This window comes from Mercenaria mercenaria, unplaced genomic scaffold (assembly GCF_021730395.1).
Source record: "Mercenaria mercenaria strain notata unplaced genomic scaffold, MADL_Memer_1 contig_3809, whole genome shotgun sequence".
Taxonomy (NCBI): Eukaryota; Metazoa; Mollusca; class Bivalvia; order Venerida; family Veneridae; genus Mercenaria; species Mercenaria mercenaria.
Genome location: NW_026461985.1, coordinates 1 through 59831, shown reverse-complemented (window position 1 = coordinate 59831; position 59831 = coordinate 1). Strand labels below are relative to the sequence as shown.

General features: G+C 36.8%; 1 protein-coding gene across 1 annotated transcript; it reads left to right on the top strand.

The window, feature by feature from the left end:
* The first annotated feature begins 2274 nt into the window (after positions 1-2274).
* LOC128553423 (E3 ubiquitin-protein ligase SHPRH-like) lies at positions 2275-51847 on the top strand. Its single transcript, XM_053534567.1, has 29 exons — positions 2275-3019; positions 5004-5079; positions 10579-10733; positions 11517-12055; positions 14694-14801; positions 15157-15283; positions 15604-15683; positions 18552-18596; positions 19153-19231; positions 20283-20446; positions 24045-24152; positions 26450-26515; positions 26997-27079; positions 27587-27713; positions 28264-28440; positions 29357-29464; positions 30303-30439; positions 30942-31115; positions 32467-32535; positions 34549-34673; positions 35430-35500; positions 36398-36541; positions 36820-36921; positions 37881-37952; positions 39967-40152; positions 41570-41662; positions 42782-42868; positions 45140-45318; positions 49837-51847. Exons 1-29 carry the CDS (start codon positions 2884-2886, stop codon positions 51140-51142), a joined length of 4923 nt encoding a protein of 1640 aa, XP_053390542.1. The 5' UTR covers positions 2275-2883; the 3' UTR covers positions 51143-51847.
* Positions 51848-59831: the final 7984 nt, after the last annotated feature.

Below are 59831 nucleotides of genomic sequence, written 5' to 3'. Positions count from 1 at the left end.
CCATTTAAATTTTTGTATGTCATATGATCAGTTGATACGAACGACCAATGAAAGTAAAGGCTACTTTGCAAACAAGTCAAAAGAATATTGACTATTGCAGTGATTATACCTATTTTTGAATGTAAATAGTTCTCACACAGCTACTTACATGTACATGTAGTTTGTTTTGGTTTTCAGGGCTTCTTTTTCTTCTGTAATTTAGGGTTTGTTCTGTTTTAACATACAGGCATCCCCTCAGAAGATTTCATTTGAAACATGTAGTTTTCTCCTGAAACTGATTTAGCATCAGATTCAGCATTTTTATTTGCCTATATATGGAAAAAACATCAAGGGCATGCCTTCCTCTCTTCATTGAAAAAGCTTGTTTTAAAAGTCAAACAGACACAGAACTTTCAGGTCCTAATTCATACGGCAGCTTTCAAGTGTTAATGGTGGAGGAAAACCCAAGTACCCCTTGGAGAATTATTTCAGGCACAAGTGGACACCTGAGTAGAACCATGACTTTCTCGCATGACATGTGCAGGGCTTGAACCCACAGTGACCTCGAAGTCAAAAACCTTAACCATTCAGCCACAAAGGCTATGAATATTTATAGAGATATTGAAACACTGCTAGCTTGAGCATCAATTGGCTCCTCACTTTTTTGTACCCCCCGACAACAAAGTTGCAATCTTGTGCGCACCATCTCTCCTTATCCCCTTGACAGAATTTAATGAAACTTCACACAAGTGATCAGTACCAACAGTAGTTGTGCATGGGGCATGTTAGGTTCTTTAAGAAAAAAAATTGCAGAGTTATGGGACTTTGTTTTTTTGTTACTATACTATATACATAGACACAATCTTGTGCGCACCATCTCTCCTCATCCCCTTGACACAATTTAATGAAACTTCACACAAGTGATCAGTACCAACAGTAGTTGTGCATGGGGCATGTTAGGTTCTTTCAGAAAAAAAATTTGCAGACTTATGGGACTTTGTTTTTTTGTTACTATACTATATACATAGACACAATCTTGTGCGCACCATCTCTCCTCATCCCCTTGACACAATTTAATGAAACTTCACACAACTGATCAGTAACAACAGTAGTTGTGCATGGGGCATGTTAGGTTCTTTCAGAAAAAAAATTTGCAGAGTTATGGGACTTTGTTTTTTTGTTACTATACTATATACATAGACACAATCTTGTGCGCACCATCTCTCCTCATCCCCTTGACACAATTTAATGAAACTTCACACAAGTGATCAGTAACAACAGTAGTTGTGCATGGGGCATGTTAGGTTCTTTCAGCGACAAAAATTGCAGAGTTATGGGACTTTGTTTCTTGTTAACATACTAAGTACATACAGCCTGCATATGCAATCTTGTGCATGCCTAATCTACCAAACCCTTGCACACAATTCAATGAAACTTCACACAAGTGATCAGTACCAACCCTAGTTGTGCATGGCGCATGTTACATTCTTTTAGATAAATATTCTACATAGTTATGGGACTTTGTTATCCCCCGCCGATGAAATCGGGAGGGGGGTATTGAAATGGCGTTGTCCGTCCGTCCGTCAGTCCGTCCGTCCGCAGCCATTTCTCAGTAACTACATGGTAGAATTTCATGAAACGTGAAATAAACATGAACCAACATACTGCGATGATGCCCGTCAAGTTTTTTTTTTTAATTGGTCAATTTCCCTCAGAGTTATTGCCCTTGATTTAATAAAAAATGTCTGTCTGCAGCCATTTCTCAGTAACTAACAGGTAGAAATTCATCAAATTTGAAATAGACATGAACCAAGATACTGCGCTGATGCCTGACAAGTTTTTTTTTTGATAGGTCAATTTCCCTCAGAGTTATTGCCCTTGATTTAATGAAAAATGTCCGTCTGCAGCAATTTCTCGGTAACTAGCAGGTAGAATTTCAACAAACTTGAAACAGACATGAACCAAGATACTGCGACGATGCCCTTCAAATTTTTTTTCGATTGGTCAATTTTCCATTTAGTTATTGCCCTTTAATTGTTTAAAAATCCACAGATCTGTACATAACAAACCAACCAATTGGAAGAATTTCATTAAACTTCTTCCATTCTTTTCCATGCACATTTATTATAAACATGTGATGTTGTGTACCTACACCTGGTCACCACCTTACATTGGTCACCCCCCCCCCCCCCACCAATTTTTTTTTTTTTTTTCATTTTTCGTTTTCTACCAATATTTATAACCAACATGTAAACTGTTGTATCCTCACCCCACCCCCCCCCCACCCAAACAAACCATTCATTTTCTTTTAATTTGATTTGACTTATGAAATTATTTGCTTCTTGGTAACATTCTTAACTTTTTGCAGGATATATTTTTTTGCTGTTCCTCAACTCTGACCCTTTCTGCGGGGGATTCCAATTCATCGAATTTGCTTGTTTTTTGTTACTATACTGTATACATACAGTCCACATAATTATGCAGTCTTGTGTGTGTCAAATTCAATGTACTGTGTCAGTGCATGCGGGGGGTACATTCATCACCTTTAGTGATAGCTCTCGTTAACTTTGGATCCTCGAAACCATCAGTAATGTTGCTCATTCCCTTAAAGCCTGTAGCAATCATAGTCATTGCATTCATCTAGTTTCATAACAGTGATACAGACACAGACCTCAAGGCATTATTATTGTTTTAAATATACATTTCAATTTTTTTCTCTTTTTTTTTCTCTTCAATATTGAAGCTTTCCAAGACATTGTAAGGATGTCCATTTTGATAAATGCTACATGCATGATCTAAATTTTTTAGAATTTTATTGTATGTTTATATCTAGATTATGATGATCTGCCGTATACCAAGAAGCATGACATAGATGAGCTATACAGGGTGATTAAAGAATGGCACATGGCAGGATTCGGTCAGGTTCTCCCAGGTATACAGCATCCAGACCTGTTACCTAGGTTACGACCATATCAGCAGCAAGCTATCACATGGATGTTGGAAAAAGAAAGACATGTACAAGTTAAGGATAGTTCTGAAGGTAAATAGTTGTTTATGTTTTAAATAGGGATGGGAACGAATACTGAAATCAATATTCGAATATTCGGTTTGCCATATTCGAATATATTCGAATATTCGGTTTGTTTTAATGGAAGCTTTAAATTCTTATTAAGTGATTGGCATATACACAACGTATTCATTTGTTTAAAGCGTGGATCATCGTACGTAATAAGGCCAAAAAATGTTTGTTTCGGGTAACCCGTTCCTACCTAGCAAAACCTGCCGATCCTAGCGTTTTATTTCACGATTATGTCAGAATAATCATGAACAGATTTAACTAATTCAGTGTTTTAGCTTCAAAATGATACAAAAAATCAAAACGATTATAATTTAGACCGTCGCAATTTTATCTAAAAATAGCAGGTCGTCCCATTTAAACACGTGACGCGCTGTTGTATTACCGCCGCCATTTTGAAAATTTTCAATCGGCGTGTAAAAATCGTCGTGTTAAAGCAAGTAAGGCAGACTTAAACCTCCTTCAACATGAACTTATGCATCAATCATATGTTATTTCTTGATTTTATTATAAAGTACTTCAAAATTTAATTCGAATACGGCCGATGGCGGATGAAAACCGATCCTGCGGATGGTCTGAAACGTCATACAAAATATTGTGAAAAGATCGACAATATCTACAAGTTTGGTGTTGTTTTCGAAAAAAAAATAATTCTACAACTTGTTACATAAAACAGGTGCCAATAAAAATGAACAAAAGATAAAAAGATATCACATTTACGCCTAATACAAACTGTTAATCCGTAGCGATGACCCCAGGTAATTATGCATTGCAAGTTTCTTGTTAATTGGACATCTTTTGACATGCATCTGACACATTGACGCCTGGGGTCTGTTGCAAACTGTTAATCCGTAACGATGGCCCCTGCCAATTATGCATTGCTATTTTCTTGTTAATTGGACATCTTTTGATACGCGATAAACAAACATGACATGGTTTTATTCTGTAGAATTAGCATGCTCATGTTACCCAAAATCAATGATACTTATTTTGAAAAAAAAATATACAATAATTTACGAATATTCGAATTTGATTTTCATATTCGAATATTCGACCGATTTTCGAATATTCGAATATTCGGATATTCGTTCCCATCCCTAGTTTTAAAAGTGAGATATTTTAAAGTCACTGACATTTGTGCAAGTTAGAGGCTGTAATTTATGAAAGTAATGCTTCATTTAATGGGCTCTTTGGCAGCTCTGGAGTATTTAATGTACTCCATGGCAATTCAGCAGGAACTTTTAATGTACTCCATGGCAATTCAGCAGTAACATGTAATGTACTATATGGCAACTACACAGGAGTATTTATTGTACTCCATGGTAACTCAACAGGAGTATTTAATGTATTATATGGCAACCCAACTGGATCATTTAATGTACTCCATGGCAACTCAACATGAGTGTTTAATTAAGAAATAATTTATAGCAAAAGAGTGCTTTAACACTATTTATGCACATGGGCGGTTAGACGTTGGGCATAATAATTGCACGAGGGCGCAGCCCGAGTGAAATTATTTGTACGACGTATCACGCCTAAGTATATAAATAGTGTTAAAAGACTCTTTTGCTATAAACTATTTTGATTCTAATATGCTCTTGATCTGAAACAGTAGATAAAATATAGAAGCGCTCTTTCTTGGTCGCAACAAAAACTTTGACGTCACCGCATGTTAACGTGATGTCATTCTAACGTAAGAGTGTTTTAACAGAGACAAGCATTTTAGAATGTACTCTATGGCAGCTCAACAGAAGTATTTATTGTATTCCATGACAACTCAGCTTAAGCATTTAATGTATTCCACAGCAACTCAACTTGAGCATTTAATGTAAATATGTAACATGAGCATTTAACATATTATATGGCAACTCAAGAGGAGCATTTAGTGTACTCCATAGCAGTTAATGTCATTTCTGTCTCTGTTCTACACAAGCAATTCATATTTCAGATGATCTGCATATACTATACAAGAAGATTGTAACGATGGATGGTCAGACGCTGCATTTTCACAAATATGCTGGGGTGTGAGTAGTAATTTTTCACATGTATCTTAATTTTTAATACGCTTTTTTTGACACAAAAATTGCTTAATCATTTTTTCATTTCTCAATGTCATTGCAGTTAAGATCTTTTTGCACTGAGGTTACAGGTCTTTGTATCCTGTTACAAGTAGAATGTGATACGAACTGTATATTTGAATTTGTTAATTTAATTATCTTGATTTTTAGCTCACCTGTCACAAAGTGACAAGGTGAGCTTTTGTGATCGCGCGGCGTCCGTCGTCCGTGCGTGCGTGCGTGCGTCCGTAAACTTTTGCTTGTGACCACTCTAGAGGTCACATTTTTCATGGGATCTTTATGAAAGTTGGTCAGAATGTTCACCTTGATGATATCTAGGTCAAGTTCGAAACTGGGTCACATGCCTTCAAAAACTAGGTCAGTAGGTCTAAAAATAGAAAAACCTTGTGACCTCTCTACAGGCCATATATTTCACAAGATCTTCATGAAAATTGGTCAGAATGTTCACCTTGATGATATCTAGGTCAAGTTCGAAACTGGGTCACGTGGGGGTAAAAACTAGGTCAGTAGATCTAAAAATAGAAAAACCTTGTGACCTCTCTAGAGGCCATATTTTTCATGAGATCTTCATGAATATTGCTCAGAATGTTCACCTTGATGATATCTAGGTCAAGTTCGATACTGGGTTATGTTGGATCAAAAACTAGGTCAGTAGGTCTAAAAATAGAAAAACCTTGTGACCTCTCTAGAGGCCATATTTCTCAATGGATCTTCATGAAAATTGGTCAGAATGTTCACCTTGATGATATCTAGGTCAAGTTCGAAACTGGGTCACGTGCGGTCAAAAACTAGGTCAGTAGGTCTAAAAATAGAAAAACCTTGTGACCTCTCTAGAGGCCATATTTTTCAATGGATCTTCAGGAAAATTGGTCAGAATGTTTACCTTGATGATATCTAGGTCAAGTTCGAAACTGGGTCACGTGGGGTTAAAAACTAGGTCAGTAGATCTAAAAATAGAAAAACCTTGTGACCTCTCTAGAGGCCATATTTTTCATGAGATCTTCATGAATATTGGTCAGAATGTTCACCTTGATGATATCTAGGTCAGGTTCGAAGCTGGGTCACGTGGGGTCAAAAACTAGGTCAGTAGGTCTAAAAATAGAACAAGAGGACCATGATGGTCCTGAATCGCTCACCTCTTCCCACATGACCCAGTTTTGAGTATGAAGTCGTTTTTTCTATTATTTGACATAGTGACCTAGTTTTTGAGCTCATGTGACCCAGTTTTGAACTTGATCTAGATATTATCAAGATAAAAATTCTGACCAATTTTCATGAAGATCCATTGAAAAATATGGTCTCTAGGGAGGTCACAAGGTTTTTCTATTATTTGACCTATTGACATAGTTTTCGAAGGTACGTGACCCTGTTTTGAACTTTACCTAGATATCATCAAGGTGAACATTCTCACTAATTTTAATGAAGATCTCATGAAAAATATGGCCTCTAGAGAGGTCACAAGGTTTTCTATTTTTATATCTACTGGCCTAGTTTTTGACCACACATGACCCAGTTTCGAAACTGACCTAGATATCATCAAGGTGAACATGCAGATCAATTTTCATGAAGATCCATTGAAAAATATGGCCTCTAGAGAGGTCAAAAGATTTTAATAATTTTAGACCTACTGACCTAGTTTTTGACAGCAGTTGACCGAGTTTCAAACTTGACCTATATATTATCAAGATGAACATTCAGACCAACTTTCATACAGATCCCATGAAAAGTGTGGTCTCTAGAGAGGTCACAAGTTTTTTTTATTATTTGACCTACTGACCTAGTTTTTTATGGCACATGACCCAGTTTCAAATTTTATCTAGATATCAAGGTGAACATTCTGACCCATTTTTATGGAGATCCATTCACAAGTATGGCCTCTAGAAAGGTCACAAGGTTTTTCTATTTTTAGACCTACTGACCTAGTTTTTGACCGCACATGACACTGTTTCGAACTTGAACTAGATATCATCAAGATGAACATTCAGACCAATTTTCATACAGATCCCATAAAAAATATGGCCTTTAGAGAGGTCACAAGGTTTTTCTATTATTTGACCTACTGACCTAGTTTTTGATGGCACGTGACCCACTTTCAAACTTGACCTAGATATCATCAAGATGAACATTCAGACCAACTTTCATACATATCCCATGAAAAATATGTCCTCTAGAGAGGTCACAAGGTTTTTCTATTATTTGACCTACTGACCTAGTTTTTGATAGTATGTGACCCACTTTCGAACTTGACCTAGATATCATCAAGATGAACATTCTGACCAATTTTCATGAAGATCTCATGAAATATATGGCCTCTAGAGAGGTCATAAGGTTTTTCTATTTTTAGACCTACTGACCTAGTTTTTGACCACATGCGACCCAGTTTCGAACTTGACCTAGATATCATCAAGATGAACATTCAGACCAACTTTCATACAGATCCCATGAATAATATGGCCTTTAGAGAGGTCACAAAGTTTTTTTATTATTTGACCTACTGACCTAGTTTTTGAAGGCACGTGACCCAATTTCGAACTTGACCTAGATATCATCAAGGTGAATGTTCTGACCAATTTTATTGAAGATCTTTTGAAATATATGGCCTCTAGAGAGGTCACAAGGTTTTTCTATTTTTAGACCTACTGACCTAGTTTTTGATGGCATGTGACCCAGTTTCGAACTTGACCTAGATATCATCAAGGTGAACATTCTGACCAATTTTCATGAAGATCTTGTGATATGAATAATATGGCCTCTAGAGAGGTCACAAGGTTTTTCTATTTTTAGACCTACTGACCTAGTTTTTGACGGCACGTGACCCAGTTTCGAACTTGACCTAGATATCATCAAAATGAACATTCAGACCAACTTTCATACATATCCCATGAAAAATATGTCCTCTAGAGAGGTCACAAGGTTTTTCTATTATTTGACCTACTGACCAAATTTCATAAAGATCCCATGAAAAATGTGACCTCTAGAGTGGTCACAAGCAAAAGTTTACGGACGCACGCACGGACGGACGGACAACGGACGACGGACTCCGCCCGATCACAAAAGCTCACCTTGTCACTTTGTGACAGGTGAGCTAAAAATTCTTACAAGGTACAGATATGTCAAAATACACCTAAAAATTGGAGGTGCCATCCATGTTGTACCACATGAAAGTGGTCTCAGTTTTTCCCTACGGCCAATAATAAACAATAGGACCATGATGGTCCTGAATCGCTCACCTATCCCCACATGACCCAGTGTTGGACTGAGTATGACGTCGTTATTTCTATTATTTGACACAGTGACCTAGTTTTTGAGCACATGTGACCTAGATATCATCAAGATAAAAAATTCTGACCAATTGTCATGAAGATCCATTGAAAAATATGGCCTCTAGAGAGGTCACAAGCTTTTTCTATTATTTGACCTAATGACATAGTTTTTGAAGGCACGTGACCCACTTTTAAACTTGACCTAGATATCATCAAGGTGAACATTCTCACCAATTTTCATGAAGATCTCGTGAAAAATATGGCCTCTAGAGAGGTCACAAGGTTTTTCTATTTTTCGACCTACTGACCTAGTTATTGACCGCACATGACCCAGTTACGAACTTGACCTAGATATCATCAAGCTGAACATTCTCACCAGTTTTCATGAAGATCCATTGAGAAATATGGCCTCTAGAGAGGTCACAAGGTTTTTCTATTTTTAGACCTACTGACCTAGTTTTTGACCCCACGTGACCCAGTTTCGAACCTGACCTAGATATCATCAAGGTGAACATTCTGACCAATATTCATGAAGATCTCATGAAAAATATGGCCTCTAGAGAGGTCACAAGGTTTTTCTATTTTTAGATCTACTGACCTAGTTTTTAACCCCACGTGACCCAGTTTCGAACTTGATCTAGATATCATCAAGGTAAACATTCCGACCAATTTTCCTGAAGATCCATTAAAAAATATGGCCTCTAGAGAGGTCAAAAGGTTTTTCTATTTTTAGACCTATTGACCTAGTTTTTGACTGCACGTGACCCAGTTTCGAACTTGACCTAGATATCATCAAGGTGAACATTCTGACCAATTTTCATGAAGATCCATTGAGAAATATGGCCTCTAGAGAGGTCACAAGGTTTTTCTATTTTTAGACCTACTGACCTAGTTTTTGATCCAACATGACCCAGTATCGAACCTGACCTAGATATCATCAAGGTGAACATTCTGCCCAATATTCATGAAGATCTCATGAAAAATATGGCCTCTAGAGAGGTCACAAGGTTTTTCTATTTTTAGATCTACTGACCTAGTTTTTACCCCCACATGACCCAGTTTCGAACTTGACCTAGATATCATCAAGCTGAACATTCTGACCAATTTTCATGTAGATCCATTGAGAAATATGGCCTCTAGAGAGGTCAAAAGGTTTTTCTATTACTAGACCTAATGACCTAGTTTTTGACCCCACGTGACCCAGTTTCGAACTTGACCTAGATATCATCAAGGTGAACATTCTGACCAATATTCATGAAGATCTCATGAAAAATATGGCCTCTAGAGAGGTCACAATGTTTTTCTATTTTTAGACCTACTGACCTAGTTTTTGACCCCACGTGACCCAGTTTCGAACTTGACCTAGATATCATCAAGGTGAACATTCTGACCAATTTTCATGAAGATCTTGTGAAATATATGGCCTCTAGAGAGGTCACAAGGTTTTTCTATTTTTAGACCTACTGACCTAGTTTTTGACGGAACGTGACCCAGTTTCGAACTTGACCTAGATATTATCAAGGTGAACATTCTGACCAACTTTCATAAAGATCCCATGAAAAATGTGACCTCTAGAGTGGTCACAAGCAAAAGTTTACGGACGGACGGACGGACGCACGGACGACGGAAGCCGCGCGATCACAAAAGCTCACCTTGTCACTTTGTGACAGGTGAGCTAAAAACCTTGTGACCTCTCTAGAGGCCATATTTCTCAATGGATCTTCATGAAAACTGGTGAGAATGTTCAGCTTGATGATATCTAGGTCAGGTTCGTAACTGGGTCATGTGCGGTCAAAAACTAGGTCAGTAGGTCGAAAAATAGAAAAACCTTGTGACCTCTCTAGAGGCCACATTTTCACGAGATCTTCATGAAAATTGGTGAGAATGTTCACCTTGATGATATCTAGGTCAAGTTTAAAAGTGGGTCACGTGCCTTCAAAAACTAGGTCATTTGGTCAAATAATAGAAAAAGCTTGTGACCTCTCTAGAGGCCATATTTTTCAATGGATCTTCATGAAAATTGGTCAGAATTTTTTATCTTGATGATATCTAGGTCACATGTGCTCAAAAACTAGGTCACTATGTCAAATAATAGAAATAACGACGTCATACTCAGTTCAACACTGGGTCATGTGGGGATAGGTGAGCGATTCAGGACCATCATGGTCCTCTTGTTTTCTAGATGTTTGCTGGAGCGTCCCTGTTGTGTCCCTGCCCCTCCTGGTGGTATATTAGGGGAGGAGATGGGTCTGGGGAAAACCGTAGAGGTCCTGGCATGTATGCTTCATAATCCACGGGAAACTGTTCCACTACCAGATCCACTACCAGTTGTTGAAGGTAACATATTATTTCCCTCGGAACATAGCATATATCCAAAGTAAATTGGCTTTTAGTTTATCTGAATAAACAGGTACATATTTCAGTTTTATTGAAGATGATATTGTGGTCAAACAGTGATGTGCTACATCCTGTTTTGCAGAATGAAATTCTTACCAATATTTTCCGACCAAAAAAGAGGTCGTGATTGCATGCTGAGAAATTGTTAATATTTGTGGGTTACTGGTTTTCATGGATTTCATGGTTTAGTGAATCCACAAGTTTAATTCTCAGTGAACAGGTAATATTTCCATTCATTTTATATTCAAAGTTTGAAATACACAAATTAATACCTCAGTGAAATAGCTCTTTTTGCCCAAACCATGAAATTTAATGAGCCGTGCCATGGGAAAACCAACATAGTGGGTTTGCGACCAGCATGGATCCAGACCAGCCTGCTCATCCGCGCAGTCTGGTCAGGATCCATGCTGTTCGCTAACAGTTTTTCTAATTCCAATAGGCTTTGAAAGCGAACAGCATGGATCCTGACCAGACTGCGCGGATGCGCAGGCTGGTCTGGATCCATGCTGGTCGCAAACCCACTATGTTGGTTTTTCCATGGCACGGTTCAAATGATTTTGCAGTATTAAAGTATGAAAACTCTTCTTTTGAATATGATGAGAGTAAATACAAGAGCAATAGTTTAAAGTATTAAAATACAAGTTCAGGATGGCCATGTCGTAGACTTTGATTTTGTGATGTATCGTTCAATTTACTGTTAGTTTTTGTAATTTTTCATTTCAGACCTGGTTGAGGTAGAAACAGGTAACAAAAAGAAGAAGAGAAAAAGAAAGAGGAAAAGGATCAGTTCTTTCTCATCAGATTCAGATGATGATACACTTATTTATTCTGATTTGAATAATGAAAAAGTGTCACCTGATCTAAATTCAGAAACAAGTAACCAATCAGATTGCAGAGACTTGAAAAGAATGGACCAATCAAATCACAATGATTTAAAAACTGCAGAGAATGTTAGTGATAAAAAAACTGACTGTGATATAGATACAGAGGGTCAAAGTGGTTCTAGAATCAGAAATGAAACAGTCTCTGGTCATACAAAAGAATTTAAGAATATTTTCACAGAAAGGCCAGAGGTTCATAAGGCAGAATTTGAATGTTTATGTGGTGCTACAGGCTTAGAGGCACACAGAGGTAGAAGGAAGAGGAAGCATGCAGTCCAGTGTACAAAATGCCATCTGTGGCAGCATGCTGAATGTGTCAACTATGATGTAAAGGATCCATACAGGGGGGAGTTCAAATGTCCACACTGTCATGTTGCTTCGGTAGGTACTGTTTACCTTTACCCTGCTATATTTCTAAAATGGACTGGTCCATCATTCAATTTGGGCAGTACCACTTATTATTGAAAGGGGTGTTCACTGAAAATTTACTGACTGAATAGTGAACAGTAGAAACCATGATAAGCCTGTATGGACGTAAAGGCAAAATCTCTTGCCGCCAGTGGGACAAAGGTTAAAGAATAGTGAGAGCTGTTCTATTCACTCGGGTGTCGGCATCATTGTTGGTGTCACACCTCGGTTAAAGTTTCGGTTGCAAGTTCATATCTTATGAACAATTGCATATGTTAGATTGAAACAAGGCTTCCAACTCACTAAACCTACTGAAATAACAAAGTTAGATAACTCTTGGTTGAGTTTAATTATGCCCCCCTTTGAAAAAGGAGGGGTATATTGTTTTGCAGATGTCGGTCGGTCGGTCGGTCGGAATGTAGACCTATCCGTTTCCGGATGATAACTCAAGAACGCTTAGGCCTAGGATCATGAAAGTTGATAGGGAGGTTGGTCATCACCAGCAGATGACCCCTATAGATTTTGAGGTCTGTATGTCAAAGGTCAAGGTCACAGTGACCCTGAATAGTAAAACGGTTTCCGGATGATAACTCAAGAACATTTGGGCCTAGGATCATGAAAGTTGATAGGGAGGTTGGTAATGACCATCAGATGACCCCTATTGATTTTGAGGTCAGTATGTTAAAGGTCAAGGTCACAATGACCCTGAACAGTAAAACGGTTTCCGGAAGATAACTCAAGAACGCTTAGGCCTAGGGTCACGAAAGTTGATAGGGAGGTTGGTCATCACCAGCAGATGACCCCTATTGATTTTGAGGTCTGTATGTCAAAGGTCAAGGTCACAGTGACCCTGAATAGTAAAACGGTTTCCAGATGATAACTCAAGAACACTTGGGCCTAGGATCATGAAAGTTGATAGGGAGGTTGGTAATGACCATCGGATGACCCCTATTGATTTTGAGGTCAGTATGTTAAAGGTCAAGGTCACAGTGACCCTGAACAGTAAAACGGTTTCCGGATGATAACTCAAGAACGCTTAGGCCTAGGGTCACAAAAGTTGATAGGGAGGTTGATCATGACCAGCAGGTGACCCCTATTGATTTTGAGGTCAGTATGTCAAAGGTCAAGGTCACAGTGACCAGGAACAGTAAAATGGTTTCCAGGCAATAACTCAAGAACGCTTGGGCCTAGTGTCAAGAAAATTGATTGTTAGGTTGGCCATGACCAGCAGATCACCCCTATTGATTTTGAGGTCATTAGGTCAGAGGTCAAGGTCACATTGGCTAGGAACAGTTAATTGGTTTCTGATCTTCTTGTCCAAAACCATAGGGCCTAGGGCTTTGATATTAGGTATGTAGCAAAATCTAGTGGTCCTCTACCAAGATTGTTCAGATTATTTCCCTGGGGTCAAATATGGCCCCACCCCTAGGGTCACATGGTTTATATAGACTTATATAGGAAAAAAATTTGAAAATCTTCTTGTCCAAACCATAAAGTCTGTGGCGTTGGTATTTTGTAATGTAGCATCATTTATTGGTTCTCTACCAAGTTTGTTCAAGTTATCCCTCTTGGGTCAAATATGGCTCTGCCTCAGAGGTCAAATGGTTCATATAGACTTATATAGGGAAAAACTTAGAATCTTCATGTCCATAACTTACATCATTCAAATTTGGACCACATGTATAGTTTTGAGTGGCAAGATGAACCTTGACATGAGTTGACCTTGATCTTGACCTAGTGACCTACTTTCACATTTCTGTACCTACAGCCTTCAAATTTGGACCACAAGCATAGTTTTGTGTACTGAAATGAACTTTGATCTTGAGATTGACCTAGTGACCTACTTTCACATTTCTGAAGGTACAGGCTTCAAATTTGGACTGCATGCATATTTTTGTGTTCTGAATTGAAATTTTACATTGATTTTTATCTATTACCTACTTTCACATTTCTCAAGCTACAGCCTCCAAATTTATGGCACAAGCATAGTTCTGTCTACCGAAATGAACTTTACCTTGAAATTGATCTAGTGACCTGCTTTCACATTTCTCAAGCCACCGCTTTCAAATTTGGACCACATACACATTGTTTTGTACCTAAATGAAATTTGACCTTGATTTTGACCTTGAGCTAGTCTTGAAATTTGGAACTCAAAAATGGCTCAGTGGATGGCGCCAAGATCAATCTGTAATCTCTTGTTAGGTTAATAGGTTAAAGGTCAAGGTCAGATTAAACCAGAATGGTAGCATTTTTGTTTACAGTGAGCATATAATTTCTGTTCCTTGTGCAATTACTGAATGCATCAAGGGGGGCATTTCATGTTCGACGAGCTCTTGTTCAAATAATGGCACTTTATTTACTTAGAAAATTCTGTTAATGTTTTGTGTACAACTACCAATCAAGCAGTATCTCAGTAACAGCTGTATGTAGTGGATTAAAACTTCATACAGTAATTTGTATGCATGTTGGATATCAATTTCCCAATGGTATACTTATATCAAACCAGTCATGTTAGTGCAGAGTTGTCTTATTCTGTTTAATTCTTCAGAAAAAAATGTATTTTAAAAATATGCCAGAAAGAATTAGTTTTGAACTCAGATGTATGTTTCAGGACCCCATTTCTTCAGGAGCAACCCTGATTATCTCACCTTTCTCTATAGCTCACCAGTGGGTGGAGGAAATATTGAAACATGTCAAAAAGGAGGCCATCAACGTGTTTGTAAGTGACTGTTTTACACTGAAATTTTATATTAAACTCTGTTTAGACAGTTACATGTAATAGTACTGCAGAAGCAAGGGACAGCAAAACATAGCCAGTCTCTACTGAACAAGTGCCTGTAATTATGTGTGCAGTTTTGGCACATACAAAGCTTAATTATATACATGTTAAAGTGTCTATAAATTGACATGAAGTCATGAATTAGAATAGAGGATGAGTTAAATGGCAATTTGCATTCTTTTTTCAAAACGAATTTATAAAAAATCTTTAGTAAGTTTTGTGCATTAGTATGAAATTTTGTCCATCACAGTGTGTCCCTGGAAAAAAATGAGCTTCTCATCTTTATTATTTCTAGATGTATAATGGTGTACATAAACAAGGATTTATTCAGCCTCGTACCTTGGCCAAGCAGGATATTGTAATAACAACATATGAAACACTTCGGAAAGAGATAGACTATGTAGATCTTCCACATTGTAACAGTAAGTGTGAACTTTCTTCAAGTTACAGGTGTGTTTTAGTCTGGGAGTGATTTCAAACAGATATTTTATTCTGAGAAGTAATGATAAGCATTTTTACTCCAAGTTCGTGAGGCCATACCATCCTCTTCCCAAAACACACAGGTATACCTCTGTTCCATATACTAGTAAATAATTGTTGTTATGGCTGAATTGGTCTTAACTTTACTCTTGCCCCTGCTCTTTTCTTAGCCCATGACCTTTCAGCTGTGTGACTGACACAGACCAAATATTTACCACTTATGGTTTCTGTTGAGCCTAACAACTGCCCATTTCCATTTTAGGTTCTGAGGGTAGGAAGTTGAGATATGCAAAGAGGTTCATGGCTATACCAAGCCCTATGACTGCTGTAGAATGGTGGAGGGTATGTATAAATATTTCTTCCCTTTCAAATAAATCACTTTATATTGTCTTATATAAAGGAATCTGTTTATGTGCAGTAGATCAGTCTTATAATTATGTCTCCCCCAGGAGACATATTGTTTTTGCCCTGTCCGTCCGTCCGTCCTCCGTCCCTCCGTACGTCACACTTCATTTCCGAGCAATAACTGGAGAACCATTTGACCTAGAACCTTCAAACTTCATAGGGTTGTAGGGCTGCTGGAGTAGACGACCCCTATTGTTTTTGGGGTCACTCCATCAAAGGTCAAGGTCACAGGGGCCCGAACATTGAAAACCATTTCCGATCAATAACTAGAGAACCACTTGACCCAGAATGTTGAAACTTCATAGGATGATTGGTCATGAAGAGTAGATGACCCCTATTGATTTTGGGGTCACTCTGTCAAAGGTCAAGGTCAAAGGGGCCTGAACATGGAAAACCATTTCCGATCAATAACTAGAGAACCACTTGACCCAGAATGTTGAAACTTCATAGGATGATTGTACATGCAAAGTAGATGACCCCTATCGATTTTGGGGTCACTCCATTAAAGGTCAAGATTACAGGGGGCCCGAACATTGAAAACCATTTCCGGTTAGTAACTTGAGAACCACTTGACCCAGAATGTTGAAACTTCATAGGATGATTGGTCATGAAGAGTAGATGACCCCTATTGATTTTGGGGTCACTCTGTCAAAGGTCAAGGTCACAGGGGCCTCAACATGGAAAACCATTTCTGATCAATAACTAGAGAACCACTTGACCCAGAATGTTGAAACTTCATAGGATGATTGTACATGCAGAGTAGATGACCCCATCGATTTTGGGGTCACTCCATTAAAGGTCAAGGTCACAGGGGCCCGAACATTGAAAACCATTTCCAGTCAGTAACTTGAGAACCACTTGACCCAGAATGTTGAAACTTCATAGGATGATTGGTCATGAAGAGTAGATGATCCCTATTGATTTTGGGGTCACTCTGTCAAAGGTCAAGGACACAGGGGCCTCAACATGGAAAACCATTTCCGATCAATAACTAGAGAACCACTTGACCCAGAATGTTGAAACTTCATAGGATGATTGTACATGCAGAGTAGATGACCCCTATCGATTTTGGGGTCACTCCATTAAAGGTCAAGGTCACAGGGGCCCGAACATTGAAAACCATTTCCGGTTAGTAACTTGAGAACCACTTGACCCAGAATGTTGAAACTTCATAGGATGATTGGTCATGAAGAGTAGATGACCCCTATTGATTTTGGGGTCACTCTGTCAAAGGTCAAGGTCACAGGGGCCTGAACATGGAAAACCATTTCCGATCAATAACTAGAGAACCACTTGACCCAGAATGTTGAAACTTCATAGGATGATTGTACATGCAAATTAGATGACCCCTATCGATTTTGGGGTCTCTCCATTAAAGGTCAAGGTCACAGGGGCCTGAACATTGAAAACCATTTCCAGTCAGTAACTTGAGAACCACTTGACCCAGAATGTTGAAACTTAATAGGATGATTGGTCATGCAGAGTAGATGACCCCTTACGATTTTGGGGTCACTCTGTGAAAGGTCAAGGTCACAGGGGCCTGAACATTGAAAACCATTTCCGGTCAGTAACTAGAGAACCATTTGACCCAGAATGATGAAATTTCATAGGATGATTGGTCATACAGAGTAGATGACCCCTAATGATTTTAGGGTCACTCTGTTAAAGGTCAAGGCCACAGGGGCCTGAACATGGAAAACCATTTCTAATCAATAACTTGAGAACCTCTCGACCCAGAATGTTGAAACTTCATATGATGATTGTTCATGCAGAGTAAATGACCCCTATTGTTTTTGGGATCACCCCGTTAAAGGTCAAGGTCACAGGGGCCTGAACATTGATAACCAGTTCCGATCAATAACTTGAGAACCACTCAACCCAGAATGTTGAAACTTCATAGGATGATTGAACATGCAGAGTAGATGACCCCTATTGATTTTGGGGTCAGTCTATTAAAGGTCAAGGCCACAGTGGCCTGTTCATGTAAAATCATTTTTTGGAAATAACTTGAGAACCACTTGACCTACAATGTTGAAACTTAATAGGATGATTGGACTTGCAGAGTAGATGACCCCTATTTATTTTGAGATCACTTGATCAAAGGTCAAGGTCACAGAAGCCTGAACAGTGACTTGAGAACCACTAGGCCAAGAGTGTTGAAATTTAGGGGGATGATTGGACATGCCAAGTAGATGATCCCTATTGCAACCAACCATCAGTGTCTCTTTGACTTTTGCTCCTGACCCCTATTGACTTCTTGCCTATAGGACTTTGCATTGGGGGAGACATGCGCTTTTTTACAAAAGCATTTTCTAGTTATCGGCTGCTGGGCAGTTTGTGTTTTATGTAGACTTTATAGAATAAAGAAAACAAATTATAAAAATATCTTCTACAATAATAATATTATTGAAATTTTGTAAAAAACTTTACCATACCATGCTTTTTTTTATTATTAAACCTTCCAAAGTACCTAAATTAATGATGACAAATCATAGACTTGTTAAATTTTGAAACTGGCTTTGCTACTGTGAAATTATTTCATTTTGTTGGAAGGAAATTTGGCGTGTTTGACCAAAATGGGTTTGATATGAATTTGTAGATTTAAAGTTTTGAGCATATGTGTTGGAATTTTACTTTTTTGTGGACCTACTCAACCACATAATAACTGCAAATTAGTCTCCCCAAAAACTAATGATTTTACAGTATTTCACTTTGTCTTTTCAAGAGGGAGAATTTATCCTCATAAATATTTTGTAATTTTTGAACTGATTGCTTTTGGAATGCTTCTATTTTCTTATTTTAAAGATCTGTCTTGATGAAGCACAGATGGTGGAATGCACCACAACAAAGGTGAGAAAATAGAAACAGGTAACTGAATGCAGTTAAGTACTACGGTACTTTGAAGTATTGTGGCATTGTCTGATTTCAGATGATTTAACAAAAACAATGTGTCTTTTACTTTTTCTCAGGTGATATTCACCATTATTTTACAATAAACATATCTATTGCCATATTATTATGTTTACAATTGATACTTTTGATAATATTTATGTTTTTATATAAATGTTTTTAAAGATGTTTTCAATTTATGTTTTCAGTATAACTTCTGCTCGGCGATATTTGACCTTTTTTTGTGTCGATTTGCTGTAAAATCCAACATCTCTCACTCACTTTACAAAAAAATATTAAATCTTTCAGTTTTAGAGGGGTGGCGAATTTGGTCATTTATCAGCCATGTCTTTAATATTTCAAGGTTTGGTGAAGCCTTCAAGATAAATCTTTGTTTTCATTTCTTCAAAAATATTTTTCTTTTGTGCTTACTACATCATACTTTCACTTGAGTGTATTCAAGAACCATTTCAACAGTCTCGTTCCAATAGTAATTTTTCATGCTGTTTGTTTTCAGACAGCAGAAATGGCATTACGCCTGAGTGCAATAAACAGATGGTGTGTCACAGGTACTCCTATACAGAAAAGTATAGATGGTGAGTAATGTTTAGCATTTCACAGCAACTATGATAAATTTTGTTGAAAATGTAAATGTTTCTAAGAGAAAAATTTAACATTCTTGTCAGATGACATCAGATTATTGCTAATGTTGTAGTGAGATCATGTTCAGGAACAATGTACCTGAATTGTTTCTCACCATTTATTCAGATCATTCACTTCAACTGTTTATGTGCTAAATGGCAGTCATATCACATACTGTAAAATCATTTAATTTCGTGGGCACGAAATTCCATGGTTTTGAGCACAACGGCAATTTCGTGGGGATATAATTTGTGGATTTCAACTTTTGAACATAAAATGAATGGGAATTTTATTTGTTTGTTGGGATTAAATTTTGTGGATTGACTCAACCATGAAATCCACGAGAACAATGAAACACAGCTCACTTCAGCTTCAGTTGTTTGAGAACAGTGAAACACTGCTCACTTTAGCTTCAGTTGTTCGAGAACAGTGAAACACAGCTCACTCTAGCTTCAGTTGTTCGAGAACAGTGAAACACAGCTCACTTTAGCTTCAGTTGTTTGAGAACAGTGAAACACTGCTCACTTTAGCTTCAGTTGTTTGAGAACAGTGAAACACAGCTCACTCACTTTAGCTTCAGTTGTTTGAGAACAATGAAACATTGCTCACTTTAGCTTCAGTTGTTTGAGAACAGTGAAACACAGCTCACTTTAGCTTCAGTTGTTTGAGAACAGTGAAACACTGCTCACTTTAGCTTCAGTTGTTTGTGAACAGTGAAACACTGCTCACTTTAGCTTCAGTTGTTTGAGAACAATGAAGCACTGCTCACATTAGCTTCAGTTGTTTGAGAACAATGAAACACTGCTCACTTTAGCTACAGTCATTTGAGAACAGTGAAACACTTGAGTGGTCCATGGTCATTTTCCTGAAATTTGCTATGTTTTTATTGCTCAAAATCCAGGATAACTTCAGCAATTTGTTCATCCAAGCAACCAGTGTTTTACTGTTATATGTCAAGACATTAATTTATGCAAATTCAAGTTTAATTTGGCATATCTGTTACAGATCTGTACGGACTTTTACTGTTTCTTGGTGTGGATCCATACTGGGTACATATGTGGTGGAATAAACTCGTCTTCACACCATTTTGTCATGGTTTTCCGAATGCAATGCATGACCTGCTCACTTCTGTTCTATGGAGAACTGTGAAAAATGATGTCCTGGATCAGGTTGGTGAATCAGGGCTTGAGCTAGGGAGCAACTTGAGCGAAATAGTCGCTTTGTAGCTCCCCACTTCGCTCTAATCTAACATCAAAGCGGAATTCAAGTCGCCCGATTTTTTTATCCACACTCCAGTTATCCGCTATCGGCCTGTTGACACTTGACTGGAATACACGATGGCATAATTTTAGCTTAAGATCTTCAGCGCTCTCGGTTTATATACTGGATTTTGATGGGAGCCGCAACTATGAAAAAACAAAATACAAAAAGCGGCATTTAGAGTTTTGGAAGCCAGGACTAGCATAATTTAAGCTCCGCCTACTTCAGATTAGGGAGAAGTGCGAAGGTGACACTTGTTTTGTAAACTGACTGTTGATAAACAAAGCAGTAGGGATTTATATTACATAAGCTTACACATTCTTTTTTGACCATTAGAAAGTATCTTACCATGTTTGGCTCCAGTAATTTCCTTAAATCCACTTAATTTTACTCGTATTTTTCAAAACCCAAACTTTAGAAACACAATAATATCACTGACACTATCTGTGACTAAAATAACGTAACTGAAATTTACGCAAATTTTTGACACCTGCCATCAAAAACTGGGTTAAATCTGTTTGACAACTGTTTCTTTTAATGTGTGCCGACACCAGCGTATCAAAGAGACACCAGCAGATCAAAGAAGATGTGTATTCCGTATGATGTCATAGTGATGTCACTGCTATTGACATGTATTTAATTCACATACTTGTTATTTAAAGTGACTGACTTTGAGCTTTGAGCGCATTAGCACTGGGAGCTTGATTTATTTTTTTTTCTGCTGATATGGAATTAACTTTTTTTAATTGTATTCATATTTAAAGGGTTTTCTTGGTTTGGACAATCATTGCAAGAGTGAAAAAAAACTTGAATTTGCAGTTTAATCACATTAGATTCACAAGGTTAAAAATGATAAGAAAACAGAATCACTGACATTTTCAGTGAATTTGTTATTTACTTTAAATTAATAGATTTTGTAATCAAAGACAGGGAATAATGAAAATAGTAACGTTATATTAAGCATATTTAGTTCCTTTTTCAGCTTGCATGTCATGGTGCTAAAATCTTTCCACGTTTTCCCTAAAATCTCGCCACTTCTCCCTAAAATCTCTCCACTTCTCCCTAATCTTACCTGAGGGAGAAGTGACTTCACCCTAAAATCTTAGCCTAGCTTAAGCCCTGGTGAATATATACAAATACAGAATATAAAGTTCATGAAGGTTAGCCTCATTACTGTAACATATGACTTCATTAGACATTGTTCAGAATAATTTATGTCAAGGAATGGGAGAACTGCCAGCCTTCCAGGGAAAGTGTTTGCAACAGGCCTTTATAAATTTGGATTTCCTTAACCCTTACCCTGCTAAGTTTCTATAATGAACTTGTCCATCTTTCAATTTGGGGGGGCCTCGGTGGCCGAGTGGTTAAGGTCTCTGACTTCAAATCACTTGCCCCTCACCGATGTGGTTTCGAGCCTCACTTGAGGCATTGAATTCTTCGTGTGGGGAAGCCATCCAGCTGGCTTACAGAAGGTCGGTGGTTCTATGAAATAATGCACGGAGGGGCACCTGGGGTCTTCCTCTACCATTGAAGCTAGAATGTCGCCATATGACCTGAACTGTGTTGGTGCGACGTTAAACCCAACCAAAAAAAAAAAATTCAATTTGTACAGAACAATTAACTTTTGAAAGGGGTGTTCACTGAAAATTTACTGACTGAATAGCAAACAGTGCAGACCATGGTCATACTGCATGGATGTGCAGGCTGATCTTGGTCTGCACTGTTTGCAAAGGCAAAATCACTTGCCACTAGCAGACTAAAGGTTAGATAGAATCCATATGACACTAATGTTCTAAAAGCTTTAACTGTACCAGAGTTCATTAATGAAGTAGGTAAGGGTTTCGGAAATTATTTGCTCAATTTGGATTGACTTTAACAGTTACAAGTTATTTGTAACAAGCATACTTGTGATAAGTTCAGAATCCCAAAACTGGAGGTTTGCCATTTTTCAGCTGGAGTTGGGGTCTCAAAACTGGAGGTTTTTCATCGACATAAATTAAGCGCGCGGACACATAACTTAGAGGCAAAATCCAACATTTTTGGCCACAAAATAATGTATATAAGTCTACACCAGAAGAAACAATCCTCATAACTCTTGATTTGAATTTTGACAGAGTTATGCCACTTTTTAACTTCTTTTTTTTTGTTAAAGTTTTATATAATGTCTAATATCTCTGTTACATTCAAAGCTATTGACTATTATTCCCCTTTTACTGGCAAAGCTTTAATTGCCCCTTTTACTGGCAAAGCTTTAATTCAGAGTCAATCACTGAGAAAAGTCGAGCATGCTATCTTACAGAAGCTCCTTCTTGTTCTAACTTTAAACTTTCTTAACAGATTAAATTTGTAGAAACAAAGTCTCAATTTAGGTCTGAAATGAAGGTGAACATGCATTAACATTATTCTACTCGAGGACTTTAAAAAAATGAAGCTCTAAATTGGTCTGAACACAACTCATAAATTATGTAAATTCCTTACCCCACCCACTTTTGTATAAAAATACTGATGATTTTGACATGAAAAAATAGAAAACAGAAATGCATCAACATGTATTTACCCTTACCAAAATAATGTAGATTGATGTTATCAAATAAATGAGTGTGTGTTTATATCCAATTTTCAATGAAATATGTCCAATTTAGTAGCAAATTAATTTGGTAAAACATTGGAAGAAAATGGCGTAACTCCATAAGGGGAGATAACACTCCTGTTCTAAAAATAGTAATGGGATGGTTTTTCCAACAATTATTTAATATGTGATTTTATTACCGGGCAAAATTTTTCTTTGAATAATCAAAATTCATTTCAGTTGGGAATTATTTCTTATGACTGGGAACTGGTGAAAAATGGAGCTTAATTGGCATTGAGAATGGGCAGATATTCGGCCCCGTGAGACAGGTGGAAAATGCTCTGCTTGTCTAATCCCTTATCAAAACAAACAATTAATAAGTCACCTGTGAAAAACAACTCTTTCCTCCAGCTACATGTGTGTCAAACATGTATAATACACAGCAGTCAGTGACACTTTGATTTACTGTGCAAACATGTTCACTCCTCGGTAATTATCAACCCAGTCATAATACTGATATATATATATTTTTTTTGAAAAGCGGGAGAAATATGGTTTTGGTCGGGAGACGGGAGGCAAGGTGAAAAAATCGGGATTTTGACCCTCCCGCGCGGGAGATCACATGTATGAACAAGTAAATGCCGTTAGAAATAAAATTAGACCGTTCCTCTGTGAACAATTTTTAATTTTAGGACAGGGAACCAGATTAGAAATGAAACTTGCTTGAGGCTTGGGTATAAATGTTGTGAATGAAGTTACATGGCCTCCTTACCATTGATTTAAACTTGAGATGTTTTATACAAATTTATGTGTACAGTTAAACTTTCTTCTTCCTGAATTTAATATTTTAATTTTCCTGATTGTTTTCATCAAAAATTATTTAAGAAATTTCACAGCGTTGAAAAAGGTACTGACAAGGTTTGAAAACTTATTTTTAGATTAACATACCAAAGCAGACTGATGAAATTCATTGGTTGACATTTTCACCAGTAGAGGAACATTTCTACAGGAGGCAGTACAGAGATTGTGTGAGGCTCTCCATGGAGGTAATTTGTTTACAGTATTTAATAAGATTGTTAATTTGTTGCTTTGCTCTGTCTTATAAACCTGTTGATTTCTGTTGCATTTTGGTATTCGCCTGCCTGCAGGTTTCTTGCCCATTATAACCTTGTGGAAACATGTTTTTAGCTCACCTGTCACAAAGTGACAAGGTGAGCTTTTGTGATCGCGCGGTGTCCGTCGTCCGTCCGTCTGTGCGTGCGTGCGTGCGTCCGTCCGTCCGTAAACTTTTGCTTGTGACCACTCTAGAGGTCACATTTTTCATGGGATCTTTATGAAAGTTGGTCAGAATGTTCATCTTGATGATATCTAGGTCAAGTTCGAAACTGGGTCATGTGCCGTCAAAAACTAGGTCAGTAGGTCTAAAAATAGAAAAACCTTGTGACCTCTCTAGAGGCCATATATTTCACAAGATCTTCATGAAACTTGGTCAGAATGTTCACCTTGATGATATCTAGGTCAAGTTTGAAACTGGGTCACGTGCCATCAAAAACTAGGTCAGTAGGTCTAAAAATAGAAAAACCTTGTGACCTCTCTAGAGGCCATATATTTCACAAGATCTTCATGAAAATTGGTCAGAACGTTCACCTTGATAATATCTAGATCAAGTTGAAAACTGGGTCACATGCCGTCAAAAACTAGGTCAGTAGGTCAAATAATAGAAAAACCTTGTGACCTCTCTAGAGGCCATATTTTTCATGGGATCTGTATGAAAGTTGGTCTGAATGTTCATCTTGATGATATCTAGGTCAGGTTCGAAACTGGGTCATGTGCGGTCAAAAACTAGGTCAGTAGGTCTAAAAATAGAAAAACCTTGTGACCTCTCTATAGGCCATATATTTCATGAGATCTTCATGAAAATTTGTCAGAATGTTCACCTTGATGATATCTAGGTCAAGTTCGAAAGTGGGTCACGTGCGGTCAAAAACTAGGTCAGTAGGTCAAATAAAAAGAAAAACCTTGTGACCTCTCTAAAGGCCATATTTTTCATGGGATCTGTAGGAAAATTGGTCTGAATGTTCATCTAGATGATATCTAGGTCAAGTTTGAAAGTGGGTCACGTGCCGTCGAAAACTAGGTCAGTAGGTCAAATAATAGAAAAACCTTGTGACCTCTCTAAAGGCCATATTTTTCATGGGATCTGTATGAAAATTGGTCTGAATGTTCATCTTGATGATATCTAGGTCAAGTTCGAAACAGGGTCATGTGCGGTCAAAAACTAGGTCATTAGGTCTAAAAATAGAAAAACCTTGTGACCTCTCTAGAGACCATACTTGTGAATGGGTCTCCATAAGAATTGGTCAGAATGTTCACCTTGATGATATCTAGGTCAAGTTTGAAACTGGGTCACGTGCCATAAAAAACTAGGTCAGTTGGTCAAATAATAAAAAAACCTTGTGACCTCTCTAGAGGCCATACTTTTCATGGGATCTGTATTGAAATTGGTCTGAATGTTCATCTTGGTGATATTTAGGTCAAGTTTGAAACTGGGTCAACTGCGGTCAAAAACTAGGTCAGTAGGTCTAAAATTATTTAAATCTTTTGACCTTTCTAGAGACCATATATTTCAATGGATCTTCATGAAAATTGGTCAGAATTTTTATCTGGATAATATCTAGGTCAAGTTCAAAACTGGGTCACATGAGCTCAAAAACTAGGTCACTATGTCAAATAATAGAAAAAAACGACGTCATACTCAAAACTGGGTCATGTGGGAAGAGGTGAGCGATTCAGGACCATCATGGTCCTCTTGTTTTGTTTTCTCAGGATATGAAACCAAGTTTCACTGGTTCTGTCAAGTTGCCCAGAAGGCTCTAGAAAATCGCATTAGGATATTTGTTGCCTGCCTGTCTTGAAACAAAACAAAACTACAACAAAGCTGTGTTTACTCTTGAATCCTGACATTTAACCATCTGCTAAACTTTTTGTTTAGATTTCACAACAGCCTGCTCTTATATTCCTTTCTTTTGTTTTAAAAAGCAGTGGAAACTCCATATCTTGAAATCCAAGAGATAGTGCTTTTTATGTTTAGATAACTGAAATGCAATGTAACATGATATTTTGTCCACATGCTTTTGAGATGGGACTTGAAAATATCTTCCAGCCAGAATTCAGAGATAATTGGGTGAAGGATAATTATCTAGTTTCAACTGTATTTTAATCAACTGCATTTCAGACACATTTATGAAAGAGATTTTTATAAGAGACTTAAAATGGCTCAAAATTTAGAATTTCTGTTGCTTATTTGACTTAAAGATTATTGTTCTTGCTTGTATGTTTACAGAGGTTAAGCAAGTGGACTGATAGTAATATCAGGTTGAGTAGTCTGGACAGACATACTGTTAGTCAGGTAAATATTGAGAACAATTCTCTTATAAATATCCAAGTTTTCTTGTGTTAGTACCTAATGGAAATTGCTTGCCTTGTAGAAGACTGTTTTAATGACGTAATTCCTTAGCAAACTTTCACATTTTTGCTTTTTGGAAAAAAAAAACAAGCAATTCTTTCTTTGAAAATTCATAAAAATGTAGTGTAAAAGTAGTATTTTACTTCTGAGCTGCCTTCGAAATGAACAAAGTCTGAATTCCGCATGGGTTTTACATGTTTAATTCCAGTTTTCACTTCTTTTGATGCTTCTCAATGTAAGTCTTTGTGTATGTATAAAGATATAAAAAAAATCACTCACCTGTTAACAAAGAATAGCTGCCTTTAGTCTTATCTTAATGTACTGATGGTCACCACTGAGTGAAAACATTAGAAGGGCTTGTTCAATGAACATTTATATGAATGACACAGAATATAGGAAGATTTTTTATTTTTTTTCTCCTCAGTTATTGTATCCATTACTGCGACTGAGACAGGCTTGCTGCCATCCACAGGCTGTTAGAGGGGAATTTCTACCTATTCATAAAAGGTATACATGTATTGATTGGAATTGTTGAATCACGTAACTTTACTGTTGATACATACTTCCAGTAAACAAGATCAAGAAAAAAATATTTGGTCAACTTACTGCTTATAACAAAGTTTTGAAAGCTGTTGAGGTAAGCAACACCAAATATCCAATCCTGACATAGCAAACAAATTAACACACTAATGTGGAAGTGCTTTTGTTTGAAAAATCTCTATAATGTAGTTCAAAGCATCTGAAATAACTAGTTGAAGTTGCTTTGCTATGTGTAAATTTACCAGTTTTAAACTTTGGATTTAGATTTTGCAAGTATATTTTGAACATTCATGACTAAATATTATATGAAAATGGCAATGCTCTTAATTTAGGAATCTTGTAGGTTTATTGACATTAAGAATGAAATGAAACACATGTAGTAATACCTGGAAATATATGAAATAATAACCCCTGTGCTGACTCACAATCACCATGTGGAGTATGTGCAAGTATAAAACTGCTGTTTGTTTTCAGTACAATGACAATGGAAGAATTGCTGGAATCTCTGACAAAGAAAGCTAAGCTTGAGGCAGAGGAATCCCACAGGGCTCTGGTAGCTGCCATGAACGGAGAGGCAGGATTACATATCATAAATGAGCAGGTAGGATATCATTTGTAACATCTACATACATAATAGAACTGGTTTGTTGTTTCCTGATTGTTATTAACCCTTACCCTGCTAAATTTCTATGATGAACTTGTCCATCTTTAAATTTGGACGGAACCATTAACTGTTAAAAGGGGTGCTTACCAAAAAGATACTGACTGAATGGTGAACAGTGCAGACCATGATCAGCCTGCACGGCAGGCTGATCTTGGTCTGCTCTGGACGCAAAGGCAGAACGGCTTGCTGCCAGCAGGCTAAGTGTTAAAAAATAAAAAGAAGTAGTACTATTTAAAAAGCATCCATGAACACAATTAGCTGATCTGCATTGAACAGTCAAACCTGTATTAAGCAGCCAAGCAAGGGAGTGTTACAGGTGGCTGTTTAAGACTAGTCAAAAATAGATCAAGAAGTTAATTTGGAAGTTAGGTGATTGGCCGTCTTAGGCAAGTGGGTGCTTAATATAGGTGGCCCCCAAATGCAGGTTCAAATGTATACAATATTAAAACAATGTTCTATCTCAAATGAACAAACAATACTATTGCAGTTTGTTGAAGCTGTAGAGAAGTACAGGGATGTTCTAAGATCAGTTGAAGAGCACAAAGACACTTTGAAAACAGACAGTCTACAACAGTTACATGCCATGTATAACCTGCACGAGATTCTCATGTCCAAACCAGAGGGAGTGGATCCCACACTCAGAGACCACCAGTTGTCTAAACAGGTGTCGTATGAACATTTATATATAATTTATTGTTAAAGAGATAGAAATTCTGAGACTCAGTGATTTCAATTTATTCCCATGTAGGATTTTAATTGGTTTCCTTGTCCAGAGGTCATTTACCAGCAAATCAAAAGCTTGTAACATTTTTAGCTGTACTATTCGAAGAATAGGGGAGCTATCCTACTCGCCCCAGCATCGGCATTAGCGTGAGCATCACACAAATGTTAAAGTTTGCGTACCACCCCAAATATTTTCAAAGTCCATCGGGATATTGCTTTCATATTTTGCATACTTGTTTACCATCATGACCCCAGTATGTAAAAAGGAGGAGGCAACTCTATCAAGCATTTTGACTGAATTATGGCCCCTTTTCGACTTAGAATATGCTTATTGTAATGTTAAAGTTTTACTCGTAGCTTATATTATACTATCAAGCACTGAGAATAGTCGAGCACGCTGTCAGCTGACAGCTCTTGTTAAAATACATATTTCAGTCATGTTCTGAAACAGTATTAAAATATTTGGACAGCCTTCTGATATTGTTGTCAGAGGAGTAAATAGAACTTTGATTTATCTTGGTTCCTGGTCTGTAGGACACACTAAATTCCAGATTAATGAATTATATCTCTTAACACGAATAATGAGTAACGTCATTTACTTACAGAGTAATTAATAACATCACATAATAAAAGAATATGGAATTACATCTCCCAACTACATATTAATGAATTACATCACTTAATTACAGAGTAATGAATTACATCTCTCAACTACAGATTAATGAGTTACATCATTCAGTTACTGGTCAATGAATGAAGTCACTAAAATTCAGGTAAATGAAGGACATCACAAAATTACAGATCAATTAATTGCATCATTTAATTACAGTTTAGTGAATTATATCTCTCAATTTCAGATAGATGAATTACGTGATAAATATATGGCAAAAGCTGTGGCATATGCGAAAAGCACAGAGGAGGCACTGGTTCCATTGCAGCTCGATGTTAAACAACTTCAAAGAGAGGTTTGTAAAGTTTGTATTCATTCATTTAATGTGTGCTTATGCTTGTTATGTCTCCCACCACACAGTGGTGTGGGAGGCATATTGATTTACTCCTGTCTGTGTGTGTGTGTGACTGTCTGTGTGTCTGCCTGTCACAAATCTTGTCTGCACTCTAAGACGAACATTTCTCATCTGATCTTCACCAAACTTAAACAAAATGTGTTCGCCAATAAGTCCTTGGCCAAATTCGATAACTAGCCAAATTGGCCCAGGCACTTCGGAATTATGAGCCTTGAAACTTGTTTTTGATAATCAAAGCACTGAAAGTCTGATAAGGCAGTTGAGGTCTTGGTGCATGGTTGACTCATATACTACTATTCAGATGATTAGGCAAGTGTGGGAGACATGCCCTTTTCTCAAAAGCAGCTCTAGTTTTTTTTATAGTTTCATAAAAAATCTTGAAGCACTAATTTAGTTTCTGTTGAGTTTATTCCAGATTACAAAAATATAGAAATGATGTTTGAGACCTTTCTTGAACTCCAATATCTGATTGCTTGTTTTTGAGCATGATTTTGAATTTGTAAGGTTATGATAAGGTTGCATTCTCAGATAGCTATCTAGTCTTAATTTTATGACCCTGAAACATGGTGTCTCTGAGGCAGCTTTAAAGGTATAAAAATCCTGCGTTATCTTTCTGTTTTGAACTATATAGTGAGATCTTAATTTCATATATGCATGATTTGTCTAGTTCTATAGTTAGAAATCTGAAATACTAAGCATCTGGTGCAGAATATATCTTAACATGTTTATAAATTGTTGTAGATGGTTCTGGCACTTACCTTTTTCATGCATTTTCTAGTTCAAGGATTCTAGTGAATGGTGGTTAGAGGTGATACAATGGGCTATAGACCGTGACCTTGATGATAATCTTGTTCTCAAGGTCAGGGATGACCTGCTTGATAACAGAAACCCACAAATCAATACTCTAGTCAGAAGGTAAGATTAAAGTCGGAAATTAACAATTTTGACTTTAGTTTGGTAGGTTTGATAATATTGGGCATTTGTATGACTTCCTAGGTTCATAATTAATGACAGCCGTGAATATGAACAGGTGTTTTTCACTAAAAGAATATAATGAGATGCAATCATCAGCTTTCTTTATAGATAGTGAAATTTTGTCACAGAAAGTATCCTGTTCTTACAACAATGAAACTCCATACCCTCGAGCAAAAATGGTTTGAGCACCTAGGCTCACTTCAGAAATTCCTGTGATACCTGCATTGTTTTCTTATATTCTCTAGTGTTTGCATCATTTGAAATCCAAGAAAACTCAAAAAAAATATTTTCATTCCCTTGCAGCCTAGAGTGATCAGAGTTTTGTAGTAGTTATTTAAAATTCTGTTTGTATTGGAATCACATTAAAGAAAATTTGTATATTACAAAATAAATTTTTAGGGATATAGTGCCTGACAATAAAATGTGCATTCTTTGCCTATAGTTGTCGTTCTGCGGCTGGACTGGAATATGCTGTAAATAGCCAACTATCTGGAATGGAGGCTGCCTATAAGGCAGTACAGAAAGCAATGAAAGGATTAGAGGGTAAACCCTCACAGGACCTTATCAACAAGACAGTGGAATGTTGCTTAAGACCTGTTGATGAAATCCTGAAAATGTAAGAATTTGAATGTTCAATTAAGTTTAATGTTTATATTTTAACAGCTGGTTTTCTATAAAAACACAGGGCATATTATAATGATAATTTAATGTTATAAAATTAAGCTGTATTTGGGAAAAGGAAGATTTCACTAGTGATGAATGATTACCTGCAGACAAGGGCACATCACTTCAGGGGCATTCTGGATGCTCTTGAAGGGGTGTGCCCTTACGTGTGGGTTAGGATGTAGGGTAAGGGTACTTACCTGTAACCTTGACCTTAGAGATACAGCCTTGACTGTTGCTCTCAATGCAATTTTTCATCATGCTTAACATTTATGAAATTTTTGCTTGTATCCCTTGAAACAGTTAAAGCTGAGACATGAAGCGTTTCAGAAGGATGTATGAACTAACTATCATACAGGGTGAATACTTTTTACTTTCATTTGAGGCCAAAAATAAAGTGTAGTACTTGAGGTAGTAACAGAAAAAACTAGAACTGTCACAGACTTATACCCCCACCATACCCTCTTGTCACAGAATGGCAACCATAAGAAATTTTAAAAAATACTTAGAATAATATAAAACGTAAAAAAAAAACTTATTACTTAAAGAAAAATTTTTACTCGTCTTTGGAGTACTTCATCTTGGGCTTCCGCGGCACATATAAGTAATACTAGTATATGTGCCCAGGATGAGGAATGAGGTAAATATAAAAATCTCTAATATTAGAGATACACTAAAAATGAATACAAAAAAGTGTCTTGTTGACACATGTTACCGCAGAAAAATGTCTTTATTTTTTACATAGGACTAATAATAAAAAAGTTAGAAAAATACCTAAAATATTGAAAATCAGAAAATAGAAAATAGAATAGACTAATTCTTGGAATTTAAGGGGAAGTAACTCAGAACAAAAGTTTAAAAAAAGGTTACTTCCCTTTAACCTTAAATTCTAAGTAAAAGGGGGCATAATTCATGAAAAATTGGTGTCAGAGTTATGCATCTTGTGTCACATGATGTGGGTGATGAGGTGGAACATCTGTTTTAAGTTTGAATCAGATCTATTTAGTTATAACTGAAATAATAGATTTCGCGACAGGACGCGACACGACAGGGACGCGACGGGACGCAATGGGACAAAACTGCCTCCTATATAGCCCCCCCTCCCCCAAACATGTTTGAGGGGGGTATAAAAAACAGTACTAAGATGTTTTTAGTGATATAATGTGGAAAACTTACACATTTTGCTGTAATGTGTTCATCTCAAAAAAATAACTTTTTATATCGGAGCCTTTTTAAAGAACTATATTTTGATCAGTGTAAAATCAATGCCTAAAGTTAAATACATATTATTTTTTGTATTTCAGTTGTCCATTCTGTCAGTCAGAGGAAATATTTGAGACTTATGAAGCAAAACTTTTCTCCTTTGTTGAAAAGTAAGTATATGGGATGTATTTTTAGCTTGACTTTTCGAAGAAAAAATAGAGCTATTGCACTCGCCCCAGTGTCGGCATCACCATTGGCTTAAGTTTTTTAGCTCGACTATTCAAAGAATAGTGAGCTATTGGACTCACCCATGGGTCGGCGTCGGCGTCGGCGTCCGCTTCCGCGTCCCGATTTGGTTAAGGTTTTGTATGTAAGCTGGTATCTCAGTAACCACTTGTGGGAATGGATTGAAACTTCACACACTTATTCACTGTGATAAACTGACCTACATTGCACAGGTTCCATAACTCTATTTTGCTTTTTTACAAAATTATGCCCCTTTTTCAACTTAGAAATTCTTGGTTAAGGTTTTGTAGTAAGCTGGTATCTCAGTAACCACTTGTGGGAATGGATTGAAACTCACACACTTATTCACTGTGATAACTGACCTACATTGCACAGGTTCCATAACTCTATTTTGCTTTTTTACAAAATTATGCCCCTTTTTCGACTTAGAAATTCTTGGGTTTAAAGGGTTTTGTATGTAAGCTGGTATCTCAGTAACCACTTGTGGGAATGGATTGAAACTTCACACACTTATTCACTGTAATAAACTAACCTACATTGCACAGGTTCCATAACTCTGTTTTGCTGTTTGACAAAATTATGCCCCCTTTTCGACTTAGAAACTCTTGGTTAAGGTTTTGTATGTAAGCTGGTATCTCAGTAACCACTTGTGGGAATGGATTGAAACTTCACACACTTGTTCACTGTGATAAACTGACCTACATTGCACAGGTTCCATAACTCTATTTTGCTTTTTTACAAAATTATGCCCCTTTTTTGACTTAGAAATTCTTGGTTAAGGGTTTGTATGTAAGCTGGTATCTCAGTACCCACTAATGGGAATGGATTTAAACTTCACACACTTGTTTACTGTCATGATCTGACATGCACTGTGTAGGTCCCATAACTCTACTTTGCATTTTTTTTTCAAAATTATGCCCCTTTTTCAACTTAGCAGTTTTTGGTTAAGTTTTTATATGTAAGCTGGTATTTCAGTATCCACTTATGGGAAAGGATTGAAACTTCACGCACTTGTTCACTTTATGAGCTGATAAGCACTTTGAAGGTTCAATAACCCTTTCTCCCATTTTTACAAAATTATGCCCCTTTTTCGACTTTTGTATTGATTCAATTGACAAGGCTGTTGAATAGTCGAGCGTTGCTGTCCTCCGACAGCTCTTGTTATTAAGTCAAATACGTCTGTTACTATCAAAGATATTGACCTAAAATGGTTATTTACTATCAAAGTCTACACCAGGAGAAACAATCCCCCTAACTCTGATTATATATTTGATTGAGTAAAGCCCCTTTTACTGCAAAGCTCTAATTCAGAGTCAAGCACTGAGAAAAGTCAAGCGTGCTGTCTTACGAACAGCTCTTGTTTGTCAGGAAATTGTCATAAAACCTGCTTATAATTGGGGAATGCAGAAAGCTCTGTTGCTTGATTGTTGTGTGAAAAAGTTTAGATAGTGAAATAATGATAGGCCCCTATGGTTAGGATCACCAATATGAACCACTTGCATTATTGATGTAGAATTATTTCATGTGAGGAAGCTCATAGCTTACACAGGGAAAGCTGTTGGATTTTTACAGGTACCCAGCCATGCTTCAGTGCTCAAATGAGCACTTGGTGTCTTCTCTTCTTAAGCTGGAATGTTACCATATGACCATAATTATTTAATGATATATATTTAAATAAATTTTGGGTTTCATTGGTATAATGTGGTCACTGGTTCAAAATTCAGATGTTCCACATCTTTCATGAAAGTACATCAAAATTCAGATGTTCCACATCTTTCATGTAAGTACATTTGTACCATATCACCCAGTGGTATAAACAACGGCACTGTCCGTCTGGTTTTCTGTTCTAAGAAAATGAAAGCAAAGGAACTTCAGTTCGAGATCAGAAGATAAGGTCAGCTGTTTATAATTATTTCGGTATTGAATCTACATTACAGAGGTATAGACAGTCACTTAGATCACCTTGGTTATCAGGTGAACACAAAGAGGCAGGGTACCTGGGCAGATAGTGAGGCAGAAAAAGCTCTGAAAAGTATATTATCCTTTGCTAAGCATTACAGGGGTAAGTATTGTAACAGATTTATTCAAGCATTGATGTCGATCTGTGCATTCCAAAGGCCATTCCTTTGTTAAATTTATATACAGTGACTGTGTTAATTCTTCATGATTTGCCCTGATCACAAATGAGAATCTTATGTGAATAATTAATGTGAAGTCATTTAATTGTTTTGACAAAATTTTGTGGCTTAGGCTAAAATGACTATTTCAAGGTGATTTGATTTCATGGAGAGTGAGTGAATGTGAATTCAGTATGTTTGTTAGGATTAAATTTTCATGGATTGATGCAGTCATGAAATTCACGAAATTAAGGTCCCCATGAAAATAATTGATTTTATAGAAGTGCTGTTTTAGATGTGAGTTTTTGCTTATCCCTTAGCCTGCTGGCAGCTGACATCCGTGCAGTCTAATCATGGTCTGCACTGTTCACCATTCAGTCAGTATCTTTTTGGTAAGCACCCCTTTTAACAGTGAATGGTACTGTCCAAATTGAAAGATGGACAAGTTCATTTTAGAAATTTAGCAGGGTAAAGGTTAAGATGTTTCTATTTTACTGGATACTGCCTGTGGGTGTGACTAGATGTTTGAATGTGAGCCATGTTGGACAGTGGAGAAATTTAGTAAATTGTTACACTACTGGGTGTCTTACAATGCATTTCATGCCACAGATAAATATGTGAACAGTAGATTCATTTCCTTCTCTGTGTAAAAAAAGTCATCACCATTCATTAATTTTTTGCAGTGTATCTTTACCTTTCAGTATCAGATGAGTTGATAGAGAATGGAACAACCCATATCAAACTGCTTGAAGCACTGAAGAAAGAATTCAAGGTAAAAGGCAAAAAACAACCCTGATCTACAAAATCACCTATATCAGCTATTTAAAACCTATGCAGTGAAGAATTTTAAGTCACTAATTTAGACTTGCTCTTGAACATTTACAGTAAATATTATGCTGTATATTTGTTTTTTTATGCTCATAATTGTGGGCATATTAAAATCGCACTGTCCGTCCATGTGTGTGTGTCAGTGTGTGCGTGCGTCTGTGTAAATTCTTGTCCGGGCTGTAACTCTGCCATCCGTTTAGGGATTTTGAAATAAATTGGCATAAATGTTCACCATAATGATATGACATGTCATGTGCAAGACCCAGACCCCTAGCTCTAAGGTCAAGGTCACACTTAGAGGTCAAAGGGTAACAGGGTCTGTTTCGTGTCCGGTCCATAACTCTGTTTTTTTGTTATCTCATATTCTTTTTAAATTCAAAATAATAGTGTTCAAGAAAGTTCCAAACATCCAGCTTTTGAAATTTACAAACACTTTGAAAAGAAAAAGAAAATCACCAACAAAAACAACTTTCTGAAATGTAAGTGCAAGGAAATGGAGTAAAGTGGGTGTAGAGGCAGGTTGTCAGGGCTGAGTGCTTAAGTTTGCTGACTCCTGTAGGTTTGAGAACTTTGTTTTGGGTGTAGAATTCTGTCATAAGAGGAAGCTATCCAGCTGGCTTCTGGAAGGTTAATGGTTCAGATGAGTGCCTTTAGTCTTCCTACACTGTCAAGTGCAAGAAAGTTGCCATTTGACCTATAACTGTGTTGCTGTGACGATAAACCAATCAACACAAAACCCCCCAGATCCTTCATGCAAATGAGCCCAGATAATATTTCTTCAGATTTCAGTGAGAAATCCCATGTAAACAGTTTACATTTATACTAATTTTAACAATTATAGAAACTGAGAGCACACTGGGCAGGTATCAAAGAGCATGTAGCAAGCTTTGATGAGTTGGACATGTCAACAACAAGGCTTAGACTCCGCCTTCCTGATGAACCTGTCCCAGAAACACCACAGCTAAATATCCTGGAAAAAACTGAGGTAAATATATATGAGAGTCAGAATTATACTTCAAAATGTAGTAAAAGAAAAGTATTGGCAAAGGTGCAGAAATATGGATAGTGTAAAGCTATTAGTTTGCTGTTGATATTTTCCATTTTTATTTTATAATGGATATTTATAAATGACTTAGGAAAACTTTAGCTACAAAAAAAACATCTTTTTTTACCTCAGAATGTGTTAGTTTAATTGTAATGACCACAGAAATTATCTTAGAGTGTAACATGTTCCACTTCTTAAAGAATTATTATGTATTTTAGCTTTCACAACACAAGCTTAAGCTGGCATCTGACAGAATTGTTGCCCAGGGAGAGTTGAGAAAAAAGCAGGGGCAGTTACTCTATCTGACTAACCTTGCTAAGGTAAATTCTTAACATTTTATTTGCAAGTACTTTGTTGATCATTGACGGGAATATTTTTTCTAAATTTTGATATATTGTCAGTCCACAAAATTAAGTGAAAATGAATGAATAAAATTAAAGTGGAGCAGCAATAACTTGAGTACCATGGAGAACTTGAGAACACTGGAACATTTAAGGATCCTGGAAAACTTGAAGATCCCTGAAACACTTTAGTACCCTAGAGAACTTGAGTGCCCATGAGAACTTTAGTTCCCTGGAGAACTTGAGAACCCTGGAGACCTGATAACCCAGGAGAATATAAGTACCCTGATGAATTTGAGTACCAATGAGAACTTGAGTGCCCATGAGAACTTTAGTAGCCTGGAGAATTTGGGAACCCTGTAGAACTTGAAGATCCTGGAGAACTTAAGAACCCTGAAGAACCCGAGTACAGAGGTTCATTTGGTTCCCACAATTTTCATAATATTTTGTATGTTGAAATGCTCTTGACTGCTTAAGAATCAGTAACTCAGTTGCTGAAGCTCACTACCTGGTCCTTGCGAATTTTTATTGTAGCAAATTTTAGCATTCCTGTTAAATAAAATTGCAACAACAATTTGCTGCACACAACTTAATATATGATTTGAAACACCTAAAACAGTTACTGCTTAATCACTATTCTTTGTGAATTAATTATGCAGCTTCTCAGTTGTTATCAATTTGTGGGGATATTATCTAGGAATACTTTTTCCAGTAATTAATGTTTTAATGAAAAAAAGTAATAAACATCATTTTAGTTATAACAATATTTGAAAAAAGTGTAATAACTGTTCACATTTTTACTGATCACATGTTGTTGATGTTACTATAAGAATAAGATAAAGAAAAACAATTGAAAATCCAGTGTTTAATTTTTGGACTATATAAGAAACTACCGGTATCTTATTTGTATATCTTTGTGTGATATTTACTTGTTTTAGAACCAGACCAATAACAAAGATGGGACCAATCCGGAGCCATGCCCTATCTGTCAGCAGGAGTTGGGAAAAGAGGTATTACTAGGTGTTACAGTATTCCTTATGTCTCGAGAATATTTATCTTTTATCAATTAAGGAGTTAAGTTGTGTTATATAGAACAGATGTTAATAATTTAAACCTTTTGAATTTTTAGCTCACCTGTCACAAAGTGACAAGGTGAGCTTTTGTGATCGCGCGGTGTCCGTCGTCCGTCGTCCGTGCGTCCGTAAACTTTTGCTTGTGACCACTCTAGAGGTCACATTTTTCATGGGATCTTTATGAAAGTTGGTCAGAATGTTCATCTTGATGATATCTAGGTCAAGTTCGAAACTGGGTCACGTGCCATCAAAAACTAGGTCAGTAGGTCTAAAAATAGAAAAACCTTGTGACCTCTCTAGAGGCCATATATTTCACAAGATCTTCATGAAAATTGGTCAGAATGTTCACCTTGATGATATCTAGGTCAAGTTCGAAACTGGGTCACGTGGAGTCAAAAACTAGGTCAGTAGGTCTAAAAATAGAAAAACCTTGTGACCTCTCTAGAGGCCATATTTTTCATGAGATCTTCATGAATATTGGTCAGAATGTTTATCGTCATGATATCTAGGTCAAGTTCGAAACTGGGTAACGTAGGGTCAAAAACTAGGTCATTAGGTCTAAAAATAGAAAAACCTTGTGACCTCTCTAGAGGCCATATTTCTCAATGCATCTTCATGAAAATTGGTCAGAATGTTCATCTTGATGATATCTAGGTCAAGTTCGAAACTGGGTCACATGGGGTTAAAAACTAGGTCAGTAGATCTAAAAATAGAAAAACCTTGTGACCTCTCTAGAGGCCATATTTTTCATGAGATCTTCATGAATATTGGTCAGAATGTTCACCTTGATGATATCTAGGTCAAGTTCGAAACTGGGTCATGTGGGGGCAAAAACTAGGTCAGTAGATCTAAAAATAGAAAAACCTTGTGACCTCTCTAGAGGCCATATTTCTCAATGGATCTTCATGAAAATTGGTCAGAATGTTCACCTTCATGATATCTAGGTCAAGTTCGAAACTGGGTCATGTGCGGTCAAAAACTAGGTCAGTAGGTCTAAAAATAGGAAAACCTTGTGACCTCTCTAGAGGCGATATTTTTCAATGGATCTTCATGAAAATTGGTCAGAATGTTTACCTTGAAGATATCTAGGTCAGGTTCGAAACTGGGTCACGTGGGGTTAAAAACTAGGTCAGTAGATCTAAAAATAGAAAAACCTTGTGACCTCTCTAGAGGCCATATTTTTCATGAGATCTTCATGAATATTGGTCAGAATGTTCATCTTGATGATATCTAAGTCAGATTCAAAACTGGGTCACGTGGGGTCAAAAACTAGGTCAGTAGGTCTAAAAATAGAAAAAACCTTGTGACCTCTCTAGAGGCCATATTTCTCAATGGATCTTCATGAAAATTGGTGAGAATGTTCAGCTTGATGATATCTAGGTCAGGTTCGTAACTGGGTCATGTGTGGTCAAAAACTAGGTCAGTAGGTCGAAAAATAGAAAAACCTTGTGACCTCTCTAGAGGCCATATTTTTCACGAGATCTTCATGAAAATTGGTGAGAATGTTCACCTTGATGATATCTAGGTCAATTTTAAAAGTGGGTCACATGCCTTCAAAAACTAGGTCATTAGGTCAAATAATAGAAAAACCTTGTGACCTCTCTAGAGGCCATGTTTTTCAATGGATCTTCATGAAAATTGGTCAGAATTTTTTATCTTGATGATATCTAGGTCACATGTGCTCAAAAACTAGGTCACTATGTCATATAATAGAAATAACGATGTCATACTCAGTTGAACACTGGGTCATGTGGAGATAGGTGAGCGATTCAGGACCATCATGGTCCTCTTGTTCTATTTTTGCTGTGGAAAATATGTTCAATTTTCTGAAATAAAGACTGAAGTTTTATGTTTTTAATATAGAACAAATGTTGATAAATCTTTTCTGAATTAAGGATTGAAGTTTTCTTTACTCAGTGTGGATAAAGATTGCCAAATATTTGACTTTCAGTGGAGTGTAATGCAGTGTGGTCACTGTTATTGTATTGAGTGTATACGTATCCTTGTGGAACGAGCCAGTTTTGGTCGGAGAAACTTCTCAGTTAAATGTGCCGTATGTCGACAGAGTACACACCAAGGTGAAATATCCTATGTGATGACTTCTCGTGAGCTTCAACCAGATGATGTTGGCGTGAAGGTATGACAAATATTGACCTGATATCACATAAAAAATTTTAATTGTAGAGGTTTTGTCCAGTTTAAAAAAATTCATTTCTTTTATCTTTATTTGTTCATATGTGTGTGTATACTTGCACAAACAGAAAGATAACCTACATGGTTTATCTTTTACCAAATGGTCTTCATTAAATAGGTAACCTTTTGTATAGTATGTGCTAATTATTTTCACAAAATACAAAATGTATTTCCTAGGCACCAGAAATAAAACAGTAGTTTAAGATTGCAATGAAATTCTTGTTCTAGCTTTGTATAGATTATCATGTATTAAAGATTACAAACAATTCACCTGTAATTTGCAGCATTTGAAGTTGACTAAATTTATATCATGAAAATGGGAGATAAGAATATTGTAGATTTGGTAAAATTTGAAGTGGTTTCATTTTCTGTAATGTTCATTAACATAGTGACGCAAAAATTCAAACAGTCCTGATTATTAAGCAGAATTAGGTCTTATAGTATAAGTAGCTACAAATCAATTCTTATCAGACACAGGTTGATTTTTGTGTCAGATAAACTGACACACTGACTGATGAGAGAACAGTTATGACCTCTAATAACTGCATGATGCCCATTTCTTTATTACTCTGATGAATCAAGTTCAGAATCTTTGTTTTCATAAGGTTTTAATGAGCATGTTAGATGCCTTCTTATGGTAAATTGCCTGATTTCCCATGGTTCATCATTCAGATGCTTGGGTATTTAAACACTCGGGCTAACATGGTCCACTTTGTGTGCATCTGAACTGTGGTAAGGTTAGAGACCACCAATTGTTTTCCCATAGACTTACATTGTAACATTATGGCGTGTACGGCCTTCCATACATCAAAACATGTATATCTAATTACAAGTTTTTCAAGAACTATCTTAGTTCTACCAAAATATCAGACGAAAAACATATGAATAGTGATACTTTATTTAAGTAATTTTTGTGTGAATGAGATGACCCCCTGTTTACATCATTGACATGGCAGGAGAAATTCGTTCGATAAAACTTTTTTTCAATACACATAAAATGTAGCAAATTTTGTCAAATGTATAATAAAATACTGTAAATGCAGTGAAAAAATATCAATTTTGAAAAAATAATCACTTCCTGGGTTTGTTTACATGACTGACCAATCAGAACGCACAGACGTTACCTTATTCCCAGGTATACACTTACCACATTCCCAGTAAGTTCCCTGTACTTTTTTGAATTGATGGTCTCTGACCTAAATCAGATGATAAACGATGGGAAGGCATGGATTATTTGATAAACAATGTGTACCGGTATATGACTGTTTATAAAATTGAGAATTAAAAATGACATGAAAATTACATAAGTATTATATTTATAAACATGTAGACTGTAGGTGGGATATGTTTTTATTTACCAGGGCAGTCACTCTACTAAAGTTGAAGCTATTGTAAGATGTTTGTTACAAATCCAGCGAGAAAATCCCAAATCTAAATCACTGGTCTTCTCAACGGTAAGTTGTTAAGGAAATCCTTGATACAATCATTAACCTTAAGCCTGCTGGCGGCAAGTGATTCTGCCTTTGCGACCAGTGCAGACCAAGATCAACCTGCACATCCGTGCAGCCTGATCTTGGTCTGCACTGTTCGCTCTTCAGTCAGTAGATTTTCAGTGAACACCCCTTAGAATACTAAGTGGTATGGTGAAAATTGAATTATGGACCAGTCCATTTTAGAAGTATAGCAGGGTAAGGCTTAAACTGGGAGCTACGTTTGGTTGTGATTTGTTTGTTTGTTTGTTTTGGGTTTAACGCCGTTTTTCAACAGTATTTCAGTCATGTAACGGCGGGCAGTTAACCTAACCAGTGTTCCTGGGTTCTGTACCAGTACAAACCTGTTCTCCGCAAGTAACTGCCAACTTCCCCACATGAATTATCAGAGGTGGAGGACTAATGATTTCAGACACAATGTCGTTTATCAAATAGTCACGGAGAACATACGCCCTGCCCGAGGATCGAACTCGCGACCCCGCGATCCGTAGACCAACGCTCTTACCTACTGAGCTAAGCGGGCAGGCTTTGGTTGTGAATCAAGGAAATAGTTACTATGGATAGTTAAATCAATATTGGGAGATTTTTTTTCTGCCATAAATGTTTGAAGGTAGCAGACATATGTTTTAGATATCATGTCAGATTCAAGTTATGAATTTGACCCTTATACCTGGGTTTATGAAATATTATCAGAACATGTTTTTAAGCTGTTTGTAGTACAAATTGTCACCTATAAGATTTTGTCTGTTTAGCTCAGTATGGAGAGTGCAGGTCTATATATCATAGGGTTTGGAGTTCAATCCCCGGGGAGGCATATGTTTTCCATAACGATGTGATAAAAGGGATTGTTTCTGAAGTCATTTCATCCACCACCTCAGCTTTGCTTGGAGAAGTTGGCAGTTACTTGCGAAGAACAGGTTTGTACTGGTACAGAATGCTGGAACTGTGGTTAACTGCCTGCCATTACATAATTGATACACTGGTGATAAACTGCACTTATCCCAAAATAAATAAAGTCTTGTCTTTATTACACCACACTAAAATGAGGTACTAAAACTTGCCTTAATTTTATTTTCATTGCAGTGGACTGATGTGCTGAGTGTAATAGCAACAGCTTTAGAGGAAAATGACATCAAATACAAGGCTCTGTACTCTGCTGGCAAATTTCAGGTATGAAAAGCTTATTACAACTGCTTTGCCTGGTATGCATATCATATCAGGCAAATTAAAATTATTTGATTTGACATATCTGGATAAAATTGGTCTTTAGGAATGGAGTATTTTATATTTGCAGATATTTTTTAAGTCCTTCTCAGAGGTCAGGCTTAAGTTTCGTGCTCTTACAAGTTTATGCATTATTGATAACAATAGGATCTGGGACATTGAATAATTTTAGTATTCCACTACTATTCATTTGCTTATGCTAATTCAGATATATCTAGTATTTTTGATGGGATTTACGCTGCTAAGGCATAATACTTCTGGATAAAATTCATTTTCTGTAAATATAATTAAAATACACATTAATTAGTGACCAAGCAGACCACTTCAGAAGATTATACTTTGATCTAATGATTCTTCATGTGAGAAAGCCATCCAGCTGGCTTATGGAAGGTCGGTGGTTCTACCCAGGTGGCCGTTCGTGATGAAATAATGCATGGAGGGGCACCTGGGGTCTTCCTCCGCCATCAAAGCAGTGTGCGACATTAACGGTAGCCCGATCGCCAATGGCTACGAAAATTTGGCTCGGGCGACAGAAAATCGGCAGACTAGCCCGCCGGGCTATGAAAAATTCCGAGGAATAAATTTACCAAAAAGATCAATGCAAACGTGGGAGCAAAATAGTTGCTTTGAAGCTTCAAACTCCGCTCAAATCCAATCTCAAAGCGAATTCAAGTCGCCCGAATTTTTTTTTTGGATGCGCACCCGCTAATCTTTTGACAATTTGCACCATGTCATAATGTGCGTTGAATACACATACACACTCGCCGATAGCATAATTTAAGCTCCGCCTACTTCAGGTACTTGTGAGATTTCCGCGAGAAGTATGAAAGCAAATCAAATTATCGGTTTCACCAGAGGCAATTGTAATAGGCCAAAGAAGTATAAAATACACAGAATGGCAACTGGCTGTAATCTCGCGTGAGCTCGTGTCAGAGCGTGATTCGGCGTTATCTTACTAAAAACAAACATCGGCGAGCATGGAGTTACAATTTGTACCTTTAAAACTACATTTAAAATACATGTTAGCTTCTAAAACAAAATTAGTTTAATGTGAAATGGTCTTAAGACACGAAGTACACGTTTTTTCTTTGCCATCGAAAGAAGCGTGGTCATACGGTGATAATTATTTTACCGATGAATAATTGCTTTCGCATAAAAAATGGCGCGTGGAGAAAGCGCCACTTCCGGTAAACGAGATCTCGTTTTTTTGTCACGGGAGGTTGGCGAGATTTGCTCTATATGCCTTTCAAGTTGCCAATCTATTTATTTTTATAGCTCTTTGAATAGGCCAATCAGCGCCGCGGTTACGTCTTTGACACTTAGCATTTAATTGTCAACACGTGCGAGTCGTTTTCTAAAGAATTGTCAATTACATATGCGATTAATTGGAATTATAGACACAATTATTTGGTATCCATGGTAAAAGAACGACATGTAAAGTATTAACTTCGTGAAACTAACTTTGATGGATGAATTGATTTGAATACCGGTATGTATTTCTAGGTTTGACACAGTTTACTTTCAGTTTTATTCGAATGAGAAACTGTTCACACAAGTGGTGACTCGGTATAAATGTGTATGGTAAAATGATGTAACTAAGAAAATGAGTGGTCATTGAATCAATTCACAGCGTCGAGGTAGAAATATAAAAATTAATGGAGTCCTCCAACTTCTCCCTAAAGTCTCCCCACTTCTCCTTAAATCAGTTTGAGGGATAATTGACTTCTCCCTCAAAAAAATAATGGGCCTAGCGAAGCCCCTGGTCAGTCTACTGCCAAGCTATTTCTTGTCTACAGTGTCTACAAAGCTGTTTAGATCTCGTTTCATGACTCTGTGTCTTTGACTTTCTGCACAATTTTGTGAACACTGTTTCAGATTTTGAAATCATTTCTGAAAAACTCATACAAATTTCTGAAATATATCAATATTCACCAACCTACAGCAATATATTGAAAGAAATTAAATATTACTAGAATGAAAGTCTTGTTCATTCTTGAGCGAAAAATTAGTGAGGCTACGAAAAATTCTGTTGGGCTACAAAAAATTGGAAGTCCGTAGCCCCATTGGCTACGGTATTAAAAAGTTAATGTCGCACACTGTCAAAGCTTGAAAGTCGCCATATGACCTGAATTGTGTTGGTGCGACGTTAAACCCAACAAATAAATAAATAAATATACTTTGTTCTAATAGGGATAAGAATCTTGGTTTGATTTTCAGGAAAATCTGGCTTCATTCAGGCAAGAGGAAGATGTTACCACATTGTTGTTACCAGTGCACTCAGGTGCCAATGGTTTGAATCTCATAGAAGCCACCAACGTGTTACTGGTTGAGCCAATACTGAACCCAGCACAGGAACTTCAGGCTATTGGCAGAGTGCATCGTATAGGACAAACAAAGTAAGCTTTTATTATACCCTGTGTCAGTCCTGTTGACATGACTAAGATATATTTTAGCAGGAAGGTAGGGCCTGCTTGGTTGAGTAGTTAAGGTTGGTGAGTTTGATCCTTGCTCATAATATGTTGTATGTAAAGCAGCTTTGAACTCCTGAAAATTGTACATTATAAATCTGGTATGATAAGAGTACTGTAGTTTCGAAGCCAACTTGTATTGTAGAATACCTTTACTTGTGGAAGGTATCCAGCTGGCATGGGTTATACACTGGGTGTGCTTTAAATATAATAATGCCCAAAGTGGCACCTATGATCTTAAAAATTGAAAAGCCTGTAAATGACTTTTCATGAATCATTTAAAGGATCTCTTCACCAGACTTGGTCTTTAGCATCCTTGTATGAACCTGTCTGCAGACTGTTCATAGGTTTTGCTTGGCCCCTTTGAAGGGAGGTCTGAACTAAGAATAGAAAGAATCTTTTAATGTCTTACATTTTTAGGTCCATTTTTTAGGTCTCAAGGAGAGCTTTTGTGATCGCCCTGTGTCTGTCGTCAACAATTTGACTGTTAATACTCTAGAGGTCACAATTTTGGCCTAATCTTAATGAAACTTGGTCAGAATGTTACCCTCATAAAAATCTTGGACGAGTTCGATATTGGGTCATCTGGGGTCAAAAACTAGGTCACCAGGTCAAATCAAAGGAAAAGCTTGTTAACACTCTACTAAGAGGTCACAATTTTGGCCCAGTCTTAATGAAACTTGTTCAGAATGTTACCCTTAATAAAATCTTGGATGAGTTCAATATTGGGTCATCTGGAGTCAAAAACTAGGTCACCAGGTCAAATCAAAGGAAAAGCTAGATAAGACTCTAGAGGCCACATTTATGACCATATCGGCTGATCACTACCAAATAGAATGTAAGCCTCCGCAGGTCTAGTCATAAGTAGTCCAAATATAAATAGTACTAATCTTTTTTCCTTTCCTAGTGCATTTTCTGGGCAGCAGCGTGCTTACTTTTACCCTACCGCGTTTCAGTATGTATCACTTGGCATTCTAATGAAATCGGCATGTTCCTATCGCATGCTAGATAAAAATGGCGGCGTAAGAATTTAATGTCACGAGAAGAGAAATTGAAAGAAGCGAAAAGTAGTAAATTCAGCGGGTTGTATTTAACGAACTGTAGTTTTCTTATATAAAAGTTAACACCCCCTTTTCTTTTATTTCTTAGCTCATCTGAGTTATTGTCATCACTTGAGCGGTTGTCGGCGTCGGCGTTGGCGTCTGCGTCGGCGTTGCCTGGTTAAGTTTTATGTTTAGGTCAGCTTTTCTCCTAAACTATCAAAGCTATTGCTTTGAAACTTGGAATACTTGTTCACCATCATAAGCTGACCCTGTATAGCAAGAAACATAACTCAATCTTGCTTTTTGCAAGATTTATGGCCCCTTTTGTACTTAGAAAATATCAGATTTCTTGGTTAAGTTTTATGTTTAGGTCAACTTTTCTCCTAAACTATCAAAGCTATTGCTTTGAAACTTGGAATACTTGTTCACCATTATAAGCAGACCCTGTACATCAAGAAACATAACTCCATCTTGCTTTTTGCAAGAATTATTGCCCCTTTTGGACTTAGAAAATCAGTTTTCTTGGTTAAGTTTTATGTTTAGGTCAGCTTTTTTCCTAAACTATCAAAGCTATTGCTTTGAAACTTGGAATACTTGTTCACCATCATAAGCTGACCCTGTATAGCAAGAACTCCATCTTGCTTTTTGCAAGATTTAGAAAATCATTTTCTTGGTTGAGTATTATGTTTAAGTCAACTTCTCTTATAAACTATCAAAGCTATTGCTTTAAAACTTGCAACAGTTTTTCACCATCATAAGTGGACACTGTACATCAAGAAACATAACTCTATCCTGCTTTTTGCAAGAATGATGGCCCTTTTTAGACTTAGAAAATCATGGATAGGACAATATTTCTATTATGCAAAAAAAATCAGATGAGCGTCAGCACCCGCAAGGCGGTGCTCTTGTTCTAAAGTAGCGATCTAGTTCTTTATGGGAATATAAGTCTCTGAAAATCTGATATGCTAGAAAATGTCGAAACACCGTTATGAAGTGAGTGGATTTTATATGAAATAAAGAACAGCTGGATTTTGTGGTGTTCAGCCTATAAGGGGCAATACATGTTATTTTCTGAAACCCCTCGAAAATGAATGGAAATGCCATTAATCTATTCTTTATGATGTAAAACGGTAACAAATGGCTGAAAACGCTTAAATTTCTTGTGTTTTTTGGAATTTAGATCGAATTTTCGACCAGGTTGCACTATTTTGGTTCGTTTTAGGACCTAGTAAATGTCTTTTCTCGCATTTAAGCACTTCAGTTGTCTAAACAATATTGAAATTAGCAGGTTTCTGAATGAAAATGACAAACATCGTAATGATTAAATGGATGTTAAATGTAAATTCCACGAATAAGGTAAAATTAATTGAAATATTGCTTGCACAGGGCTAAATTTTACATATTTTTGGGGATGGGGGTGACCTGTAATGAATTGTCATTTCTCTACATTTTCTCAATATTTTGCACCAAAACAAAGCAGAATCATTGTGAAATAGGCGTACCTTGAGAATGAATGCAAATCCATGGAAAAATCAAACAAAAAATTGCTCTTATAGGCTGATCACTACCAAATAGAATGTAAGCCTCCGCAGGTCTAGTCACAAGTAGTCCAAATATAAATAGTACTAATGTTTTTTCCTTTCCTAGTGCATTTTCTGGGCAGCAGCGTGCTTACTTTTACCCTACCGCGTTTCAGTATGTATCACTTTGCATTCTAATGAAATCGGCATGTTCCTATCGCATGCTAGATAAAAATGGCGGTGTAAGAATTTAATGTCACGAGAGGAGAAATTGAAAGAAGCGAAAAGTAGTAAATTCAGCGGGTTGTATTTAACGAACTGTAGTTTTCTTATATAAAAGTTAACACCCCCTTTTCTTTTTCTAAAGTAGCGATCTAGTTCTTTATGGGAATATAAGTCTCTGAAAATCTGATATGCTAGAAAATGTCGAAACACCGTTATGAAGTGAGTGGATTTTATATGAAATAAAGAACAGTTGGATTTAGTGGTGTTCAGCCTTAATGAAACTTAGTCAGAATGTTAATCTTGATGATCTATAGGTTATGATTAAATCTGGGTCAGGTGGGGTCAGAAACTAGGTCACTGGGTCAAATCAAAGGAAAAGCTTGTTAACACTCTAGAGGCCACATTTATGACTGTATCTTCATGAAACTTAGTCAGAATGCTAATCTTGATGATCTTTAGGTCAGGTTCGAATCTGAGTCATATGGGGTCAAAAACTAGGTCACCAGGTCAAATCAAAGGAAAAGTTAGCAACACTTTAGAGGCCACATTTATGACCATATTTTAATGAAACTATCTTGATGATCTTTAGGTCAATAGGTCAGGTGAGCGATACAGGACCTTCATGGCCCTCTTGTTTAAGTTTTTTCCCTAAATGTATCTCTAACAGGTTGTATAAAAAGTGGAATATGTCAGAATATCACTTGAAGATGGTTAATCAGACTTTGGTCATGTAACGGATTGGTTTGAAACTTTAACATCTGCTCATTTAAAATCAGTTCTGTTCATGTAGTGCTTCATACAAATTACATTTTCTTTAGAAGTAATTTTTCAAATTTGATTTTCCTATCTAGTTTGCCTAATCAAGATAGAGTTATTTTAGCATCAATAGAAATTTGATAAACATACCAAAGAATGATTTTATTATAAGACTTGCTGTATTATACTATAATATTTGTTAAAATCTTACTTTACATTAACAATTATATATATATAGCTGAAATTCATTAGAAAAGAAAGTTTGAAAAAAAAATGTTATCACTTTCCTTTGCCTGTCTTGGTTGTGCAACAAGGTAGATTTGGTAAAAATAGATTTAGAAGCTACATTCATCTTCAACAGAATATATGAAAAATGTAATAAAATGTTGTGCAAATATGATGGCCCTGTTTTAAATAAGATTAAACAAAAATTTTGATTAGTGTCTGGTCATACAGTTAGAATTTACCAAAATCTCTTTTCCTGTAGAGGTTAAATACCAAATCTGAGAAAATATGAGCCGTGCCATGGGAAAACCAACATAGTGGCTTTGCGACCAGCATGGATCCAGACCAGCCTGCGCATCCGCGCAGTCTGGTCAGGCTCCATGCTGTTCGCTTTTAAAGCCTATTGGAATTGGAGAAACTGTTAGCGAACAGCATGGATCCTGACCAGACTGCGCGGATGGTCTGGATCCATGCTGGTCGCATACCCACTATGTTGGTTTTCTCATGGCACGGCTCATATTATAAAGGAACCTAGCAGAAGTTTTGATGATTTTACAGTATAGGACACATTAGGCATGAATTTTCCAGAGATGTATAATTTTGGTATAGGTTGTTTCATGAGTGCTAACTCTTATCTGTGCAAAATCAGTAGATGGAATTTTTTGTTTTGTTTTCAGGTCAACACATGTCCACAGGTTTTTGATCAAGCATACCATAGAGCAGAAAATGAATGTTTTACTGGAGTCGATGGACAAGCACAATGTTTTAGAGAAGTCGGAAGAAAGTGGTTTAACAATTGGTGATCTGTCTTCATTGTTCAATCAGCAAATGGAGGAGGAGGACCGTGAAGGGGTCCATAGCTTGGATGAAGAAGAGGGTTCGAGCCCCAGGTCAAACACCGAGGTGCCAAGTAGCAGCAGGTCAGACTCCGAGGTGCCAAGTAGCAGCAGGTCAGACTCTGAGGTGCCAAGGAGCAGCAGTATTCAGCAGGATGCTACAGAACCAGTCTGTTGTGCCAGTTCTAGCTTGCAGTTTGATTCTGCTGGCAATAGTGAGGCAGTGACAGCTGGTGTAAGTGGTCACAGTACAAGATCTGCTACACATGTTGAATCTGATGGTTTAAGTGAAGTTAATTTGACAAGTAGCAGTCAAGATGAGATGACAAGTGAGACTACCAGTTCTAGTGTACAGTTTGGATCAAGTTTGGAAAATGACATAGGTATTGGAGACAGAAGTCAGGCAGTAATGTCTATTGAGGGTACCAATTTCATTAAACAGTTTGGATTAAGTCAGAGAAAGGGCACAGGTTTGCCAGGTAATAGTCAGACAGGGATGGCTATTGAGGGTACCAGCTCTAATATAGGGCATGGATCCAGTCAGGAAAATGACACTGGTTTGTCAAGCATTGATCAACTAGAAGAGATGACTACTGAGGGTACAAATCCCAGTATACAGGTTGGATTCATTCAGGAAAATGACATCGATTTGACTGACAGTAGCCAGACAAAAATGACAAATGAGGGTACCGGCTCTAGTATAGGGTATGGATCCAGTCAGGGAAATGACAGCCGTTTGCCATGCAGTAGTCACTTGGACTTGACTGGTCCTCATTGTGGAAGTAACAGTTTCAGTTGTGACCCTGGATCCAGTCAGAGAAACGATACAGGTTTATTGGGCAGTATTTCAGGATCAGAAATGACTGGTTTTCTTTCTCAAAGTACCAGTTCCAGTTCTCAGGTTGTTGCCAGTTGGGTAGGAGATACTGTCTTGACAGACTGTAGTCAGACAGAGAGTGTTAGTTTGTTCGGTCAAAGTAGTAGTTCTAATTCTCACATTGTGACTAATCATGGAGACGATACAAAAACGTCTAAGTTGCTTGATTCTGAAGATGTTCAGGAAAGGGAAAAAGGACCATTTTGTGCAGACACAGAATTGCCAGGCACAAGTTGCGGCTACAGTGAAACAGGGGATGCAAATGATTAAACCTAATATAACAGAGTACGGTTATTTGACTCAAATGTTGATATGAAAAGGAGAAAGGTGATTTACTAAATTTTGTAGTTAATCGGGGATTTAATGCTGACAGATACAGTGCATGTGGTAATCACATAGATAAAAAACAAAACTTTTAACATTTAATAAGATTCCGGTAAAGAGTTTTAAAGTGTATTAGGATTAGTTATACATATAGAACTATTAAAACTATGGAAATCTTTATAAAAAATGACAGATTGGACTTGTTCTAGCTTAAATAAAGTCTGAACAAACTATCACTGACCATGTTTAGGGCAAATAGGACTACTGAGGTCACGAGTTGTCGCAGACTTCGAATGATATGCTCTTACCACTGTTTGAAACCTTGCCTGGGTATTAGGACTCTTTCATCTAGCTGGCTTGCAGAAAGTCGGTGGTTCAATACTCTGGTGCTAAACACCTGAAATGATGCATGGAGTGGCACCTTTCTCCATTAACAAAAGTTGGGAAGTGGCCATATTACTTTGTGCCGGTGTGACATTAAACAAAACAAACAAACAGATAGGACCAACTGATGTGTGTGATTGAAACAAGGCTGGTACCTTGTATAGACTATGTCCATGTTAAGATAATTAGAACATTTAGTTATTGTTGGGTACCGATTATATGAGCCGTGCTATGGGAAAATCAACATAGTGGCTTTGCGACCAGCATGGATCCAGACCAGCCAGCGCATCCTCGCAGTCTGGTCAGGATCCATGCTGTTCGCTAACAGTTTCTCTAATTGCAGTAGACTTTAAAAGCGAACAGCATGGATCTTGACCAGACTGCGTGGATGCGCAGGCTGGTCTGGATCCATGCTGGTCGCAAACCCACTATGTTGGTTTTCTCATGGCACGGCTCATATTTTATTCCTGATTTATGAAGACATTTGCTTTTACTGTTGTGTTGTTAGTTTTTTCTTTCATTTAGCGTCCGTTTTATTGCCTCTTAGTAAATGTGTATTTTTTGGGATACAATTATATATGTGAATTCCTTTATTATGATTTTACTATGAATGTGCAGGTAGCTAAGTTATTGGAGATATTTAAATATAAAAAAGGTTACATGAAAAGTTATTGAATTAAAAGCTCTTGTTAAGATTCTTATTGCTTATACATTGTTTGTCTGAAATGTTTAAACTTGTAAATTATAGTATATTTTGTCTTTTTCATACTAAATGTTTTGTTGTGCCCACTTAAGGTTAGCTTGACATAATTGCCGAAACGTTTGTTCAGTGTATTAGTTAGTGCTAGTGTGTCTGCTGGTTTTGTCCAGATAATCACTTTAAAATGCATTGAGCAATCTTTTTTTATATTCTGTGTAAATGTTTACTTCAGTGGGATGGAGTATCATGCACAATTTCCTATCTCAAAGGTCAATGTCACAAGAGTCAAGGGTCATTTTAGAGCTTGTTCAGGCTGTAGCTCCGACATGCACAGAACAATCTTTTTTATTTGGCATAAATGTTTGCCTTTGTTAGACAGAACATTACCCTCTTTATCAAAGGTCAAGGTAACATTTATGGGGTCAAATATTTTAGAGCTTGTCTGGGCCATAACTTTGACAGAAATATTTGCCTGAATGAGATGAAATGTCATGCACAAACCCTTGGCTCCTATCTTCAAGTTCAAGGTCATGCTTAGGGGCCAATTTTCAGTTCGGCCTTATTGACATGCATGGAACAATCTTATTGAATTCCAGACAGTTCCCCCCCAAGACTTTTCCCCCTCTGACAATTCCCCCCCTGACGATTCCCCCACAGACTGGGGGGGAATTGTCACCTTATTTTATTTATATTATTTTTTCTTTATATTGATGTAAATTTTTTATCAGTTTCATAAGTACCACGAAAACTTGTTAGACCATCATAATTTTGTTCTAAGGTGAGCTTTTTATTATTCTACATAAAAAAATGATTATTCTTTGACCTGGTTACTAACAGTTAATTGGATAATTATATTTATATCCTTTATTCTGTTAATCTATATTTTTTAGATAGACATTGTGAAAATATTCTTAGGACGGGCGTCGGAAGGTGTTTGATATTGGGGCCGCAAAAGGTGGGGTAGGTACTGGAGGGAGATACCTCCTCCCATAATGGGGGTACGGGGAGTCTCCCCAGAAAATTTTTGTTCTGGTACATTTTAGGGGTATTGACTCCAGTATTTTCTTACCATTTACATAAAGTAATGATTTAAAAAGTTTTTCATGATGAAAACATGTGAAATCTGGGAATACATACCTCATCATAGTGAAGCCAAGCACTGAACATTGAATGAGCGCTGTTCAGGATTTTTTATTCCAAAAGTGCGTTTTGGTAATTTGAAATTTAGTGGTTGGTTAGGAGTATCCATTATGAGTATTATAAAAGATATGACGGAAGGTAAACTTCACTTCTTATTTTGTTTGATATATCAATTTTTGAGTAAAAACAATTTATGCAATTAATTCCTTACATATTAGCGGTGTGATAAATCTTAATACTTAATTACCTCTTCCATTAAAAAAAAACATGACAATTATTTTTCTTAATTTTGTACGTTAATTCCTTAGATCTTAGCGGCAGGGTATATTTTAAACGTACATTTATCATGATAGAATCTGTAATATCTGTGATAAAAACGAAATCAGTTCTGAGAGTCACTATATGTTTCAATGTGACTTCTTTCAACAACAAAGAGCGCGTTTCTTTGAGGAATCGCAGTCAAATAGACAAAACGTATCATTTAAAATGTTACTGTCATCTGAAAACACACAAATTCTTAAACCATTGTGTAAATTTCTAGGAACCATAATGAATAAATTTCGCTAAAATGTCTGTTTTAGTAAAGCACCAATTCCACCACCGATTCATCTTACTCGATACCATTGTTATAATGTTTATTTGGTTTATTAACCGTCAGCTAATATTATTTTTTATGTATGTAACCGCCAGCATTTAACTGCAGTTTAATATTTATCTGCTGCTAATTGAAAGTAATCTAAACGATGGATAAATTTCTGTTGTTAAGCAATGTATCTATTATCCATGATGTTCATGGTTTTTAACTCGTAAATTGGATCTTTTTTTTTTTTTTTTTTTTTTTTTTTTAATTCAGTTCCACTGACATTCTTTTTCACAAACAAATTGTACGTTTTTAGGTAAACTCAAAGTACATTGTACTTAAAATATATTTTTCCCTTTAGATTACATTGTACATGTTGACTATATTGTAAATTATTTTCCAAATCGTTTATAGGTAAACTCAAAGTATATTTACTTACAAAAGTTTCTTCTAAAATCCACTTCAACTTTTACATTTTATATTTTGACTATATATGTTGACTATATATAGTTTGACCTTTACTATAATTAGAACAGAACTACTTTCAGTTCTTTATTTAGAACTACTTTCGGAAAACCAATCTGATCACGAGCGTAGCTGATTCAATATTGTATGTCTCTCCCCCCTTCTAAGAATAACGTAATTTCTTGTTATAGTTATCATATAATTTCTTTCTAAAATTATGAAATTTATATCTATCTTGTTCCGGCACCACTGTCAGTATATTATAAAGACAATGTGTTTTGTTTTATGCCCTTGCTGTATATGTATATGTACCAGGGTTAAAATAAAAGAATAGTTGAGTTGAGTTGAGTTGAAATAAAGACATGTCAGTTAAAAACATGCTGATTTGTTCATGCTTAATTAAGTCCAGTCACAGACACGTGTGTTTGACTCCCATTAACACCCCCGACCGTGTCACTATCATCATGGTAAGAAACTAATCTGGACGTGTATTATTTAAAGCGAAGCAAATTTTAATATACAATACAAAACATTGGGTTCGCGGATCTGCGGCTCCAACTTATAATTTTACATTCCTTTGGCCATTAACAAATATATTAATATATAAAAAATAATATGGGTATAAATATATAGTGCAAAAAAATAAAAGTGTATGCATACAATAAACAAACATATGAATTACAAAAGTGTGCAGGGCTAGTGCTGGGTTGAGAAATGCTTGAACCAAATTTTCACACCGCGGATTGAAGAGGCTCGCACGCCCATTCTATGTTCATGACAGGGCTTTGGTAGGGTTCACAGGGGGCTTTGCCCCTGAAGCTTTTGGGCGTTAAGGTATATACAAACAAACAAAACATATATAATAATTTTCGTGAAATTATGTGGTATCATTTTTAAGTGTATTGACTCTATATTGTGTGGCTTCTTTAATAAACTTAGCTATCTTAAGAAGCAGCTTAGCATTTTCTGAAGACATTGAATTATTAGTTTTCTGAATAGTGGGTAATTGTGTATTACCAAGGTTTTTCTTTCTAATATCTGTATATTGAGTGTGGGGCAAAATCCTCTGCGGATTTTTCAATATCTATAATTATCTACATCTAATGAATGTGAATGGAAAGAGGTGTCTTGAAGATAATTATAATCATAGAGTACAATATGGAAAACTTATTTGGCAGAAATATTTACTTCCGTGCAAACCACAGGTAATTACCACAAAGGTCAAGTCAATGTCACACTTTGGGTCATAAGTCATGTTAGTTCTTGTCTAGGCCATAACTTTAACAAGCACTGAGCAACATTAAGCAGAAACAATCCCCTCAGTTTAACAGTATATTGACAAAGGACACTGGTCCCTATCTTAAAGGTCAAGGACGCACTAAGGGGTCAAAGGTTATGTCGCTGTTACTTTGACATATGGAGCTTTTTTCATCATTTGAACTGTTTAGTCATTTGAGATGTGTCAAAAAATGGGCTTGACATTGTTGCCCTTTATGCATCCGCTTTCTAATTTAATGTTTTGTATTTGTTTGTAATATGAAAAAATGTAATAAGGATAGCTAAAATACTTATGTTGTCCTTGATAGAACATGGAAAGACAGAATCTGTATATAGAGATAGACAATGGTGGGAGAAGAAACAAGATGTTGTGATATTTACATGTAGTTATCATATTTTTAGGTACATCTGTTTGTATAGTAACTTTTAATTGTTATATCAGAGGATAGCTGATGTTGTGATTGTTATAGTGAATAATAAAATGTGAAAATGGTGTTTTTAGTGTGTCTTAAACTTCCTTTCCAAAGCTTTCCAAAACAATATTTTGGGCGGCCGCTTAGATTTTCCCTTGTCCATCTGGATGTCTGCCCATCGGGCATCCATCCAGCTAAATTTGTGTCATGCATATTTGACTTAGCGTCTCCTGACGTGTTCTTTGTGATTTAACTCCGTAACACAGTCGAAAATCTACAAAAAGAGCCTAAAAGTTGGAGTCAAATATGTCTCAAAAGTATGTGACCTAGAGTCGTGGAAGATTACAGGGAATGTTATTCAGCATGTGAAATTGTGCACCTAGGGTTTATTGGATTTATCAAATCAGACTAGAATTATGGCCCTTGACTGGATCAAAACTATGCATTGAGGACCTAAAATGTTTGTTCTGACGCATCCCAGAAAGTATTTGACCGGTAGTTGTTACACTTCGTATGAATGTTGTTTAGCACGTGAAGTTGTCAACCTGAGGTTTATACCTCTTCTATCCCCCATTCCCCACCAATGCCCGCCACCCCCGCTTCTAAAATATTTTTTACTCTTAGTTCCTTTGTGCGAGTCTGCACACTTCAGTAGGGCGATGACAGATTTACAGATTGTCGGGCTGTCTGAGATCCCTTGGTGACGCATGTTCTCGGACGATTGATCAAAGACATTGGGTTTGAAATCATTTGTCCTTCACCTCTGATTAATGTGGGGAAGTTGACAGTATCTTGGTGAAAACCGGTAAATACTGGTATAAAATCCAGAAATGCTCATTAGGTTAACTGCCCGTCATTACATAACTGAAATACCGTTGAAAAACGGTGCTTAATCCAAAACTAAACATTTTTTATGTTGTTTACTTGATGTACTCTCCCCACCCCTCTTCCCCGTTATCCTAAAGTTGTATGAAAATTTAGTCTTGCATTTCAGTGACAGTAGTGTCCTATGTGCAGATATCTATTTTAAATAAGCATGGGTTTTGTAAATATTTGACTATGAGGGTACCTTACTTTCATTGATGTTCAATTACACCCTTGCAGTAATTTATGCCTGAAGTGAGTTGTCCACAACTTTACAACATTTCCTCTGCAAAAACTTGAGCTTCGTTAACGAAAAACAATGAAAATTTGACTATAATTTTTCTGTCGTCATCTTAACATATAAAAATGATACAGCCACACGAATATATCAATGTGCTAAAGCATCGGCGAGTTTGGGTGCTGTCTTATACAGCTGTTGCCAACTATGGCACAATTGTGTTAAATTCCTTTTCAAATGGACTTCGAATTTGCTGTATAAATTTCCTCGGCATGAGATTTGACTTTGACCGAAATATAATCATAGTTGCTTATCATTAGAAACTATATAAAGTAATGTCCAAGTAACGGAGAAAAGTTGACGTCACTCCCGCCCCATCCCCATTTCAGTCAGCAAGACCATATACACTCGTAGACTTTTATAATCGGTCACTGTTGTAATTGCGATAACTTGGATAATATTTGAATTACACAACTGAAATTTTCTCGACCACCTTTGTTCCCATATGCTATTTATTCGTGAGGGTAATTTTCCATTAAAATGGCTTAAATCGACCATGCGTGGTATACATCATTGTGTGTTTTTTCAGCGTAGTCTTAACGAAATAAATAAAAATCATAGGTGACCGATTATAAATGTCTATGAATGTATATAGTTATGGCCCTGCACAGAGTCAAAACTACTTAAGAGACCTTTAAAGGTTTGAGTCACACACATGTCAAAAGTTTCAGCATTTGAAGTTGTTCAGTTGTTCACCTTGATTTTGATATTTTTATTAGCCATCAAAAATTGCGGCCGTTGATTTTATCAAAAAATGCACTTAAATGGTCTAAAAGTTTGGGTCATATTTTACGGCGCGGAAGAGGCGCCTTTTAAAAAAACACTTGAACAAACAAACAAACAAAAAAAGGTTGCAATCGTGCCCCTGAAGGCCTGACTCAATAACTAGACCGCATAATACCTTGATTCTGCTAGTGCAGAATATGTGATGCGTACATCACAGTGACATTCTCAATGCGTGTAGAGGGTCAGAAAGTTCTCCCTGGGCGCGGACCATTATTACAGCGTGAAAGAGACGCCTTTACAAACAAAAAGAAAAACGGCCGCAATCGGGCTTCTGAAGGCTGCAGACACCAGGCAGAATATGCGATGCGTACATCACAGTGACCTCAATGCGTGTAGAGCGTCAATAAGACTTCCCTAAGGCGCCGACCAATATTACGGCGTGATAGAGGCGCCTTTTCAAACAGAAAAAAGACAACAACAAAATCCGGCTGCAATCGGGCTTCTGAAGGCCTGACTCAATAACTAAACCGCTTAATTCCTTAATTCTACCAGTGGCTGCAGACACCAGGCAGAATATGAGATGCGTTCATCACAGTGACCTACTCAATGCGTGTAGAGCGTCAATAAGACCGTCCAGGGCGCCGACCCATATTACGGTGGCGCCTTTTCAAACAAAAATCGGCTGCAGTGATAAAGCTTCCGATTACGGCGTACAAACTGCTACTTATTTTCATCGAAGCTGCGAGAAAAATATGAGAGGAAGCTTTTGAAACCGTCTCCCGTTTTTTTTTTTTCAAGAAAAAATACAGTAAATGTAATGTAAATACCAATAATAACCAACTTTTTATGTGTAATGTTAAAATATTTTATATTTATATATCTATAGTGTACATCATGTCCATATATCATTTATCTGTGTACATCACCTGACAATAAAGTAAGAGTCTCTTGCAGAGAGCAGCTCTATATATATAGTATATTCACACCCTATAAACGACTGTATTCCCCCACTTCCTCTTGCGAGTGATCAAAACAATAAACAGACATGCAAAAGGTAAAAATTGTCTTCAAATTCATTATTTGACTTAACACTGTATGTGTATTTAAGTTAAACGATAAGTCTAACATAAATATGTGTATTTGGTGATGTAATAGATGAAACTGACATGTTTTAAAAAATGTTGACTGATCACACTCATTGCATGAAAATTCACTCGACCAAGTCACGAAACTGATGAATATTACGCCAAATTGATTTGTAATCCAATTATCCATGATGCTTTCTGTAATAAGTAGGCATACTTCATAAATATATGTAAATAAAATGTTTCGTTTCTGTTGCGTTTTTGAATGAAATTAATTTTCATCTAGTAGGTGAAAAACATTTACTGTATGCCGACTTGCCAATTTTGATATTTGATCTGAATGCGTATTTGCAAGCGATACTGTATTCCATCTTGTGAGTACAATAGGCGATTTATGTCATTAAAAGGCGTAAATGAAATAAAAAATATGCATACAAAATTGTTTCTTTTATCAGTCGTCATGTTTATAATGTCATTTAATGTGGAACCCCATGCGATGCTTGTACTAATCCATTGTAGGTGGAGGTGGAGTGTCTGTGACTTGTTATCCTACTTAATTATACAATTAATTGAATGCTTCAGCGTCGTTTATATGCAAGTGTTCAGTGTTGGTTTTACTCACATATACTATCATAAAATACGAATTAGAAACTGAATGTTTACACAGGGTCCCTATTATGTCTTGCAAGAAATTAATCGTCG

Excerpts from the sequence above, each read along its gene's own strand:
- LOC128553423 (XM_053534567.1), top strand. The coding sequence starts at position 2,884 with ATGGCAGGATTCGGTCAGGTTCTCCCAGGTATACAGCATCCAGACCTG. Across the intron at positions 15,284-15,603 it reads AGATCTTCCACATTGTAACA|GTTCTGAGGGTAGGAAGTTG; the intron begins GTAAGTGTGAAC and ends TTTCCATTTTAG. Across the intron at positions 27,080-27,586 it reads TTTCTACCTATTCATAAAAG|TACAATGACAATGGAAGAAT; the intron begins GTATACATGTAT and ends GTTTGTTTTCAG.